This window comes from Moschus berezovskii, chromosome 2 (assembly GCF_049115385.1).
Source record: "Moschus berezovskii isolate FMDL1 chromosome 2, NW_MosBer_1.0, whole genome shotgun sequence".
NCBI classification, from domain to species: Eukaryota; Metazoa; Chordata; class Mammalia; order Artiodactyla; family Moschidae; genus Moschus; species Moschus berezovskii.
Genome location: NC_142461.1, coordinates 64882715 through 64954040, shown reverse-complemented (window position 1 = coordinate 64954040; position 71326 = coordinate 64882715). Strand labels below are relative to the sequence as shown.

At 49.7% G+C, this 71326-nt stretch overlaps 2 long non-coding RNA genes and 1 pseudogene across 2 annotated transcripts; 1 reads left to right on the top strand and 2 right to left on the bottom strand.

Annotated features, from left to right (window-relative positions):
- Positions 1 to 23691: 23691 nt before the first annotated feature.
- Positions 23692 to 25590, bottom strand: LOC129538142 (T-complex protein 1 subunit zeta-like; annotated as a pseudogene).
- A 7696-nt stretch (positions 25591 to 33286) lies between these two features.
- On the bottom strand, positions 33287 to 44402 carry LOC148778544 (uncharacterized). Its single transcript, XR_016038770.1, has 3 exons — positions 44203 to 44402; positions 34713 to 34845; positions 33287 to 34023 (listed from the first exon to the last, which is right to left on the bottom strand). It is a non-coding gene; the product is annotated as an uncharacterized LOC148778544 (long non-coding RNA).
- A 193-nt stretch (positions 44403 to 44595) lies between these two features.
- LOC148778543 (uncharacterized) lies at positions 44596 to 62802 on the top strand. The gene is made up of 3 exons (XR_016038771.1): positions 44596 to 44726; positions 45102 to 45209; positions 62620 to 62802. It is a non-coding gene; the product is annotated as an uncharacterized LOC148778543 (long non-coding RNA).
- Positions 62803 to 71326: the final 8524 nt, after the last annotated feature.

Below are 71326 nucleotides of genomic sequence, written 5' to 3'. Positions count from 1 at the left end.
CACCCCCACCTTGGTGGGCTTACGCAGTGGGGTGCTCTGGGCCTCCCAGAATGACAGGTCTGGGAGCACAGGGCTCTGCGGGAAACTCAGAGCCTGGTCTCCACAGTTCCCTCAGCTCTGCCTCCTCGTATGCTGGCAGCCCCTCTGGGCAGGAGTGAGACTTTCGAGTGGCTCTGGGCTCCCTTCCCTGCAGGACAGTGGCTGGAAGAGGATGAGAGGGTCCCTTCTTTCTGGAAGAGAAAGGAGAAAGAGAAAGGAGCCAAATGAGCCCTTCCCTGAAACCTCTGTTCCAGCCTTGTCATGCCACATCTGGACTGATAACCAGCGAGGAGGGGTGCCATCACTCCTGGGGCATCAGTCAGCTGCCGCCCACCCTGCCGGCCTGCTTGCAAGAAGGAAGACAGGAGTGGCTGATGGGTGGTGGAATGTGGGTGCAGAGTCAGGGTACTGGTGGAAGGGAGGATGGGACCAACAAGTGAGGAACAGTGCAAGGTCTGCTATTGAATCATTTTCTAATTTCTGATGCGTGTGCCTTCCTCCCTCATAGAACCCTTGAACCCTTTGCCCAGGGGCAGTGGGCAAGGCTGGTTCTTCTCCTCTCTGACTCCCCACCCTGCACAGGTGTGTGTCCATACAGGCACCCTCTTACTAAGTACTTGTGGGGGAGATCAACAGTGATCTTCTAGCCCATGGCTGTCAAACATTCATTCATTCATGTAGTCATAGCTGGGAGGCTTTTCTTCAAATGAAATACTTTTCATGAGCCAAATATGAGGAACACACTTGTTGGAATAGCTTTGAGGCCCCTGCTTGACACCTCTGGGGAAACTGACACAGAGTATTCATTCCACGGGAGCAGGGCTCATGCCCTAGAATTCTTGGTGGCTCTTGCTTGCTCTGTCTGGCATCAGCTAAGAGCACCGTGCCCCAAAGATGGCCATAGGAATCTGGCAGAAAAAGTGGGCTCCACTGGGTGTCTGGTCAATAGCCACCGGACAAAAAATGGAGCAAGGTTTGATTTTCCTTGGGCTGGGTCACGGACACCCTCTGGGAGCTGCCACTTAGCTCTGATTCCCGTAGGTTTGCCTAGATGCTGATGCTGAGGCTGTGGTACCCAGGCCATTCTGTGCCCCGGTCTGGGTCCAGCTCCTTGGCTGCTGCTGCTAAGTCACTTCAGTCGTGTCCGACTCTGTGTGACCCCATAGACGGAAGCCCACCAGGCTCCCCCGTCCCTGGGATTCTCCAGGCAAGAACACCGGAGTGGGTTGCCATTTCCTTCTGCAATGTGTGAAAGTGAAAAGTGAAAGTGAAGTCGCTCAGTCGTGTCTGACCCTTAGCGACCCCACGGACTGCAGCCTCCCAGGCTCCTCCATCCATGGGATTTTCTAGGCAAGAGTACTGGAGTGGCTTGCCATTGCCTTGGCTAAATGGAGGCAAATCACTCTTAGGCAGGAGGTCATCCAGGGGGCCTGTGTGTCTGGGCCAGACCTGAGGCACTCTTCTGCACCAGATGGTTTATCACCTTCTTCTGACATTAGCATTTCCCAACATTTATTTTTCTCTTTGGAAAAGACCAAACTGACTGATTGGAGAAGACCCTGATGCTGGGAAAGATTGAAGGCAGGAGGAGAAGGGCACAACAGAGGATGAGATGGTTGGATGGCCTCACCGACTCAATGACATGAGTTTGAGCAAGTTCTGGGAGTTGGTGACGGACAGGGAAGCCTAGTGTACTGCAGTCCATGGGGTCACAAAGAGTCAGACATGACTGAACGACTGAATTGAACTGATTTTTCCCTTTAGGGTCCTTGGAAATCCTTTCTGGAGGCAGCGAGACTTGTGAGAGAGATGTGGGTACAGCTGAACGTGGCCCAGGTCTGGGGTGGGGAGCAGAGAAGATCTGTCCCCACATGGCGTGGCACCGCCACTGTGACTTCCTGCGGGTGATGTCCAGATACGAGGAGCCCTGCTTAGGGCTGGGGTCTCCTCCCAGGCTTTTCAGCCTGGGGTGGTGGGTGCTGTGGGGAGACTTGCTATATGGGGGAGACCTCTCTGTGGGTGATTCAAGGACTGCCCTGAGTCCACAGGCTCAATTGGTGGGTTGGCAACTGATCATTCTTTGGGTACATGGACGTTTATTTTCTTTAACAAATGGACATATGCATTTAATACACACTTTTGTTTGCGTAATATAATTTCACAAATAAAGTAATAGAAAAAAAGTGATTTACTGCTCTCTAAACAAACAGTCCTCAGAAAACGAAGATCATGGCATCTGGTCCCATCACTTCATGGGAAATAGATGGGGAAACAGTGGAAACAGTGTCAGACTTTATTTTTTTGGGCTCCAAAATCACTGCAGTTGCTGATTGCAGCCAGGAAATTAAAAGACGCTTACTCCTTGGAAGGAAAGTTATGACCAACCTAGACAGTATATTAAAAAGCAGAGACATTACTTTGCCAACCAAGGTCCATCTAGTCAAGGCTATGGTTTTTCCCATGGTCATGTATGGATGTGAGAGTTGGACTGTGAAGAAAGCTGAGTGCTGAAGAATTGATGCTTTTGAACTGTGGTGCTGGAGAAGACTCTTCAGAGTCCCTTGGACTGCAAGGAGATCCAACCAGTCCATTCTAAAGGAGATCAATCCTGGGTGTTCATTGGAAGGACTGATGCTGAAGCTGAAGCTCCAATACTTTGGCCACCTTATGTGACAAGTTGACTCACTGGAAAAGAGTCTGATGCTAGGAGGGATTGGGGATGGGAGGAGACAGGGACGACAGAGAATGAGATGGCTGGATGGCATCACCGACTCGATGGACATGAGTTTGAGTGAACTCCGGGAGTTGGTGATGGACAGGGAGGCCTGGCGTGCTGTGATTCATGGGGTTGCAAAGAGTCGGACACGACTGACCGACTGAACTGAACTGAACTGAACTGAAACAGTCCTCAGGCCTTTAGTTAAAATGCCAAGAAGGAGAGTGGCTTAACTCCTCCCTTCCCCTCTACCCCTCTTCCCTTTGCTAGTTTCATACTCAATATTCATTCTCTATATCTTCTTTTCTGATAGAAACCTGATTTATTCTGGGTGGCCAAGTTCCCAGCTCAAGGACTGCATCTCCTGTCCCCCTCTATAGCTAGCGTTGACTAAGAAGACATGAAAAGGTTTGCTGGGGCCACTCAGCTGGAAGGCACGCTCTTCAGCATACTGCCTCTTCTGTCTACCCCAGTTTGTTCTGCTTCTTGCCTGGAGTAGAGATTGATGGCTGAACTCCAACAGGCCATCTTGGAACACAAGGCAACCTTAAAGGTAGAAGCTACATTGAGGTGGCAGAGCAGAAACTGGGAGAAGTCGAGAATCCCTGAAGATTTTGAGGAGCTGCCCTGACACTTCTGGATAGCCACCTCAGGACTTCTTTCAATGACAGAAAGACAAACGTCTATCTTGTTTAAATCATTTCCATGTGCTTTCTGTTTGTGGTAGAATGATTATGAAAATGGCTGTCTTATCCACTCCTTTCCGCACAATGTGATGTGTCCTTCTAGTTCCTGCCTCAGAGGTGGAGTTGGCTTCCTCACCCTTGGAATCTGAGTGGGGCTTGTGGCTTGCTTTGGTCAACAGTATATGGCAGGGGGACCATGAAACAGTTGTGAGTTTAGGTCTCAAGGACTTACAAGCTTCTGCTCACCTTCTTGAAACCCTGTCCAGCTAGTTTTCTGAGGGATGAGTGACACATGTCTCAGTCCCCATCATTTTCCTAGCTGACCACCACCAGTCCCCAGATGACCCATCGCTGATACCTAACCACCTGGCCAGGACCAGCCTACAACCTGCAGAGACCAGAGGATCTCCCCACTAAGTCCAACCCACATTACTGACCTACATGACCTTGGGCTAAATAAGCGGTTGTTATTTTAAGCCTCTGGGTTTTGGGGTGATTTGTTATACATCATTAGTTAAATGATGCAGTCATACCCACCACCTTTAACCATCAAAGATACAGTGAGATGTCCAAAAGGCAGCTTTGCTGCCTTTCTGTCACCACTAAGCCTCCAGGCTACAACCCCCCTGCTCCATTTCTCCTTTCCTTCTTGTCCTTATCTGTTCTTCTCTGCCTTTCATCTACCCATAGCACCACAGAATCTCAGTGCTGAGATGCCCCATCTCATTTAGCTTGACTTTCTGTTTGCCCAGAAGAGGGAATGTCCCTAGCACATGTGATCACACCCCTTTGCATGTCTTCTACACCTGGGGCCTATTGTAGGGCCAGGAACCTTGGGGAAGAGTTAGAAAGAGGTCTGCTCACCTGAAAACCTCCCACCATGTGTGAGCTGGAAGGCACCTGACCAGTAAGATCTGGCAAGATCCACTAGGATTGGCAAGATGAGCAGAGAAGCCGGAGGTGGGCAATAGGGAGGGGTGGGGACTGTGGTGAGCTGTGCTGGCTTCTCCATCATGGATGGCTATTATGCACCTACTGCAGGTAAATGCCTTGGAGGACTGGGAGATTCTCAACAGTTACCTAATTCTGAAATGTCAGCAACTAGGATGACTTTTTTTAAACAATATTTGTGGACCACAGTTTATCGGCCAAAGCTACCTAAGACTTTGGGTCCTAAGTGTGTGACTCTGATCCAGCATCTGATCAGCCTCAACCTCCCCAAAAGTACAGGCACCCCAGCCCCAGTGGCTCAATGGCTCTGACGGCTGACCTCAGTCCCCGAGCCCAGGACTCTGGGCTGGAAGGACTGTAGACCCTCTAGAGGGCCCACCCACAGGCCTGGCACTTCTCTGTGACCTGCTTTGGCTAGAGAAGTCTTTGTGAAGACCTGGCCATCCACTGCCTCCACTTTGTCCTCCCTGCTTTCCTCTTGGGATGTAACCTGGACTTCAGAGCATCTTACCTCTCCCTTCACAGCCCATATGAAACCTCCCCAAGCCCAGAGCGCCCAAAGTTGTGGAGTCAGATAGATCTGGGTTCCGACTCCAACTCTGGGTCACCTCAGGATGTTGTGTAACCATGGGGATTGAAATGCAATTAAGATGGTAAGCTAGTGTGTCCAGCTGGAGGTGGGGACCCTTGAGCATTTGCTGAGTGGATGGTAGCTGTCTGGAGAGGTTCAGAAGTTGGGTGTGGGGTGCCTGTTTGGTCACCTGTCCCAGTCCATGGGCATCTCCTGGGTTTGTTTATCAGAACCCTCCCCACATCCCAGCCTGCAGACCTTTCCATCTTCATGGAGTCAATCTCACCATGGGCACCTGTGTGTGTGTCTCAGTGTATGTGTCTGTGTGTTTGTATGTGTGTGTGTGTATGTCTGTGTGTGTGTCTGTGTATATCTGTATGTGCCTGTGTCTCTGTGTGTGTATAGGTCTGTGTGTGTGTGTCTGTGTATCTGTGTATGTGTCTGTGTGGGTGTGTTTGTGTGTGTATGTCTGTGTGTACACCTGTATGTGCCTGTGTCTCTGTGTGTGTATAGGTCTGTGTGTGTGTGTCTGTGCATCTGTGTATGTGTCTGTGTCTCTGTGTGTGTGTATGTACGTGTGTATATGTCTCTATGTGTGTCTGTGTGTCTGTATGTGCCTGTGTCTCTGTGTGTGTATAGGTCTGTGTGTGTGTGTCTGTGTATCTGTGTATGTGTCTGTGTGGGTGTGTTTGTGTGTGTATATCTGTGTGTACACCTGTATGTGCCTGTGTCTCTGTGTGTGTATAGGTCTGTGTGTGTGTGTCTGTGCATCTGTGTATGTGTCTGTGTCTCTGTGTGTGTGTATGTACGTGTGTATATGTCTCTATGTGTGTCTGTGTGTCTGTATGTGTCTGTGTCTCTGTGTGTCTGTATGTCTCTGCGTGTGTTTACATGTGTGTGTCTGTGTATCTGTGTATTTATCTGTGTCTCTCTGTGTGTATGCATGTGCATATGTCTGTGTGTGCGTATCCACGTATGTGTCTGTGTCTCTTTGTGCGTATATATTTATATGTCTGTGTCTGTGTGTATGACTATATCTGTGTGTCTCTGTGTGTGTGTATGTCTCTGCATGTGTTTACGTGTGTGTATCTGTGTATTTATCTGTGTCTCTCTGTGTGTGTATGTGTGTTTCTCTGTGTGTGTGTATCCACGTATGTGTCTGTGTCTCTTTGTGCGTATATATTTATATGTCTGTGTCTGTGTGTATGACTATATCTGTGTGTCTCTGTGTGTGTGTATGTCTCTGCATGTGTTTACGTGTGTGTATCTGTGTATTTATCTGTGTCTCTCTGTGTGTGTATGTGTGTTTCTCTGTGTGTGTGTATCCACGTATGTATCTGTGTCTCTTTGTGCATGTATGTATTTATATGTCTGTGTCTGTGTGTATGACCATCTCTGTGTGTGTCTCTGTGTATGTCTGTGTGTGTGTGTATGTATATGTCTGTGTGTGTATGTATATGTCTGTGTGTGTATGTATATGTCTGTGTGTGTATCTGTGTGTGTGTGTGTCTGTGTCTATGACCATCTCTGTGTGTGTCTGTGTGTGTATCTGTGTGTGTGTGTGTCTGTGTCTATGACCATCTCTGTGTGTGTCTGTGTGTGTATCTGTGTATGTCTGTGTGTGTGTATGTATATGTCTGTGTGTGTAAGTGTGTGTGTGTATATCTCTGTATGTGTTTGTGTCTGTGTGTATGACCATCTCTGTGTGTGTCTGTGTATCTGTGTATGTCTGTGTGTATATGTGTGTGTATCTCTGTGTGTGTGTCTATGTATGTGTCTGTGTGTATGACTATCTCTGTGTGTGTCTGTGTATCTGTGTGTGTGTGTATGTATATATCTGTGTGTGTATCTGTGTGTGTCTGTGTCTGTGTCTGTGTGTATGATCATCTCTGTGTGTGTCTGTGTGTCTGTGTATCTCTGTGTGTGTGTTTGTGTATGTGTCTGTGTGTATGACTATCTCTGTGTGTGTCTGTGTATCTGTGTGTGTGTGTATGTATATGTCTGTGTGTGTATCTCTGTGTGTGTTTGTGTATGTGTCTGTGTATATGACCATCTCTGTGTGTGTCTGTGTATCTGTGTGTGTGTCTGTGTATCTGTGTGTGTGTGTGTATGTATATGTCTGTGTATCTGTGTGTGTGTGTATGTATATGTCTGTGTGTGTATCTCTGTGTGTGTTTGTGTATGTGTCTGTGTGTATGACTATCTCTGTGTGCGTCTGTGTATCTGTGTGTGTGTGTATGTATATGTCTGTGTGTATCTCTGTGTGTGTGTCTGTGTCTGTGTCTGTGTGAATGACCATCTCTGTGTGTGTCTGTGTATCTGTGTATGTCAGTATGTATATGTATGTGTATCTCTGTGTGTGTGTCTGTGTTTGTGTGTCTTGTGTGTGTGCCTGAATGTGTGTGTGTGTGCACATCTGGTGACAACACAGCTCTGTCCCTCTCTAGGTCTGTGTATTTAGCTGCTTTAGACAGTTCAGGACTGCCACAGCTGAACTAAACATCTAGAAACTGTATTCAGGGTGGCCGCCACAGCCCCAGAGTGAGGCTCCTTTCTCTTCCTCCCTTGGGCTCCCTCGTGGCCTTCGGGAGCCTCCGTCTCACCGAGGCCTGGTCTCTGGTTTGATGGGAAGACCCAAGTCATCTGGGTTGACATGCTGGTGCGGCCATTTCTCACCCGGGACCTGAGTGCCTCCCCCCACCTTCCTGAGCCTGGGTTTTCTTATCGCAAGCACAAGGGTGGGGAATGAAGAATCACTGCGCGTCTTGCAGGGTAGTTGGGAGGATGTAAGGGAAGGTGTATGGAAATCACTGTGGGGTCACTGTTGGGATCCCCCCTTCCTGATCTCAGCAGGGGCTTGGGAAGCCCCTGACAGGCGGGCTGAGGGGGGAGGGATACTTCTGGGGGACAGGCCTCTTCCGGAAGCCTTCAAACCATCCTCCAGAGCCAGCTGCCTGTGCAGAAGGCTGCCACGGATGCTGAGCCAAGAGCGGGGGGCTCTGAGTGAGCTCCAGAGAATCAGGCACCCACCCACCCGCTCACTCACACACACACACACGCAGGGCACTTGGGGAGCACTGGTGGAGGGAGGGGCTGCCTGTACACACGGCTGTGAGTGTGTGAGTGTGTGTGTGTGAGTAGATGGGCATGTTCGAGAATGAGCATGGAATGGTAAGTGACTTGCCTGAGTTCATCCTGCGGTAGGCGCTGGTGCTAACACAAACCTGACTCCAAGGGATTCACTGGAACGCAGGGCAGCCCCCCTTTCCTATGATTCATTCTAGCATCTCTAGGGTGACTCTGCCCACCATGGGGCACCAATGAGAGAACAGGGCTCCCTGTCCAGCGAGGCTATGGACCACCCTATCCAGCTGCTTTTTCTTTCCCAGGGAGTCAGTGATGGGCGGGGGCTGGTTGTCTTGGAGGCCAGAAGCTCTGAAGCTGCTTTCAGCTCTGACACTGGCCTTGTGATGACTTCAGCCTCAGTTTCCCCACCTGTCAAATGGGGATGATGGTCCAGGCTGCTTACCTGGCAGGACAGTTATGAGAAACAGATTGGTCCCGCCCAGGGAGATGCCCACAAAAGATGCTCCTGGGATGTAGAGATGGAAGGAATCTTGCCCCTACCCCCACCTCTGCCGTGGCTGGGTCAGGGGAGGTGGAGGTGACCTTGGGATTGACCTCCTCTCCTGGTCCTGAGGCAGGCTGAAAGCTGTACCTGCAGCCACAGATGAGGCCTTGGGCATGCAGGTACTTGGCACTGAACCCTTATTGGCAGGCTGGAAGCTGTCCCAGGTGACCTGAGGGGAGGGCCAGGGGCTGTGTGTGGGCTTCCCACAGGGCAAGGCTTCCCCTTGCCTCAGAGGGCTATGGCAGAAAGGGTTAAACTCTGGCCCACAGAGCTCTGTGGCATAACTCACACAGAAACCTGGACAGCACTTTCAGTGATTTACTCTTCAGACCGCCTTGGCCCCAAGAAGGATGTGAGGAAGGTTATCTGAACGGGAACTCACCCAATGTCAGGCAATTCAACAAGTCCTCACTGAGATCTCTCTCCTGGGTCCCCAGTTTCGGAGGGACACGATATTTACTACTTCATTTGGGGACTGAGTCATCATTTGTGAGTTTATTTCTACCACAAAGGCAGCAGTGATCGCCAACCCTGGTGAGGCGGTCATACTCCCTGGAGACCCCTGGGGGCCTCTTTCCTGGGTACACCCCACTCCCTGTGGCTGCTGCTGGCAGAGAGCTCATGGGCAGACTGGTCTGTAGATCCTTAGGGTCTGCATGGGCCAGTTCCCAGTTCAGAGCCTGGCTTAGGCTGGCAAGCAGCAAGGGGCAGGGAGAGTGTGTCATGTGGGTGGTGGACTCGAGGACAGGTGTGAGGGGGCAGGGAGGCTCAACCAGCTTCCCTGAAGCTGACTGTCAGGCACGAGAGCTGTTCATAACTAACTCAAGTTCAAGTGTGAAGGACTTACTATTTCCTTCAGCCCAGTGGGCTTGCAGCACAGAGTGCAAAACTGAATTTGACAAGAACCTGGGATGGGGGTGTATGAGACACCCTGAGTTCCAGGTACACAAACATCTCAGATGGTGGGATGTTCCCAGAAAGCAAGAGGACCCACCTTTCCCAAGACTTCCCAAGAGGAAAAGCAAGCCAGGGTGGAGAAAATCCACATGTAAAATTATGTCTTTGCTCTGTTCCCTTCTGCCTGAGTGATTTTTGGACAAGCCACCTAACCTCTCTGAGCCTTGGTTTCCCATCTGTAAAGTGGGGACCAGAGAAGTGCCCACCCCTTAGTTTGCTGTGAAGTTGAAATGAGACGATACAGGAAAAGCAGTCAGACCGCATCCAGTGTGCAGTCAGTGAAAATTAGCAGTTTCTATATGGTCATGGACAGGGAGGCCTGGCGTACTGTGATTCATGGGGTCGCGGAGAGTCGGACACGACTGAGCAACTGAACTGACTGTCTGATCACTCATTCATTCGCTCCGTGAATATAAAGCCCTGATGATGTGGTAGGCCCTGGAAAGTAGCTGAAAATAAGATCCTCCGCCCTGTGGAGGCTACAGACTCCACCACGAGATACGGAACTGCACAGTTGCTCTGAGGGGATGTGAGTTCTGGGGTGTGAACCTGATTTCCAAATTGCTGAGTGTTAATAATGATGAGACTCCCGAGAGACTGGATGGGAAGCAGGCCTCCTTCTCCTTGGGTGCCTCCCAGCAGCTGGCTGAGAGACAGACTCCATGTGGGAGGCAGGAGGCAGAAGCCCGTCTGTTGGGGCCACAGGTCCCCTGAAAGCAGAGTAAATCAATATGGCCAGGGAGGGCGTGGGTACAGGCTGTGGGGGAGTTGGGGTTGTGAGAACAGAGATGCAGCCAGTCGAGGAAAAGGGGGTGATTGTGCTGACATGGAGCTGGACCGCTGATGGGAGGCCATGTTCATGCCCCAATATTTTTCCTCTGGGTCTGGGGCCACCATTCTGGAGATGTCTTTCTCTTTCTCCACAAGGCTCCCACCTCCTCCCTCTGCATATGGGGACTCTGGATGGCAACTCAAGGCCTTTTCCACTGGCTGACGCCAGCCCAGCCCTTAGAGTGGATCTGTCCAGCCTTTCTTCCACAGGCTCTAGGACTCTGCCATCTGTGGGCTGCCTGTCCTCCCTGCTGGACTGCAGCAGGGCCCCCTCCAGCCAAGCATGAACCACCCTCCAACAGCTCCTCACCTCCCCTGCCCCCAGGCCAGCTCCCAGAGGCAAGTCCAGGAGAGGACCAGCCATGGTCTAAGTTCAACTCATTAAATCCTCCCAACCTCCCAGCATCTTCCCCACGCTGGGACCAGGGTATGGTGAAATACCCTTCTCCTCCTTACTCAGTGATAGTGGCATGCTGTGGGTACACAGAGCCCCTGGATACCACCCTGGCCCTGCCTTAGGGAGCTTGGGGTCTCCCAAGAGGCTCAGGGGCCCTGAATGATGACCCGAGTTTTCAGCAGAGCTGGACTCTGTGACCTGGGAGGCAGGGCCATCCCGGGGCCCTGGCAGGACGGTCCACCTGGCCCTAGTGGTGGGAGCCGAGCCAGCCCCTCCCGGAGTCCCTGCTCTCCCAGGCTGGGCCCAGGAGCAGGATCTGGGAAGCATTGTTTGGCCTGGTGTTTTTAAAAAGGAAACAATGGGATGCCTTAGGGAGGGTTCACCACAATGCCTGCCAGGGAACGAACCCTGGGAGCTCTTGGCTTTCATGCTCGGCTTTCAAGTCCCCGACTGAGCAATCTCTCGCCCCCGCCCTTAGGTGAGGTCACATCTCCCCAGAGGCCTTGCTGCCTGTCCTCACTGCCAGCTACATCCTGGATCAGAGGATCCTCCAGGAGAAGTGAAACTGGACTTGCTTCTCCAGCCCCAGCTGGCAGCGCCCCTCGGGGCTGAGCGTTCCCAGCTGTGCGTTTTGCTGGGCGAGCCGTTTGGGTGGTAACTGAAAGAGCCACCAACAGTTCAGGGGAACTTGTGGAAAGGCCTTGCACCAAGGGATGAGGCAGGGCTATCATTTGGGGGCCATATCATGAGTCTTCTGAATATTATTGTGATGACCTGGCAGTGGAAGCTTTACTCCAAGCTTCTCTAAATGACCAAGACAACAAGCCAATCGGGGTGACATGCATTCTTTCATTCACTGGAAAATATTTGTTGCCTACTTACCATGTGTCAGGCTCTGTGCAGGACCCGGCAGGCCGCAGCCCCAAGGCTGGGGACAAACCCTCCCCCTCGGGCCCTGCTTGTGGTCAGACGACAGTGTCAGACACAGGTGGGCAGGTCTGTGGGACTTTGAAGGCTGACCATCTCCATAGAATACAGGACAAGAGGACAGAGGTCCCTACCTGCCTGCTGTGTCCAGGGAAGTGTCATTCCTGGACACTGCAGGCCAAGGAGGAAGGGATTTGGCCAGGAGTTAGCAGTGGGGGTCAGCCATGGGGTGAGGTCATCAGAGGTGTGTGTGCTGTAAGCCTGACCCTTCCAGGTCTGTCTGGGGAGGGAGGAGACTCAGGGGAAGAGAAAGAAAGTCAAAGGGTGGGGCCAGTTCAAATATTCTTCCTTTAGTTGGCCTCCATCACCTACTGGATGGGGAGAGGTGGCAGGGGACTCAGCAGGCCCCCAAATGGAGCTGTTTTTTTCTCCACAAGTGGACTTTCCAATTAACATATAAACACTACTGTATATAAAATAGATAAGAAACAAGAAGCTAGTATATAGCACAGGAAAAGTGAAAGTGTTGGTTGTTCAGTTATATCTGACTCTGCCACCCCATGGACTTAGCTGGCCAGGCTTCTCTGTCCATGGAATTCTCCAGGCAAGAATACTAGAGTGGGTCACCTTTCCCTTCTCCAGGGGATCTTCCCCACCAGGGATCGAACCTGGGTCTCCCACATTGTAGGCAGATTTTTTACCATCTGAGCCACCAGGGAAGTCTACTCAATATTGTTTGATAGCCTATATGGGAACAGAACAGAAAAAAAGAATGCATATATGTATACACATAACTGAGTCACTGTGCTGTACACTTGAAACTAACACAACATTGAAAAAAAAAAAAGAAACTAACACAACATTGTAAATCAACTAGACTCAAATAAAATTTTAAAAATAAAGTGAAAACTAAACAAAACACAAATGAGCTTCCCATCCTGTCTACCTAAATACAAATAGGGCAAAAATGCATTGAGGTCTTCATTTATGGATAAATGGATAATCATTCCTCGTCTGTGCATTGAGCCTGGGTGCAGGCACTGGGGATCTGGCAGGAAAGGTGGACAGAGTCCCTGCCCTCCGGAAATTCACGTTTTGATGGGCGGGTGGGTGTGTGCGGGCAGGATAAGCAGAGATGAAAACCAGATAAATCCGCGTGTGGTGGGTCAAGGGCAGGGAGGGGAAGGAAGAGGAAGGGAGACGGACAGCTCCAGCACCAGCGCTCTGACCTCCGTGGCCCCAGCATCCAGGTTCCTTACTCCAGCAAGACGCACGCCTCTCTCCTCCCCTGCGCGACAGTCCTTGTCCGTGTTCCCCTCCCCCCTCATCCAGCCTTCCCACGTTGCCCTCTGGACAGAAAGCCATTCTCCTGAAGGCTCACACGCACCTCCCTGGGCCTTCCTCCTGTGATGTAGAGGAAATGAGCAACACCTGCACAGTTTATAGCTTATAGTTGGGATACAGGGATCTCCTCCCCGCTCTTCTCTGCCAGTGATGGGGAGCCATGGTAGGCTGAAGAGGGAGGGGGCGTCACCTGAACTGAGCTGGGAGGGTCTTGAGGGCAGAGCTGCTCAAAGGCCTGGCGATTGCTCAGGGAGGCGGGGGAGGTGCGAGCCACAGGTGTGAGCTCCCTCCATTGCAAGAGAAGGCCCAGAGAGGGAGAGATGGGCACGCCCCTGAGCTTTCCAGTGGGCGCCAAGACAGCGCTGTGGTTGAGCTGTGGTGCCATGTGTGGTCTGGGGAGGAGGAAGGCTGCTGGCAGATCTGGGGAGAAGCGGGTAAGTTTAGGGTAGCAGAGGTGAGGATCATCGTAGTGAAGGGCGTGTCTGGCTGTGGGGAACTTGGGTGAGGCCTGGGGAGAGAGGTCAAGGTATTTCGGAAAGATAAGGTCAGGTTTGGGCTCTGTGTTGCCTCTGGCCTGATGCATCAGATGGGCTTATGTCCAAAGATGGCAGAAACTTAGAGAGGGTGTGGATGGGGTGGCGGAACCAGGCAGAGTCAGGATCTGGGTGTTATAAGCATCACCCCTCGGGCCCCCCGGGACCTGACAGACCCAAGGCTCCTGGCGTGGGACAGATTCTGGGGCTGCATTCTTGGCTCATGGAGCTCGGCATCTGCAGGGAAGGCAGCCATGTGAACACAGGATTTCCATGACAACACAGGAAGGCCCCAGAATGTGGGATGGTCCACAGCGGGCAGAGTCAAGGAGGGCCTTTTGGAGGAAGTGATGCTTGAGTCATATCTTGCCAATTTCTGGAATTTTGTATACCAGTATTTATGTAATATCTTTCTTTAGATTAATATACTAAAAAAAACCCCAGTCCAAACCAGAAAACCAATTTATTTATTTTAAAGATTTTTTATGTGGACCGTTTTTAAAGTCATTATTGAATTGGTTACAATATTGTATCTATTTTTCTTTATGTTTTACTTTTTGGCTGGGAGGTATGTGGGGTCTTAGGCCCCCAACCAGGGATTGAACCCACATCCCCTTCACTGGAAGGTGAAGTCTTAACCCCTAGACTGCCAGGGAAGTCCCAAACCAATTTATTTGCGAAGGAAACAGTTCCATACCACTACCATCAATAGAAAACCCTATCACCTGCCATTTGTAAGAGACAATACAACCACACTAATAAAGAAGTCCATTAAACTTCATCTAGATGTGGCTACCTGCAGGACTGCTCTGAACTTGAGGTCTGGTGAATGAGTGTTAGAAAGATGTTCAAGTTGCCCGCCCCAAGCTCCTTGATAGACTGAGCAGTTGTTGAAAAAGAGCTTACTGAAGAGAAAGCAATTTTCTTCTGGTGACATCGGCCTTAACAGAGCTATCAGCCTCACATCCTGGGCCAAAATGTCTGATAGAGCAGGTTGAAATCTGCTAGCCGGTGTGCAAGTGTGTATGTTTGTCACGATGTGTGCACAGTGGCGAGTGTGAGTCTGTCAGTGCGTGTGTGAGTCTGGGGGCACAGAACACAGAGCTGAGAAGGCCCCTGGGTGTGTTGAGGGAATGGGGCTCCCTGGAGGGATGTTTAGTGAGGATGCTGTGACTCCTGACTGGTATGAGGCAGCGTGTGGGACTGGACCCTCAAGCGCACCGTCCCAGGAAACCCTGTGCGTTGCGGGAGGCCTGGGGGACTAAGGCCCCTCCAGCTGACGAGCTGATCAAGACGGCCTCATGGGCTGGAGGCATAGGGAGCCTTGGGCAGGGCTATGTGAAAAGGACTCTCTCTGCCCTACCCCTTCCTCTAGAGGCCTCACCTGGAGCATGTATGCTTGTGTGTGTGTGTGTGTGCGCGCGCATCTCAGTACCTGCCTTTGGGAGTGTGTGTACCTGCCCTCATGTACCCCTGCCTCCACACACATGTGTGAGCACCCCCTGCACAGGGTGGTCTCACACCAGCTTACACAGCTGAGCCCCATGGGAAGGGGCCCTTTCCTGCTCAGGAAGCTTTCTGACTCACCCACCTCTCTGTGTCCACACTTGCAGAGGTTGTGTGACCTGCTCCAGGTCATGTGGTATAGACGCCATGTCTTTTCTAGGAGGTTTACTTGAAATGTTCTGGAATTTCAGGAATTTGGGGGGCTGTCTTCTGGTCAAGGCAGAAAGGGCAAGGAGATAGGAAAATTAACTTGAGACAGTGACATTCCTTCTAAGTGAAAGCCTCCCAAGGAGTAGGGTGGTGGGGATGGGAGGTGATGGGGTTGGCGTAAGAATCCCCCAGGTGCTGGCTCTTTCCCACCCCAGACCCAGGAAGAGCACACAGAATCAGGGTTATCAGACTCCTGAGTATGGAACCCAGACTTGGATGGAACGTGGTGACTCCACCTTTGAAGGGACAAAATCTTTTAAGCTCCCCAGAGCTCCAGTCCCCCATCTATTAGATGAGATGTGGTGGAAGAGTCTGTCCCCGAAGCTGGTGAGGATTGGCTGGAATTAAGCGTGAAGTGACTTAACACTGTGCCTGGCATCTAATTAATAATGGATGAAAACACAGCCCAGAGAGGTTAAGAAACCTGGCCAGCATCACCTTGCCCCGGAGTGTGTCAGCTTATCCCGGCTCTCCTCTGGCCCTAGTCCACACATCATGGTGCTGGGGCAGGGGTGGTTCTGAGAAGCACCTGCAGGGTGTGTTCTGGACTTCCTGTGGCCCCACCCCCAGCTGCTGGACCATGACGGAGAGCACTCAGAGGGCCTCAGAGGGAGGGTCTGACTGCATGGGCCACTGCTCAGGGGCTTTCTGGGGGAAACCTGGGGGCCAACCACACTCTCTCTGGTATCGGGCCTGCCTTCTGGGAAGAAAAGGCTCTTGGCAGCCATCAGATGCTCTGGGCAAGTGGGACAGCTGTTAATACACCCAGGCCAGTGTCCACTCACCACTAGGCCAGCAGACCTCACTGATCCCACTTTCCATCTTCTGGCCTGTCACACACCTCCACTGCCCAGGCAGACTTCCTGAGGCCAGAAGCTACCAGTGGCTCCCACTGCCCGCTGGATGAAGTCTTCATAGCATTCTCCGAGGTCTCTCTGTCCCCATCCCCTTGGTCTTTGCGTTCTTTCATGGCAAATAGATGGGGAAAATAAACACAGATTTTATTTTTGGGGGCTCCAAAATCACTGTGGACAGTGACTATAGCCATGAAATTAAAGATGCTTGCTTCTTGTGAAAAGAGCTACGACAAACCTAAGAAAGCGTATTAAAAAGCAGAGATATCACTTTGCCCACAAAGGTCCATACAGTCAAAGCTATGGTTTTTCCAGTAATCATATAAGGATATGAGTTCAGTCACTCAGTCATGTCTGACTGTTTGCTACCCCAAGGACTGCAGCACACCAGGCCTCCCTGTCCATCACCAACTCCTGGAGCTTACTAGAACTCATGTCCATTGAGTCGGTGATGCCATCCAACCATCTCACCCACTGTCATCCCCTTCTCCTCCTGCTTTCAATCATTCTCAGCATCAGGGTCTTTTCCAAGGAGTCAGTTCTTCACATCAGGTGGCCAAAGTATTGGAGTTTCAGCTTCAGAATCAGTCCTTCCAATGAATATTCAGCACTGGTTTCCTTTAGGATGGACTGGTTGGATACTAGAGTTGGATATAAAAAAGGCTGAGTGCCGAGAAATTGATGCTTTTAAATTGTGGTGCTGGAGAAGTCTCTAGAGAGTCCCTTGGACTGCAAGGAGATCAAGCCAGTCAATCCAAAAGGAAATCAACCCTGAATGTTCATTGGAAGGACTGCTGCTGAAGCTGAAGCTCCAACACTGTGTCCAGCTGATTCAAAGAGCCAACTCATTGTAAAAGACCCTGATGTTGGGAAAGATTGAGGGCAGGAGAAAGGGATGATAGAGGATGAGATGGTTGGATGGCATCATCGACGCAATGAACATGAATTTGAGCAAACTCTGGGAGATAGATGGAGAAGGAAATGGCAACCCGCTCCAGTACTCTTGCCTAGAGAATCCCATGAACAGAGAAACCTGGTAGGCTACAGCCCATGGGGTCACTAAGAGTCAGACACGACTGAGCGACTTCACTTTCACTTTTCACTTTCATGCTTTGGAGAAGGAAATGGCAACCCACTCCAGTGTTCTTGCCTGGAGAATCCCAGGGACAGAGGAGCCTGGTGGGCTGCCGTCTATAGGGTCGCACAGAGTCAGACTCGACTGAAGTGGTGCAGCAGCAGCAGCTGGGAGATAGGGAAGGACAGGGAAGACTGCTGTGCTGCAGTCCATGGGGTCACAAAGAGTCAGACATGACTGAGCGACTGAACAACACAGAACTAGCTGGCATAGGCTGATACTCCAGGAGGTCCGCACCTCTGCACCTTCACCAAGTTGCTGCCAGGGCCTGGGATGCCTTCTCCTGGTCACTATGGCAAAAACTTTCTTACGTCTCAAGACACAGCTTGCCTGCCATCTCTGTTCTTCAGATTTTTTCTGAAGCCCCCTTCCAACCCCTAGGTCCCCCAATACCCAGACACTTCAGGGCAGATCTTCATGGAACATCTGCAGCTTCCAGACCCTGGCAGCCGTCTCCTCGGTGACAGGGTGACCCCTGGCACTTGGCAGGTGCCTGGGCCATGTGTGTAGCTCTTGGCTTGGCCAGGGGTGGGGCGGGCTGCGGTGTGCTGGGTCTGGTGGGGCACCTGTGTCAGGGACCAGCCTGTTCTCACCTCTGGGTCACCGAGCGAGGCCAACCTGAGGGCCCCCACTTTGGTCCTCTCTGGCACAAAGCCTTGCAGCGATTCTCCACCGCCTCAGAAAACAGAGAGCTCCATTAAACACAGAAGACAAAACAACCCAAACCAGCACACACCCGCTGGAGCTGGGCCATTCAGGGAGTGTGTTGCCAGGCGCACACCCCTCTTTGAACCTCCCATCCACCTGTCTTCTGGGCTGCCCAGAGAGAAGGCTGCTCACCAGCATGGGTGTCCTGGGCCCATGAAGGGGTGCTTGGGAGCTGTCCTCACCCATCAGTGCCCCCAGAGTTCCATCTCTACCTACCAAGCCAAACACCTGGGGACCTGTGTCTGGCTTCCAAGACACCAGCCCATGGCCAAGGGAGCCCTGGTCCCTTCTTCCCTTTATCATTCCTGTGGAGGAGGTGGGGCTGCAGGCGGAGGTAGGGGAGGGGACTGGGATGGGCAACTGGGCTGGTGGGGTGTGGTATGGACCCAAACAACTTGGACCATTATTAATGCTCTCGTCCCTCTTCCTGGAACATTCTTCTCAGCTCTTCTCTATGGGTTCCTCTTACTCATTGCCCAGCACTCCTCCACTTGAGTGACTTCTTCTCTGGGAAGCTCTCCTTGGGCTGGGTTAGTCGCCCTCGAGGCTGAAGTCTGGGTAGTCACACCTGGCCCGCAGGCTGTTTGCCCAGCATCCTGTTTCAGAAACATGTGAATTAGTTACCAACGTTTCAAAAATGTGTGGCTTCTCTAGAAAAATTGGGCGTTGGAGTAGCTCGAGGCTTACATTCCCAAACACTAGCAAGGGTGGAGCTGAACCTTCTAGAGAGGGCAGGTCGTGCAATTCACAGTTGCTGATGGATTTCTCCTACCTGCCTGCACCCTGTTTGCATTAGAGGTGGCCGTCCCAGGTTCCAGAATCCTCCAGGGAAGGGCCTTGGGTCCCATCCATCTCTGAATCTGGGGTCAAGTACAAGCATAGCTCATGGGGATGCCCACTAAATATTTGCAGGATGTGTCTGAAGAATACTTGCCGAACACAGAGGAGGAACTGTTTTTATGAGAAAGGGAGGTTGAACTGGATCCTACAGGAGTGGCAGAAATAGGACCATCTGGAGAAATGCCTTCCAATGAGGAGTGGCCTGGACTGAGGCTCAGAGGTGAAAGCTGGAGGTGACAAGGCTTGGCTGCAGTCCAGGTGTCAGTTTTGATGTGGCGGTGGATGAGGTTGAAAGCACTGGAGCTGGATCTTGAAGGGTGAGTGGGTATTTATGAGGAGTTAGATAAGCCTCAAGGGAGAATTTTGCGGGGAGGAGTCCCAGAGTGCAAGCACAGTGAGAGGAAAATGTCCCTTGGGGTTGTTAAAGGCAGGGAGTTCACAGTGACAGAGGGCAGGTGTGTGTGTCAGGGATGGGGTGGATGGAGAGAGATGAATCTTAAGTAGGAGGTGAGTTAGGCCTGGGAAGAGGGTAATTACAGAAGGCCAGCTGAGGATTGCCCTTCTTTTCTTTTTCGCATCCAAAAGCACTGGGAATGATGCAGCTGGATTTTTGGGTGAGAAAGTTTGCTTTGGTAAACCAGCAATTGGAGTTGTCAGTGTCAACACATACTTCTCAGAAACTGATTCATTAGGTGGACTTAAAAGGATATAGAAAAATTGATAGACACCATTAATAGACTCAAATTTCCAAGAGCATACAAATGTCGCACAAGCAGAGAATGTGAGGTTTATCCAAACACACATAGAGCAGTCACAAAAAGTGTCCTTGTGCTAGCCTCTCAGAAAGCCTCCATGTGCTTGACTAACGTGACACCCACTGTGTTCCCTGCCTACCATGCACTAAAATAAACCAAGGATCATGGAATCAACACAAACATTCCACGTGTCTGGATATTAGACAGCGTCCTAGTCAATTACACCTGGATCAAAAAGGAAATCACCTGCGGAAACCATACAATGCTTAGACCTGAATGACCTTAAAGGTGCTCTATACTCAAATTTTAAGACATAGCTAAAAAAAAGTACTCACAGGAAAATATATAGAATTAAATACATTTATTGAAAGCAAGAAATAATGAAACAAATGAGCTAAGGATTCAACTCAAGAAGTTACAGCAAAACATAAGAAAAGAGGGATGAATTAATGACACTAAATATAGGGGACTAAAGAAATAGGGGACTTCCCTGGTGGTCCGGTGGTTAAGACTTTGCCTTCCAGTGCAGGGGCTGTGGGTTTGACCCCAGGTCAGGGAGCTAAGATGCACATGCCTCAAAAAACCAAGACATAAAAAACAGAAGCAATATTGTTACAAATTCAATAAAAGACGAAAAAAATCAGAGAAACAGAGCTAAAAAGGATGGACTACTGAGTGCCAACAGTTACTTCTTTGAATAAATTAATATGACTAATCAAGGAAAATAGAATAAATATGCAGATATGATGTATAATAAAAAAGAAAAAGCTCAAAAATAATACTCTGTGGATATAAAAAGAAGAATCACCACAAGATATTAAATTGATGTGCGTGTGTTTAGTTGCTTCAGTTGTGTCTGACTCTTTGTAACCCCATGGACTGTAGCCTGCCAGACTCCTCAGTCCCTGGGATTCTCCAGGCAAGAATACTGGAGTCGGTTGCCGTGGTCTCCTCCAGGGGATCTTCTCAACCCAAGGATCAAACCCATGTCTCTTATGTCTCCTGCATTGACAGGTGGGTTCTTTACCACTAGCGCCACCTGGGAAGCCCGGTAAATTAATAAACCTGAGCAAAATGAATAAATTCCTAGAAAACACAAAACAATGAATAAATTCAAGAAGAAATACTTGAATAGATCAATAGTTGTTTTAAAAATTGAAATGATAACCATGATCTTTTTATAAAAAATTCTAGGGTCATACAGCCTTATAGGTGAGTTTTGCCAAACTTTCAGGAAATAGGTAAGTGTTTTCTTACAACATTTGTTCCAGAATTAGACAAAGGAAGGAAGATACCAATCCATTTAATAAGGCTTGTTAGCATAATCTGGATTCTGAAGCATGATTAGGACAGTACAGGAAATTATAGATTTATTTCACTTATGAGTGAAGTGGACATAGGGTTTATTTAAGAATGCAAGGATAATTGAGCATCAGAAAAATCTACCAATGCAATTTTTCCCAAATGAAAGAACAAAATCATTTCATTATTTCAATAGCACTCAAGAAATGCCAACATCTACTTCTGATTAGAAACTTCTTAGTAAACCAAGAATAGACGGGAATTTCTTTGACGTGATGAAAACTGTATGCCAAAATCCTACAGCAAAATCACAATTAATGGAGAAACGCGAGACCCATTTTCACTAAGATTTAGAACAAAGAAACTCTACACACACTGTCAGCACAGTTTTGTTTAAACATAGTACTGCAGGCTGAGGCTATCAGACGAGGAAAGGGATTAGAGGCGTGAGGATTTCGATGGGACGGATAAGACTGTCATTTGTGGAAGCATTGACCAACTGCAGGGAAACCCCAAGGAAATCAACAAGAAAGTACCAGAATTGGTAAGAAAACCATCAGCTTTCAAGGTGAAAGACCAGCGTAGAAAAATCAGCAGAATTTCTTTACAGTAGTTGGTATTTTCCTTTCCTTTTCTCTCTACTTCTTTTCTTTTCCTTTCACTTTCTTTTCCTTCAACAGTTGTTTAAATGCATGAAACAAGTTTTAGCTCGTGGATCACACAAAAACAAACCATAATCTGAATTTTACCTGCAGACCACAGCTTGCTGTACCTTACTAAGTAACTGCAGTGCTAGCCAGACAGAGAATCAAAATAAGATGCTATTCACAATATCATAGGAACTATGAATTATCTGGTCTTTAATAAAATGAACAAAAAATGAACAAGACTTTCTTGTCTTAAGAATAACCTCTCTACCAAAGGAAATTTTAAAAAAAATTTAAAAATGAAGAAATGTTCTATATTCATAAATGTTAATAGCATCCAAAGTAATCTATAAATCAAGAATTAACCCCAATAAAAAGAGATTAGGTTTCTCAAAGAAATCAACACATTCATTCCAAAGCTTATTTAGGATAATAAAGGTTCATGGATGATAAGTCCATTTTGGGAAAGAATAGCAAAACAAATTTTTTAAATTTTGTGGTTGTTGTTCATTAGCTCAGTTGAGTCCAACTCTTTGTGACCCCATGGACTGCAGCACGCCAGGCTTCTCTGTCCTTTGTTGATTTAGACCATTTTTAAGAAAGGTTTTTATTGAATTTGTTACAATATTGCTTATGTTTTATGTTTTGATTTTCTTTTTTTTTGCCACAAGGCATGTGGACCAGGTACTGAACCCACATGCCCTGCACTGGAAGGTAAAATCTTAACCACTGTACCACTGGGGAAGTCCCAAGGATAGCAAAATTGAGTGTGAGGCAGACACTGCTTTCTCGACCTTCCAAGTATTTGCTATGCCTTTTTCTTTTAGTAGAGAACTCTCAAATTTTGGTCCAGCACACAGTTGCCCAGAGACACCATATTTCCCAGCATCCCTTGTAGCCAGGTGTGGCTTGTCACAGTTCAGGATGTGAACAGAGGTGTGAGCAGCTTCGGGGCTGTGTCCTTAACAGGATATCACTGCTAGAACAGTGAGTCTACCTGCCTCTGGCAGATGAGGATCACATCCAGGGGAAAAGAGGAGCAACAGAACTGATGGGGCCTGGGAATTTGGGTGATGTGCAGCAGAACTGCCTACCAGCTCGGACATTTACACAAAAGAGAATTGACTTACATCTTGCTAACCCTCTTGCCATTTGATCTCTGTTAATACAGCCAGATCAATATTCTCATTCATACAATGGGGTATCTGCTCTGTCAGATAATAAACCGACTACACGTTATAGTAGTAAAAGGGGGTGCTGAAGCAGGAACACACACAAAGACAATAGATCAGAGTATAGAGCCCAGGAATAGTCCCATGAATATACAGGGACCAGATGGGGTGGTCAAGAAGGTGATGCAGGATGATGGGGAAAGAACGGGCTTTAGTAGATTGTATTGGGACAACCAGATCACTCTATGGCGAAAGACCAAGTTGGATCGCTACCCCAAACCACATACAAAGGTGGATTCCAGATAAACTGAAGATCTAAATATGGATGGTAAATTTATAAGATTAATTAATGAAAGTGTACAAAAACATTTTTGTGTGTCAGCTAGCATGGGAAGATACTACTGTATTTTTTAAAAAATGTTATACATACACAAAAGATGATGAGAACAGTCTAGTGAACCCCCTGTACTCAAGGCATTACATTCAATAGTCAAAAACATTTTCCCGATTGTATTTCTGCTTCTCATGAAAAGAAGCAGAGGAAAATGTAATTTATATTCATGTACCCCAGGCTTATATTCAACCGATATGTCCTGGTTAGTAAATTACTTTCATCTAGGTTGATAAAGGGTTGCTATTCTAAGATCTCTGAACAATTTTGTTTCATCCACTTGTTTTGTTCTTGTGTTTTATTTTATTTTTTTGTTTTTCAAGGAATATTTAATAACAAGGTAGATAACATATGTTTATCTAATATTTTGATATCACTGAGGGTAAAGCAAAATGTCCTGTTTATTGGGTAAGTATGGCCTGCTGTATGTGGACACTGCAGTGCAATTTTTAAAATACTGTTAATTATAATTTCAGAACTTCAGAATCTGAATAGGTGCCAGTGTTCTCTCCTTTTTTAATATGGGAAAAGAAAATCCTTTGAAGATCATTTGAAACTTGGACCAAAATTCCATAGCTATATTATTAGGATCACTCTGTAGTCTTCAGGATTCAGATACCAGGGAAGCTTCAATTCAACCTTTTAGAGAAGACATTCCAGCTCTCATGATCTCATCAGCCAGGAGAATGTTGGTGGCAATCACAGTGCAGGAGTGAAGAAGCTGTTTCTTTACGCAGTAGTTATCCCATATGCCTGCTTTTGCTGCTACCATTGGTTCATCCGGAGAAGGCAATGGCAAGCCACTCCAGTACTCTTGCCTAGAAAATCCCATGGACGCAGGACCCTGGTAGGCTGCAGTCCATGGGGTCGCTACCAGTCAGACATGACTGAGCGACTTCCCTTTCACTTTTCACTTTCACACATTGGAGAAGGAAATGGCAACCCACTCCAGTGTTCTTGCCTGGAGAATTCCGGGGATGGGGGAGCCTTGTGGACTGCCGTCTATGGGGTCGCACAGAGTCGGACATGACTGAAGTGACTTAGCATAGCATAGCATATTGGTTCATCAGTGTTCAAGTCCACACCCACAAGCTGACTGGATTCTGAACTGCTTGAATTTTAACTACTGTTTCCGGAAGGTCAAAACCAGAGTTCTGAGCAAGAACCTTGGAAATAATGAGCAATGCATCAGCAAATGCTTGAACTCCAAGCTGGGCCCTGATCTTTACACTGGGCTTGCATTTAACCAGGGCTTCTGCCATTATCACTTCCACTGCGCCAGCACCTGGGACTACACAGCCATCATCAATAGCATTTTTAACAGCCCTCAAGCCATCTCTTACTGCATCTTTGATCTGAGTAAGCATGTGCTTATTTGGTCCTTTGATCGATAATATGACAGAGTGAGGATTGTTACATTTCTCAATAAACGTGAACTCCTCTTCTCCCAATGTATATTCATAGACAAGTCCTGCATGTCCCAAACAATCAGGATTGAGGTCATCAAGAGAATTTAGGGCTATCCCACCACAAGCAAGAGTCGGCCTGTCCATGTTTCTTCTTTTAGCTCTGCTGAGAGCTGTTATGCCTTCTTTGGCAAGAGCATCTAAGGAAAAGGGATCAATTCCCTTTTGATTAAAAACAACAAATCCTTTATCTGAATCACCACAGACTTTCTTTTTCAGGTCGATTATTTTTTTAACTCTGTCTTTGATGAATATCCTTTCAGCTTTCACTAATTTCTCTCCCTCCTCTGCACTGTTGTAAAAAAATGCCAGAATTCACTTCTGTTTTTTTCATATTCTAATGACACGTTGCATGTGAGGATGTGTGTATCTTCTTCATATCAGGACTTCATGGTCCATAGCAAGACCTCTGATTGAGCTTGTATCTGTTTCAGATATATGTTTCATCTCCATGATCTCAACCACGAAGAGGTCAATAGTTTCATCTTGTGTTTTAATGGCCAAAATGGAGTCCACTATGGTCTCTGTTAAGACATCAGCAAGTTCAGCATGAACTTTAGTACGTAGAGATGTTGTGGCCACGTCTATAGGTGTTTCCCTGTCCATCTCTTTGCTTACTTAGACTTGTTCCAAAAACTGAAGTACCTTTTCCTTTGCAGCTTCAAATCCTTCTGTAATTATCTGGGATGAAGACTTTCAGAAATGGAGAGATCCACCTGCTTCAGCAGCTCTCCAACGATGAGGACATTGGAAGTGGTACCATCACCAGTTCTGTCATCCTGGGCTGTTGCTACTTTGGCTATTAAGGAGGCTGTTGGGTATTGAATTTACATTTCAAGAAGCAGCACATTTCCATCTTTAGTGAGTTTGATATCTCCAGCACCAGAAACAAGCACCTTCATGGTGCCCTTAGGCCCCAAGTTGGTCCTCAGCATGTCCTGCAGCCCCGGGCTGCACTGATGTTGACTTCCTGGGCTCGGGCCACCTTGGCCTTGGGGTTCAGAGTCTTCATGACCACCATTGCTGACCCAGCAGAGGAAGATAAGGGGACGCAGCATGGCGAAATGCCCTTAGCCAGTTCAGCATGGCTGGGAGTTGTTGTATTTTAAAGCAAACCCAAGGCATCATATTATTTCACCCATAAAGTAAGTGAAAATGCTTGTTGTTTAGCTGTGTCTGACTCTAAGCATCCCCACGGACTATACACTGCCAGGCTCTTCTGTCCATGGAACTCTCCAGGCAAGAATACTGGAGTGGGTTGCCATTCCCTTCTCCAGGGGATCTTTCTGACATAGGCATGTTCTTTACTATCTGAGCCTCCAGGGAAGCCCTTTCACCCATATAAGTACTTAAATATTCACCTTTAACATATAGACTTAAAAAATTATAACCGTAGTACCAGGGTCACACCGAACAAAATTTATAATTATTTTTTAATAATTTTATGTCATACTTAATTTGTGTTCAAATGATAAAGACTTTTAAAAACAAAACCTAAAAAGCACAAACCACAAGGCCAAAAGAGAAAAGATGAAAATATCAAAATTAAAGATTTATATTCACAAAGCATATCAAAGGTACATGGTAGGTTAGGAAAATCAACACAGAATTCATATCTAGAGTTGATCTTAGTCAAAGTGTGTACTGGTCTGTAAGTGATGAGCTTGCATCAGAATATCAATCAATTGTGATCACTAAGCATACTGCTTAGATTAGCTGAGATGTTTCTGTTTTATAGCAAGAATTTCTTTTAAAAATTTTTTATTGAATTATAGTTGATTTATGTGTTTTAATTTCCGCCCCATAGCGAAGTGACTCAGTTATGCATACATACATACGTGTATGCATATATTATTTTTCATATTCTTTTCCATTATAGTTTATCAAAGGATATTGAATACAGTTCCCTGTGTTGTACAATAGGACCTTGTTTATCCATCTTATATATAATATTATAGTTTGCATTTGCTAATCCCAAACTCCCAACCCTTCCCTCCCTCACCCCCTCCCCTTGGCAACCACAGCTCTGTTCTCTGTGTCTCGAGTCTGTTTCTGTTTTGTTTTGTAGATAGGTTCATTTGTGTCATATCCTAGATTCCACATACAAGTGATAGCATATGGTATTTGTCTTTCTCTTTCTGACTTACTTCACTGAGTATGATAACCTGTAGGTCCATCCATGTTGCTGCAAATGGCATTATTTCTTTTCATGACTGAGTAATATTCTGTTGTACATTTGTACCACACTCTCTTTATTCATTAGTCTATCAATGGACATTAAGGCTGTTTCCATACCTTCCTATAGTGAATAGTGTATAGCAAGAATTTTTTGATGGAAGAAGAGTGCTTTGATTTTACCAACATTTCTTAGGTAGTCTGTGGGTCCCCATTTTGAGTGGCGCTGATTGAGACTATTCAAATAACTCTAAATCAACAAGATAAAGACAGAAAATCCAACAGAAAAATGGGCGGGGGCTATGAATAGGCAATCCTCAGAAGAGAATTCTCAAATGATTGAAGCAGATGTGAAGAGATGCTCCAGCTCACGGGTAATGGGTGAGATGAAAATCAACACAAAGAGTCATCATTCATGCCCGTCAGAATGGCAGAGTAGAGGAGAGGGTAATGAATGCCAGGTGTGGACAGGTGTGTCGGGAGATAAAGACTGTGTACTGCTGAGTGTAGGATATTAACAGGTATAGCTAGTCTGGAGGTATAGCACACAGGTATAGCAAGCCACTCCAGTACTCTTGCCTAGAAAATCCCGTGGATGGAGGAGCCTGGTGGGCTGCAGTCCATGGGGTCGCTAAAGGTCGGACACGACTGAGCGACTTCACTTTCATTTTTCACTTTCCACTTTCACACATTGGAGAAGGAAATGGCAACCCACTCCAGTGTTCTTGTCTGGAGAATCCCAGGGACGGGGGAGCCTGGTGGGCTTCCGTCTATGGGGTCACACAGAGTCGGACACGACTGAAGTGACTTAGCAGCAGCAGCAGCTTAGCAGGCACATGCTTTTTGGCTCAGGATTCCACTCCTGGGTTTGTATCCCAGAAGATGCTTCAAACAGGACCCTGAAGGAGAATGTTCTCAGAGGTATTGGTTATGGAGGCGAGAAGTTGCCAGTGACCCAGGTGTGCATTCTGAGGGCCTGGGTACCATGCAAATGAATGTTTTCTTCAGAGTAATGGATAAGGTGTATTTACAGAACAAGGAGGAGCCTTGAGTCATATGCCAAGCCCAAAAGAGCAGAGAGAGAAGGAAATTGATCCCACTGTTCTAGCGATTCTCAAACTTTCATCTTAGATTCTCTTAAAAAGTTTTGAAGATTCCAAAGAGTTTTTGTCTGTATGTGTTATATCTACCTGCATTTATCATATAGAAACTTAAAATTTAAAACAACGTGTGGATTCATTAAAAAACAAATGTCAATGTATGTAAATATTTTATGAAAAACAGTTTTATTTTCCAAAGTAAAAAATACAGTGAGAAGTGACATTGTTTAACATTTTTGCAAATCTTTTGAACATCCACCTGGATAAAAGACAGCTGGATTCTCATATCTGCTTCTGGATTCATTCTGTTGTGATATAACACATCCTGTAAGCTCTGGAGAACTCTAGTGTACATTCAGGAGAGAGCAAGATGAAAAAGGCCAAGAGGATCTTAGTATTGTCATGAGAAGTATGTCAACCTGAACCACACTTTGAGAATTTCTGTATTACAACATTCGTGTCTATGAACAACACATACAGACCCAGATAATTTCACTACACAGTTTACTTTTTAGGCACATTCAAGGCTGTACATCAAATCTATCGGGTCAGTGCTTGTGGGGAACAAGAGGGGAATGGGAGGGGCTTGGGAAAAAGGGACAAATAAGACAAAACGAAGCTCATCTGTATGTGTTTTACTGAGGATTGAAATTAAACTCAGGTCTCCATACCTGCACGTGAAGAATAAAAATTATGAAAAACAAAATAAAATAAGAAGACAGTCTCATGTAGCTGCTAAGTAGAACCTGACTGGCCAGGGCTCTGTGAGGAGGCAGGGAGGCTGGTGTGTGTGTGTGTGTGTGTGTGTGTGTGTGTGTGTGTGTGTAGCAGGCATGGGGGTTAGAAGTGATGAGGTCTAATGGGAGCAGAACAATGAATTCATCTGGACCCAAATCCAGGATATTCAGGGACAAGAGGGAGGAGATGCAGCTTCTGCCACATCCCTCTTCTTCTCTCCCCAACAGCCTCCAAGCTCCCGGTGAGGACCGTTCTCCCCTTAGACAAAGTCTGCCTCCTGGCTTGAGGCTGGGCCAGTGTGGAGAGGTCTATAGTCGTGCCCACAGCCCACTGCTACAGCACTACAGACCCGACTGCAGGGCTGAGGGGAGATGCCCTGGGTGACCCCAAAGGCCCTTCCAGACCTCTAGGCCTTGACATCAGGGTCATTTGGTGGCCACAGCTCTGAAAGACACAGCTCTAACTCCTCCCTCCTGGCTTCTGCCCTGCCAGGTACAGCTCTGCAGGTGCTGGGCACCTTATACCATGGTGTCAGCTGGGAGCAGTGCCCTCCCCGAAGGACCTTCCCGCTTGCCTCAAAGCAGGGCCACAGACTGCATCCAGTCCCCTTGAGGACATCCAGCCTCCCCTTCCCCTGCTAGGCACTCAGGAGTAGGAAGAATTCACCTGAAAGTCTCTGGCCAATGCCAACCACAGCTGGCCGGCTAGCTCACAGGTGGCTGGCTCTGCCTGCTCGTCCTCTTTAAGATGGTAGGTGTCCTGGGGAGGGCTTCTGTGGACACCCCTTGGTGTTCCATTCAGCCTTTGCCCTGCCTTCATCAATTGCCCTATGGGCTCTTTGTCACTTTGTCCAGGTGTCTGCCCACAGGTGTGTCCCCTGACTGCACTGTAAGCGATTGAGGTCAGGGACATTCTTCCTTCCTGCCTGTGTTCCCAGGGCTAGGCACTCAGGAGGGACTCAGCATTTGAGAAAAGAATGAGAAGTAAAGTCCTGTGTAGGAGAGGGGCTGCAAGAGGCCAGGGGTGAGGGATGGGGTGGTTAGGAAGGAAGGTGGCTACTTCTGGTCACATTTCCCCTTCTACCATGGCCAGGGGCTCTGCCTCCCCTCTCTTCCCCTCCTGCGATAGTCAGCACTCTTCGTGCCCGTATCCTTTAATCAGAGGTATATTGCTGCTGTGTTAGTCGCTGACTCTGCGATCCCATGGACTATAGATGACCACGCTCCTCTGTCCATGGACTTCTCCAGGCAAGAATTCTGGAGTGGGTAGCCATTCCCTTCTCCAGGGGATCTTCCTGACCCAGGGATCAAACCCAGGTTTTCTGCATTGCAGGCCGATTCTTTACCACTGAGCCACCAGGGAAGCCCTAAGTATGAACCTTTCCAAACAGGCAGAAAAGTCAACAGTTGTCACGAATATAATTAACACTCACGGACCCCAGGCTTGTATTCAGCTGAGATGGCCCTGTTGTTAAAATATATTCAGACAGGTTGGGAAATGAGCTGTTCTCCTGAGTTCTCAAACTTGCTCCTTCCACCCCCCTCCCAAGACATCTCCGCCACCAGCAATTAAATGGTTAATTTGGGCCCAGCCCAGGAGTGGCGTGTGCAGAGCTGGGTGCCAGGATCTTAGTGGTTCTTACAGATCCCCAACATCTCCCTGGAGGATCCACTTCTCAGCTTCGTCACAGGCGAACATATTTTCTTATTTATTTCAGATTTTCTTTAAAGAAATAAAACAACAGGGAATCTGGAAGCTACTGGTGTACCCCTCCCCCTCCCATCTCCACCATAATGAATTTGTTGCTTTTCATTCCCTTGCATGTGGTTGTATTTTTGCTATAGAGATAAAGTATCCGTCAACAAAATATTGTACTGTTTTGCATAACTTCGAGCTTTATATAAATGCTACCAAGCTGTCCACATCCTTCTGCAACATGCTTTTGTGCCCAACGTTGTTTTGAGAGGGTCCGCGTCGACACACGTAGCTCTCTGTGTTCTTCTTCACTGCTGAAGTGCAGGCATGCCATTGGATGACTAGACTGTGATTTGGAAAATCTACTTTTTTCTTTTGAGGATTTGGGTTGTTTCCAGTGGTTTGCTTTTGGCAAACTGTGGTAGAATAAACATCCTCGTGCATATCTTTTGGTGCACACGTGCATAGATTTCCGTTGGATATGGTTCCAGTTATCTGTGGCTGCAAAACAAACCCCCAAATGTAATGACTTTACACTAACAACCATTTCACCAGATGCGCTGTGTCAGGAATTCAGGGCAGGGTTCTGTGGGGGCTTCTGTTGCCCTTGCACTGATGGGGGTCACCCCATGGGAACCCTCTGTGCTGGCCTGGATGGTGGTTTGGCGGGGGACGGCTGGACGACTGAGCATCTCTCTGGTCTCTCCAGCATGGAGGTCTTATGGTCTTCAGAATACTTACCTAGTGGCTCACATTTTTAGGAATGAGTGTCCTGGCCAGTAAGGCAGAAGCCGTGTGGCCTCTTGTGTCACCTAGCCTTACCTCCACGGAACTCATTGACTGCTGTGACCCCAGAGCCACCAAGACTTCAGGGGGTGGACCCTACCTGTGGGTAAGATGCATGGCAAGCAATTTTTCAGTTCAGTTCAGTTCAGTCACTCAGTCGTTTCCGACTCTCCGCGACCCCATGAATCACAGCACGCCAGGCCTCCCTGTCCATCACCAACTCCCGGAGTTCACTCAAACTCATGTCCACAGAGTTGGTGATGCCATCCAGGCATCTCATTCTTGGTCGTCCCCTTCTCCTCCCACCCCCAACCCTTACCAGCATCAGAGTCTTTTCCAGTGAGTCAACTCGTCGCATGAGGTGGCCAAAGTATTGCAGTTTCAGCTTTAGCATCAGTCCTTCCAATGAACACCCAGGATTGATCTCCTTTAGGATGGACTGGTTGGATCTCCTTGCAGTCCAAGGGACTCTCAAGAGTCTCCTCCAACACCACAGTTCAAAAGCAATTTTTAGCCATTCTTAAAAACCATGTCACATACCCAGGGGCAGAGCTATGTGCTGGGGGTCTGTGTGCCTTCAACTAACTGCACTGGGCTTTGCCAAGTTACCCTCCCAGGTGAGGGCACAGCCTGGTATGGGAGTTCCTAGTTCTCTGCATGCTTGTCAAGACTTCCTAGTGTCAGACTTCTTATTTTTTGAGACATGGTACCGTACTATGGTTTCAATTGATTTCTTTAACTGTACTCATAAGATAGCATGATTAGTAACGACACTGAATATTCATACGTTTATTAGCCACTCAGGTTTTCTTTTCTCCAAAATGCCTGTTTCTGTTACTTGCTTGTTTTTTTTCTTGGGTAGTCTGTTTTCCTCCAATATACTTGTAGACAGTCTTTTTTTGGGGCTGTACCACGCAGCACGTGGAACTTCCCTGACCAGGGGTCAAACCCGTGTCCCCTGTGCTGGAAGCACAGAGTCTTAACCACTGGACCACCAAGGAAGTCCTTGTAAGCATTCTTCATAGTACTTAGATACCAATCCTTCGGCAGACATAGGTATATATATCTCTCTGTGGCTTATCTGTTCGCTTTTAAAAATGTCATTTTTTTGATAGGCAGCTTTTTCATTTTAACGTAGTTAAATTGGTCATACTTTTTCTTTATGGCCTGTGCTTTGTGTGTCTCAACAAGCCAGGTATACCCTGTGCTTACACCTCAATTGCCTGAGCTCAGGGGCCTGGCTGGATTCTGTCTGTCTCTCCACCAAGCCAGTCTGACTCTCACATCTTCCTTCCTATGTCCCCAGCACATGGGGATGCCTCTCCTCCTGCTACCAACCAGGGTTCCTGGCCTTCCCTAATCAATAGAAATTGATCAGAGACCAGGAAAGAAACTCAGGCAAGGCTTTACTGGGGCCCCCGCTACAGCAGGGGGCAGTGAGAACAAATAACAGGTTCCCCTGCTTGCTCACTGAGGGAGGGTGAGCTGGTTCCTCATATGGGGTGAGGATAGGAGTGTGTCCCAGGGTTGGGCCAAAGGAGTGGTTTACGGTGTTGGCCCATCCCTTTGGTTGGTGTTGAATGCAAGGGGCATGTTCATGGGCGGTAACCTGCTTTTTACTCCTGACCCCCTCTTTTGCTTCTGGCTCCTCAGAGAAGCAGTTGGGTTTTGTTTTTTGTTTTATTTTTTGGTCTTTTTGTGTCTTTTTGTCCATTATTTGCCTGAACTGTGCACATGCACACAGCTACTTTTAGTCCATCAGTTTCTTTGTATTTTGTTGCTGGAGGAGACTTGTGTTCAGGTACAAGCCCTGAAGCAAAGGGTCCCCGGTCCCAGGTCCCAGGTCTCGGGTCCCAGTCTGTCTCACTCCAAGTGGCCCATGAGTACCCTACCTGCCCCTGAAAGTATCCCCAGGCCCTGTCCCTCTCAGTATTTCCCCAGGGGCTTCCTCTGTCCCTCCTTCCTTGCTCTACTCCCAGGCCCCCTGGTGCCTATTTTAACTTCTTTTTATTTCCTGCAGCTTTGCACTGATCTGCATTTGTAAGCCTGGAGTTTTAGGCTTATGTTTCCTGCTCAGCATTGGCTTGCACCCAGGAAAGGTGGTTCCTGAGTTTGGCTGCAGAGGCCTATGTTCCCCAAGTGTCATCAACAGAAACATCAGACTTTTAACAAAGTTCACAAAACATACTATCAGAACAATGAAAAAAATTATTTTGCACAATATTAAAATAATAGCATAATTTATTAGTAATCACCCTGAGACACACCAACAGGAAAGGGATACAGTGCAGAGCAATACTTAAATAAAAACACCAAATCACATCCAGTCTCCTTTGACACTGAACTCTGGGATGATCAACTGAAACTTGGCGTTTCTTCTCATTTAGAGGGAAACCACGCCCTTTTAAGCTTCTGGGGCCAATGCCCGGGCCCTTCTTCACAGCTTCCCACTGTGGGGCAGCTCTGGACGTTTCTGGCCATTCCAGGAGCAGCGGGCTCCCTGGTTACAGATACAGCACTGTGCTCTCGCATGATCAGTCACTCCTAGCCCTGTTCTGGGCACTTAGCCGCACCTGGATCCACACTTCCCCAAGCACTGCCCCAAGTCCACATCACCTTCAAGGGGAGATCGTGGCAGCAGAAAAAGGTGAAGATGTGCTGACCTCTCCTTGGAGGCTGGGGGTCAGGGAGTGAGGGGTAGGGTAGCCTCCACTGGGCAGGGATATGGGGCCGGAAGGGGAGGGTGTTTTCAGAGGTCTATGGAATATCCAGGGGTCAGAGAGAAGCAGACGTTGGTGCTGCTAGGCAGGAAAAGCAGGAGGAGAGAAGCAAGGGTGGAGGAAACCCAGCTGGCCCTGCAGGAGGACTTCAAGAAGAGCTGGGCAGGCTGTCGGTGCCCAGAAAGTGGTCTGTCCTCCCCACGTCCAGGCTCTGGTCCTTCTGTGCCCATGACACCTCACCTAAAAGACAGAAGGAAAATGTGACTTCTTCCTAAGGTTTTATGAAAAGTAAGCTTGTTTTACTTAAACATAAGAGTGATTAGAACAATGACCAACAATTTAAGTGAGGGTTTTTTTTCCCCCATTAAAAACAAATACCAATTACTCGAGAGAGAGAGATGGGGCAGGTTATATTCCTTATTTGATAGATGGGGAAATAGCCCCAGGGACTAGAGGGTGCCCTTCAGGGAGATTGGAAGCCGTTCTCGGGGCTGGCCTGGAGAACTTTCCCACGAGGCAGGGTGGGAAAGCATTCTTGCCCGAAGTGGATGCCAAGCAGGGGTGAGCTTCCATGTGACTCCTGCCGTGATAACACAGTGTGACACCCTTCTTCTGGCAGCAGAAAAGCTGAGAGCAGAGGGAGGGGCTGCAAGCCAGTTGGTTCCCAGCAAGGCTGGCTGTTTCCATTCCCCAATCTCCACTGGGAGGATGAGGCTGGCCTTGAGATGGCAGAGCTGGGGAGGGGAGACACCCACATCCTCCCAGCTCACGGGGCTTCCCCTGACACCCCCTTCCCATCACTACCTTCGCCCTGTTGGGGGGGTGGTGGTTATCTGATGCAGCTACTCCCACAGGCTATTCAGATGGCAGAGAGGCCCTTCCCACGGGATCTGAGACTTAAAAGTGGGTTGGATGAGGGCAGCGCTTACCCTGAAGAAATGAACTGGGCACTGTGGAATTTCAGGCAGCAGCGGGAGGCCTAAAGGGCAGGCGGTGAGGTGGGACTGGGGACGGGTTTCCGGTTACCTGTCAACATCACTCAGATTCCTGATTTCTGCCCTCCTGCCAGACACCAGGGGGAAAATGAGCTCTTATTAATAGCTTCAGGCATCAGCCCATTTTCTGCAGCCACCTGTACCAACACATTCACCCGTTTATTATTTGTTTCATTCTACATCCATCCATCCATCCACTCTTCTGTCTATTCAGCTCATGTTCATCGAGGGGCAGCCTTTGTTTGCAGTCCCCAGGTCCCGCACTTGCAGGTTGGTTGCCCTTGTGCAGATCACTTCACGTCTGTGTCCTCAGTTTCTGCAAGTGTACACAGGGATGACAATTGTACCTACTACATAGAACCTTCTGTGAGACTCAGGTGAAATACATACCCAGCACACACACATTATTTTACGTGTTAGAATTTTTTTTTTAAATTTTTTTTCAATTCACTCATTTATTCAATTTTTCTATTTACTCATGTTTATTCATAATCACTGCCCTAGTACCAGGAAATGAACTTGATTTTCTTCTTAGTTTTTCTTTTTCATAGCTTCTTACCTCTGCCCTTTGGTTGGAGGATGAGGGGCTCTTCTTAGAAAATAGATCCTGGAAGCTGATCCTGGACACCAGGTGTTTTTTGTTTTTAATTTGTCAAAGTATAACTGATTCACAGTGTTGTGTTAATTTCTGCTGTACAACTCAGTAATTCAGTTAATACACATATATCCATTCTTTTTCATATTCTTTTCCATTAATGATATTCCATATACTATACAGTAGGACCTTGTCGCTTATCCATCCTATATATTGGATATTGGAAGTCATATTTTAAGAGAGACCAGAAGAGGGGAGGACACTCCCAGCAAACTCCCAGAATCCTTCCCACCAGTCTTACTTGCTGATCAGTTTGAGGCTTCTCCTGGGTTCCTGGGTCCCATGTACCCATCTTGTCCAGTCCTTTCCAATGGACAGAGATCTGAAGGCAAGAAGGACCAGAGAGGGAGTACCAGCCTCTTCTCTTCCTAGACCTTCTCTGATTTAACATTCCTTATAGCCTTTAGAAGTATAGGACTAGTTCCATTTTGTGATAAGAAAACTGAAGTTCAGAGAGGTGAAGAGACTTGCCCCAGGTTGCACAGCAAACAAATTGCAGAGTTGGGATGCACACCTGGGCTTGGTAGGTTGCGAATCTCAATGTCCTCCCCCAACTGCAAAGCCCTAAATTCTCTGGTTGGAGGAGAGGTGCTCAGAGTTGAGTGTCTTGGCTGTGGCTCCTCTATTTTCATCCCCCTCAGTTCCCTCACTGCTGAGTCTACACATCCCCCTTGACCCGCCTCGCCTGAAGTCCCAAGAGCTGCTGGAAATCTGCAACAGTTTCAAATGGAGTGGGAGGGCACCTGACTCTGGACTCTCCTGGGAGAGCAAGGGCACTGTGGTTCTCACCAGGGGGGTGAGGGTGGCCAGCTAGACTGAGACGCCAGCTCAGGGTCTGGAGATGTGGTTTCCCTGTTTCCCCTGCCAGTCCAGGGTGTGAGGACCTTCTCCCAACCTCTCGACTGTAGCAAAAACAGGTACAGAGTCTGCCCTGTCCTTGCCAGGCTGGAACCTGGCCTCAGGCCCAGGCAGATCCAGGCCTGGGAGCTCAGGAGTCACCCTCTCTCACTGTCTGCCGCTGGGGCAGCATCCCTGTGTCAGCTCAACTCAGTTCTACCCATTCCACTTGTATTTCTGGAGCTCCACTCACACGCCAGTCCTGTGCCAGGTACAGATGTCATCTGGCCCTCAGGGGATTGACTTCGTCCCTGTGCCCACAGGAGGCCCCAGCTTATCCACTGTGCTGTCAAGAGCAGGGCTGTCCAAGGGGCGGCTTGGTGCAGAGAGAGGAGAGGTGTAGGGAGCACCTCTTGTCTGGAGAGGTGCAGGGAGCACCAAGTGGAGCATCCAGGACGAGGGTGGGTTTGCTTCATTCATTGCACAGGGCATTTCAGCACCCACAACTGCAAGCTGACAGGCTGGGGGCTGCAGTGGGGTTGGGGCTCTGCATCCAGGCTGGAAAAACGAAGCTGGTGTCACAGACAACTCCATGGCAATGACTAAAAAGCCACCCCCAGCCCGCGCGCGCGCACACACACACACCTCTGCATGCATCTTGCTTCTAAAATAATCTGCTTCAGTGTGATGACAAATATGGCGCCAACACCCCAAATACCCATCATTAAGAGAATGAGTGGTACCATGCACACAATGAAATACTATAAAGCAGTCAAAAAGAACAAACTATTGTTACACAGAACAGGAGGGAATCTCACAGCCATCACCGCGGGCCACGGCCCAGATACATGTGCCCGCTGTTCTGATTCTATCTGTACAAATTCGAGAACAGATAACCAGGATGTGATGATGGAGGTGGGAAGAGCGGGCATCTTTGAGAGGGATGTGTGAACTGGGAAGGCACATGATGGGGAACTTTCTGGCTACTTGGGTGTAATCGTGTGAAAAAATATTGTGCACCTCAGAGCATGCACTTTAACGTATGCTGCTGTTCTTCAGTCAGTAAGTCGTGTCCAACTCTTTACGACCCCATGGACTGCAGCATGCAGTCCTTCACTATCTCCCGGAGTTCCTCAAACTCATGTCCATTAAATCAGTGATGCCATCCAGCCATCTCTTCCTCTGTTGCCCCTTTCTCCTCCTGCTCTCAATCTTTCCAAGCATCAAGGTCTTTTCCAATGAACTGGCTCTTCCCGTCAGGTGGCCAAAGTACTGGAGTTTCAGCTTCAGCATCAGTCCTTCCAATGGATACTCAGGATTGATTTCCTTTAGGATTGGCTGGTTTGATCTCCTAGGTAATGTATGCTATTATATCTTAATTAAAAAGCAAAAACATCCCACCCCCACCCCTGCCAAGCAACCTAGTAGAAAGTGACAGTGGACTTTTGCTGTGTTTCAGCTTCTCAGAATCATCAGGCCTGCAATTTTCTTTGGGGAATACCTACCCCACCCCCACCCCCAGTGGACACAACCTCGGGACAGCCATGTGACTGTATGTTGCCAACTTGACACTCCCTCTTGGAATGTGCATTTGGGGCAGAGGAAAGAGAAAGACCCCAAATGGTAGGAGTTCACTGGCTGTAGAGGCTGTCTGTCAGTTGGTCCTGCTCTTGGACACGCATGGAGGCTGCAGGTGGGTCTGCTGGGCCCCCAGCCTTCTCTCCATCCTCGGGCCCCAAGATCTTACAACCAACTATACATGGTGGAGGTCAGTTTTAGAGAACTGCCCCAGTGGTACCTGTGTCACCTTTACACACTCACCAAATCTTGGGGGGCCTGGGATAAAGATGGGGGCCCCAACTCAATTCTGTAGCCTTTGGGTCACTGTTCATTGAGGAAGGAAATCAGGGCCCTTCTGAGATGCTCACCCAGGATCTCACCTAACCTTCAAGGGTCTACAGCATGAGTGAGAAAGAAGCCTTTTCTATTGAAAAGGCCCCTGTGGGGCCCTGGGCATGGAAGCCTTTCTGTATCCCAGTTTCTGATTTATAAGGAACAGACTCCAGACTCCATGACATTCCCTGAGTCCCAAAGGGCAGATTAGGACAGTTACTGATCAGGGAAGGGATGCAGGGACAAGGGAAGGGATGCAGGCCAAGAAGTGAGAGTGCAACCTTGGGACTGGGTCCTGGTTCCCCCTCAAGGAATACTCTTAACAGTAACTGAGCTCTCTTACAAAGCTGAGACCCCTGACAAAAGAAAGATGTTAGCATTCTCCATCCCAGAGAGTGGGTCACACTTTGAGAGCCTCAAGAACCACAGAAGCTTATCAGGAGATCGCATGAGGTCTCCAGATTAAAGGAGTGCAGGCCCTGCACACATCCTGATCCTTATCAGCACCTCTGCCCTTGAACCATTTCTATAAAACTCCTCACCAAATCCTCATGGGGTTGGGATATAGTTTTTGAGGGTACAAGTCCACGGTGTCTACTTTTGCAAAGTCTACTTTGGCAAAGCAATAAAGGTCTTCTTTTCTACTTCACCCCGAACTCTGTCTCTGAGATTCAATTCAGCACTGATGTACAGAGGCCAAGTTTCCGGCATCACTGTTATAAGCATCTTAGATCTGTGGGTGGTTTGCTACCTGGCTGGTCTGACTGTGCCAACAGCCACAACTTGGGATCTCCAGTCCAGACCTCTTTTCTGGATCCCATGGCAATTCTCAAAAGAGCATCTCCATGTTGAGGCCCTCCCACTCTCTTCCTTTTGCCTGCACTTCAAGCACTGCTCAGCCAGCCAGGTGAAGGACACATAGCCATCCTCTGTTTTAAGCCAGAATCCTTGCACCGTCCTCACGCTTCTGACCTCCTCAGCCCTGCCGGCCCCTCCCTCCTAAGGCAGTGTGGGTCCCGAGCAGCCCTGACCCCCTTCCACTCTCAATCCTTACTGTCTGTCTTCCTCAAACTTCCCGTCTTTCATTCCAATGGCTGCCGCTTTTCGTAGCCCGGTTCATTGCCCACATCCACACTCTCCCTCTCGGCCAGAGTGGGCTTTGGAAAATTAAAATCTAATTATGCCCCTGCCTGTCTAGTTCCCCTCAGTGGGCACCCTTTGCTTCCAAGCCCCCTTTGCTCATGCAGGTGTCTCCAGCCACCCTCTGGCCACGTGGCTTCTCTTTTGGTTCCGTCTCCTGGCCCAGGAGCACCCATATGAACTGTGTCATTTATATTCAGATGTGTTGAAATCTGGGGCCTTGCCAGCCCTAGAAGGACTGCCCCTCTCAGGATAATCCCTAAGGATGGTAAACAAAAGCGAGTGTGCTTTTCAAATACAAGCCAACAATCTTATATGGGCCACTGTTCTCCTGCCTTGATCACCCCAGGGCCAGGTACCAGGTAAACAGGGCCAGCCCCTGTGCCCAGAGCCTACTGAAAGCATTCAAACTAGCCAGTCCTAAGTCTGCTGACCCTGCCTCATCCATTCCATTGCATGGAAACCACAGTCAAGATTCTTGTTTACATTCTTCCCTGTCCCCTCTGTGTCCTGACCAGAAGCAGCGCTCCTGGGACACAAAGTGCCCACTGCCTTGGGATCTGTGAGTACAACCTGCTATTTTCAATATACTGGCCTTCCCACATGGAAATCATAATAAAAACCTATCCAAAACAGCATCCTTGCCCCTCTGCTCCTGGGCAGCTCCTTCATATCCTCCAGCCTGTCTCAGGTGTCCTGCCTCTGTTGGCCTCTCCTGCTCTCTCCTCTGAGGCCTCCTATTCCATCACACTGTACTATCATTGGTGGTTTCTTCTTCTTCTTTAAAAATATTTATTTATTTGGCCACTTTGGGTCTTAATTGCAGCACATGGGATCTTCAATTTTCATTGCAGCATGTGGGATCTTTAACTGTAGTATGCAGGTGCTTAGTTGGGGCATGGGGATCTACTTCCCTGACCAGGGATTGAGCCTGGGCCCCTTGCATTGGGAGTGCAGAGTCTAAGCCACTGGATCATGAGGGAAGTTCCCCTTTGGTGTTTTCAAAGCTCTGTCTTCCCAGAGTGGCTCTAACCTTCAGTGGAACAGTAATGACTGTCTTCTATCTCACTTTTGTATTCTTGGCAGATAGTAAGTGCTCAATAAATATCGGCTTTCGAATGACTGAATGAACAAGCAGGTGCTGCTCATAAGCCCTCTTATCACAGAGCTCAGCTACCCTTCCAGCCAAGAAGGGACAGGAATAAAACTGTCTGCAAAGTCTTCGCCACTTTCCTCACTGATAACATGGGTCAATTTCCCCTCCCTTGGATATGGGCTACCTTTGACCCACAGAAGGGACCGGAAGTGACATTGCAGCTTCGGAGCCCAGCCTTAGTCCCTAAGAGGGCTGCCACTTCTTCTTCTCCATCTGGAAACATTCCTCCTTGGAACCCAACAGCCACACGGAGCATCCCGTAAATACAAACGACACACTCAGCTTACAGTGCAAGCTGGGTTCCTCAAGGAACCTCCCTGCCATGTGAGTGAAACCAGGGAGGACCCTGTGGGGCTCCTGGGCATGAAAGTCTTTTGAACCCCCATTTCTTTTCGGTGAGACCCCAGCCTCCGTGACCTTCCCTGAGTTCCAAAGGGCAGATGTGAACAGTTGCTAATCAAGGGAGAAGCACCCAAGAAACCACCTGAAGCAAGATTAAAGGGACCAGAGAAGCGCACCAAGATCAGGAAACTGACCGCCTGAGACCCTTTGATGTTGTTGCTAAGTTGTGTCTGACTCTGCCACCCCATGGGCTGCAGCATGCCAGGTTTCTCTGTCCTTCATCATCTCCCGGAGTTTTCTCAAACTCACGTCCATTGAGTCAATGATGCCATCCAACCATTTCATCCTCTGTCACCCCCTTCTCTTCCTGCCCTCAATCTTTCCCAGCATCAGGGTCTTTTCCAATGAGTCAAATTTTCACATCAGGTGACCAAAGTATTGGAGCTTCATCTTCAGAATTAGTCCTTCCAGTGAATACTTCCTAAAGGAAATCAACTGGTTTGATCTTCTTGCAGTCCAAGGGACTCTCAAGAGTCTTCTCCAACACCACAGTTTGAAAGCATCAATTTTTCAGGGCTCAGCATTCTTTCCGGTCCAACTCTCCCATTCATACATGACCACTAGAAAAACCATAGCTTGGATTATACAGACCTGAGACTCTGCTCACACCCTAATCTTGTCAGCAATCCCATCCTTGAAGTACTGTTATAAAAGTGAAAGAGTTGCTCAGTAGTGTCTGACTCTTTGCAACTCCATGTACTGTAGTCCGCCAGGCTCCTCTGTCCATGGAATTTTCCAGGCAAGAACACTGGAGTGGGTAGCCATTTCTTTTTCCAGGGGATCTTCTTGACCCAGGGATTGAACCTGGTCTCCTGCACTGCAGGCAGATTCTTTACCATCTGAGACATCGAGGAAGCCCCAATTGTTATAAAACTCGTCATCAAATCCTCCTGGATTGGGACACAGAGTTTTCGAAGGCAGAAGTCAGCTGTATCCCCCTTTGCCTGGCAAAGCTATCAAGCTATTCTTTTCTACTTCACCCGAAACTGAGATTCGATTTGGCACTGGTGTACAGAGAAGCTGAGCCTTTGGCATCCTGAGTGGGACCATTCCAGACCTTTCAGCTCAGAAACCAGCTGAAGCAGGTGCACAACCCTCCCCGTATGCTGCAAGGAGCAAGACTTCTTATCAAGCGCTGCCAAAGTTCCTGGTCCACACACATCGTGAGCAAATAAAATAGCTGCTGTTTCAGCCGCTCAGCTCTGTGGTAGAGGGTTGGGCAGTGATGGCCCTGGGTGGGGAAAGATCCTGCTGCATGTCAGGTCATGAACCATTTACGAAGCTCAGAACAGCCCTGCCAGAAAGATATGATCCCCATTGTACAGAAGGAGACTGAGGACCAGGGATGAGATCATTTGCCAATGTCACAAAGGTAGAGAAAGGGACAGCAGGATTTTGTCTGGCTCCAGACCCTTCTTCCTTCCATCCACCCCTCTCCATGTGGAAGAGAAATGACTTGAGACTCGATGGATGGACCTAGAGGTGGGCTTGGGGCTAGAACCCAAGAGCCTCCATGGTGGGCAGAGGATGGGAGACGGTGCTGGGGAGATACCCCATGACCAGCCAGCCCCACATGGCCTGGCTGCAGGCCTGGTGTGAAATCACATTTTCTCCACCAGGCCAATGCTTGGTTGCAGGGTACCCCTGGCCTCACATTGCCCTGCTGGCCTTGGCTTTGCCTGGGAACAGATGCTGTCAGCAGCGAGGGGACACCCCGAGGCCTGGCTATGCTTGTCGGGAGCCATTAGAGGGAAGCTTAGAAGTGGGGCCCTCGGGGCTCGCTCACAGTCTCTTTGCAGGAGTTTCCTGATCCCTTTCTTCCCACAGAGGTGGGGGCCATCCAGGGCCAGCATGGGCACTCTCAGCTCTGAGGTTTTCCTCTTGGGCACTTGGCCGCCTGGTTCCCTCGGTCCTGGTAGGGTGTTGGAAGGCTTGGCTGGGCATCATCACCATAGGCTGCCAGCCGGCACCACTGTCTCCTCCATCTCTGACCACAACAACAGTAATAGGTGTGGACTGTCAGACATGGCCCCAGTTGAGAAGACAGAAAAGCTGGATAATGAATTACGGTGTGGAGATGGGATTTGAGCTCAAGTAGGCTGCTCCTGAGGATACTGTACTAGCTCAGGTCATTACTCTGTTAAACAGGCACCTGGCACCTACTTTCAAGTTAAAGAGCAGAGGGATTATAGAATTTATAGTTATGTATCTCTTTCCCTTTCGCTTGCCTTTTTGCCGTCACTGTTATTATTGAAACAAACCAAACCTTGATAGCATACCTAAAGCTATTAGAATAACACAGAATGTGCAAAGGAAAAAAAATTGCTTATTCATGGATTGGATTTGAGATTTCAGAGAGGTTAGTTAAGCTGCCCAGGATCACACAGCATAAGCAGCAGAACTGGGGTATGCATTCTGTAGTCTTGCCCCCTGACTTAGGCATTCACAAAGCAATCTGCTTTGGATCAACCCCTCCCTCCAGGGTTCTCATCTGCCTCAATGGCCCCTATTATCTTCCCTCTTGGGCTGTGTCTAACTCACCTTTGAATTCACAGAGCACCGTGCAGCATCTGGTACTTGCTGGGCACTCAGCACTACTTTCTGAAATGAATGGAGCCCATGGAGGATGGGCAGCAGAGGCACAGAGAGGCCAGGGCCTTATTTCAGGTTGTCACAGCACAGGGACCAGATCCCAGGACTCCAGGATCGGACCCTGGAGGCCAGATCAACACACTTACACCTTGGACAAACACCGGGGGAAGGGTCAATGGTTTGGTCAACAAAAGCGTTGTGTGTTCAGAGAGCACCAGCTGGGTAGGGCTCTGGCAGGGAGATGGGTGAGGAGGCTGGTTCCAGAGGCCTGGAAATAGAGGGGCTTCCGGAGCCCAGAAAGAGGGAGGGGAGAGTGGAATGGCCCCTTTTTTTCCTCTTTTTTTCCCCACCTTGGCCTTGGTGTTAAGGTTGAAAGATAACATACAGAGCACCCAGTTAAATCTGAATTTCAAACAAGCACCGAATCATTTTCAGTGTATGTATATCCCAAATATTACACGGAATAGAATTATAGTAAAAAGATGCCCTCATTGCTTACCTGCAGCTCAGATTAAACTGGGTGTCTTATGTTTTTATTTGCTAAACCTGGCAACCCTACCTGCAGTTAGCTGCCCAGGCTGGTGAATGGGCATCAGGGCAGGGCAGGGCCTGGTTTGTGTGCTGGCCGTGGGGTCCTACTTCCTTGGCAATGTAACCTCAGGCAGATTCTCTCCGTGAATCCTTACTGCACAAGAGAAGTCTGACCCAGACCCTGTCCTGGGCTCCAGCCCCTTCCTTCCTACACTCACCTGACTTGCGTTTCTTTACCGTCCGTGGCAAGCATCATTCTTTGCAGCCAGTTGTGTCTGTTTTGTTGTGCTGTTTGCTGCCCTCCCCAGCCACACCCCCGACTGAAAGCACTGCAGACAGGGCTCAGACTTTTATCTGTGCTTCTTTCATCCCTCTGAGCACAGGGGTGCCCTCAGAGTGCATAGTGGGGCTCATGCACTGTCACAGCGGGGCTCATACACTGTCACAGCGGGGCTCATATGCACTGTCACAGCGGGGCTCATGCACTGTCACAGCGGGGCTCATATGCACTGTCACTGCGGGGCTCATGCACTGTCACTGCGGGGCTCATGCACTGTCACAGCGGGGCTCATGCACTGTCATAGCGGGGCTCATGCACTCTCAATGGGAGCAACGAGGAAAGAGAGAGGAAAGACAGGCGCCTGCCCGAAGTCACACAGTCAGCAAACAAACGCCGAAGCTGAGGGTGTTGGAGCCCTGGGGACCCATGCTGATGATTTAAACTGCACTTGAAGATTTCCATGTATGATGCTGGAGGACAGAGCTTCCCGTCTCAGTGGCGGGGGGGGGGGGGCGTGTGGGGAAGGCCCAGCAGGATGCTCTCCAGTCCCTCCCACCTCCCCACTCTGGGAGCATCTGCAACTGATTGGCCGGCCAATGGCTGACCCCCAACCTCCTAGACGGTGGGAAGGCAGAGGGGAGCTGAGGGACTTTGCGGGAGGCCTGCCTGGGGCTGTCTAGACAGCAGCCGTCTATGTGGACAGAGCAGCAGCAGCGGCAGTGGGAGAGGGAGACGGCCCTGTAGGGGAAGCAGCCTCCGTGGGGCTGTCACCCCAAGACTGATGGCAGGAAGGCAAGTCAGGATATTGCCAAAGCCTGTCTTCTTCCCTCCTTCCAGGTCCCCTGGGGCACCCCTGGAGGTCCAGTGGGTGATGAACTGCACTCCTCAACCCTGGGAGGAAGCGCTGGCCTGAGCACACCCATCATACAGCATCTTGGTCTCCAGGTGCAGTGGGTGGGAGGGGGCGTGCCTGGCCTGGGCTGTGGATCTGCCCGCACGCTGCACTCAGACCAGCTACAGAAAAAGTGAACCGTTTCCCTGCTGGTTGGTACATAGCCTTTGTCTACAGAACGATCCCTTGAGTCACTGAGCAGCCTTGTCAGTGGCCACTTCAGGGGAGTCACAGACCTGGAGGGCTCTGCGGCTGCCGAGGGGGCTGAGGGTCAGGCTGGTTTGCAGGGATGCGGACTCTCCTAGTGAAGACGGTGGGAGGCCGGGCAGCCTGAATGCTGGGTCACCCGCTAGGTCCAGAGCAGGCTCTCCGGTGTCCAGGTGTGCTGACCAGCTGGTCTCTGATGACTCTTGGCCTGATGAACATGGTGGTAGAGGCTTCAGACATGGGCTCCAGAGTCAGACTGGGGCTCAGATCTGGGCGCTCTTTGTCCGGTGATAGCTGCAGTCAACCCAAGCCTGGGCAGCCGGCGATGGGAACGGCAGATGAAGGGGAGCAATCTGGTTGTAACTTGCATCACTTGGGAAGCACTCTAGCTAGTAGGTAGAGCGCTCGTGACAGGTAAAAGGGAAAATACTTTAAAACCTTACGTGGATATTCTCACTTAGCAGCCCCAGGCGTTATATACCCTTACTATCACAACTGCCATGACTTAGCTTTTCAGTGGAGGTGGTGCCCGGTGAGTATAGACCAGCCTCGGGGCAGGCAGGTCCCCGCTCTGGCACATCCCTGAGGCTCAGCAGTAGCTCAAGAGGCCTCTGGGAGTCCAGGAGTGAACTGTGGATCCCAGTTCCCAGCATTGGGTTCTGGCATGGAGGAGCTAGCAGGGCCTGGACCTCCCTTGACCCCAAATCCTCTAATGGGGGCCTGGCTCCTGTCCCATCTGTGTCCCATGTACAGGAGGGGACAATGGCCAGTCTGAGCTTCCTGGCTGACAGCCCCCTCCCTGGACTGCTATCCTGGTGATTTCCTGGCCCCACCTCTCATGCCCCAGCTCTGAGGTATAGTCTTGGGGCTCAGGTTCATGACCTTAGGAAAGTGACAATGTTTTGGAGCCTTGGTCTCCCTACATGTAAAGGAGACAGATCCAAACCACAGAAATAGCCTCTCTGAATGGTTTTAGGATCAGAGCTAAAGCTGACTCTGAACAAGAGCTCCATCAGAGCACACGGTTGTGTCCAAGTTTCCCTCTGTGGGTCTTGGCATGACTTCTTCCCCCCCTAGGGTGCAGTCTCGGGTCCCGAGGTGGTCTGCATGGCCCTGCCTCACATACCCAGTGGCCCCTCCACTCTTCTCTCCAGGCTCCCTCATGCTAGCTCTGCTCCGGCCACCCAGGTCCCCTCCTTGCTGGTCTTCAAACCCAGCACTCATCTGCCTCAGGACCTTTGCACATGCTCTTCCCTCTGCCTGGAACTCCCACCTCCCAGATCCCCCATTCTTCCCTATCCCCTTCAGGCTTCTACCCTCCTGATGCTAAGTGCCCACCCCCTCATGCCCTCGCCCCTAACTGTATGTGGTTCCCTGTGCTCACTTGTCCTCTGGGGCGTGTGTCTCCCTCATCTGTCCCCCAGGAAGGGGGAGCCACAAGCATTCAGCAGGTGTGAGGGACAGAGAGGCTCACCCATGCAGCAGGAGGAGGTGGCAGCCCCAGGGTCCCCGGGCAGCTGGGCAGGCCTGCACCCCAGTGTGAAGCCTGCTGAGGAAGCCAGTGCTGTGACCCAGGGCTCTGGAAGGAAATGGTAGGCTGTGAATCCAGAACCCTCAGAGTCACTGCCAAGTGCAACTCCGCATGCTGCCCAGTGGTGCCCAGAGCCTGGGGGCGGGCTAGGGGGCGCGACTGGGGAGCAGAGACCAGCAATGGGAAAGCATGGGATGCAGGACTGGGCCAGGGCTTCCTTGCCCTGCAGGCTGCCTTTCCAGCCTGCTGCCTGCCCTGGGGCATCTGGCCTGCAGTACCTCCACCTTCATCCAGCCTGTGGCTGCCAGCAGGACCAAAGGCCCTGAGCACTGCTTGCCAAGGTCACTGCCTTCCGTGGTCACTGTGACCTGGGCCCCATGGCCCAGCTTTCCCTACCCACCACCCTCCCCCTTGCCATCAGCTCAAGGACCAAATAACACGTGGGTGTGCGTGGGGGTTAGGGGGCGGGTGAGGAACAGATTTCAAAATTTCATGGAGATACAAAAACTACCTAGAAAACATGAGCCTGGGGGTAGTCAGGTGCTTACTGTCGTCCAAAGCATATTGGCCTGGCAAGGAGGGGATCCAAGGTGGCGCTTGTGCCCCTGAGCCCCAGGTGAGGGGCAAACACACACTCCCTGGGGAGGATTCCGCTCTCTGGGCCTGAGGGTGGTCCCCATGCCACATCTAGTGAGAAGGGGAGCTGAGACCCCTGCCTCAGGATGGGGGCTGGGAGGGGCTCCTTGTATCTGGATCCCACCCTGGACAGAACACTTTTCTGTCACAGTGGTCTTGGGGGTTCAGGCTCAGAGGGAGAAAGAACCCACGGTCCCCAGCAGCAGGGCTGGATAGGACCTGGGTCTGCGCCAAACAAACTTCATCCAGACTCCTCCGGGGCCTCCTTGAAGCTGGCCGAGCCTTCATCCCTCACCACACAGAGCGTGAAACGGAGGTCCAGAGGCCCCAGTAACCTGCTCAGGGCTGCTGCAAAGGAGAGATGAGCTAGCCTGACTACCGCAGCTCCCGTCTCAGGGACATCACAGGGAGAGGAGCCCAGACGCCTCTCTCTGCTCCCTTGCCAGCCCCTACTGGACCGTCTGGAGACCATACCTTTGAGGCTATCAGGGAAGACCTGGTTATCACCTTCATCTTGCAGGTGAGGAAACTGAGGCCTAGAGAGGTAAAGTTACTCACGCAGGGTCACACAGCAAGTCAGCTGCCTTGTGCCTGGGCCTCTTCTGCCTTGTGACTGTGGTTAAAAATAAGATCCTTGGATGGAAACCTAGGTTCTTAATCCTGACTCCACTCTGGGCATTTGGGCAAGTTACTTAGACTCAGGTCTCCCTTTTTGGAATGGGAAGAGCGATGCTAATGGCGGGTGCTGGGACCCTGTTCTGCATGGCACTTAGAAGTGCCCCCAGGAGCAATGGCCATTATTACTCCCTGAGGTGGCCGCAGGCTCTGTCTGACCCAATTCTCCCTCAGCCCATGAGGTCTGGGGCTTCCTATGCTGTGGAGGTGGGGGACAGTGCTGCCCCCCTCTCCCAGGAGCGGGAGCACAAAGTGTTGGGCCTCTTGGGGGCCTGCCTTTGTTTTCTTCCGCCCCAATCTGTTTTGAATAAACCACGTTTTCATCATCTTAAGCTGTAATCCCCAGCATCAGAGGAGTATTGTGAAATGTCAGCCCTTTCTGGAGGAATCTCAGCAACATGTTTTTTAATGTTCAGCATCACATATGGGGACAATAAATACTGAAAATATGTGGAACAGAACAAGGATGGGAGCGTGCTTGGCGCTCAGCTCTGCTTCCCGCTGCCCTGGAGCCTGATTTTTGCATCACAATAAATTAGCCCCAGAGGCTCTCCAGGGAGCCCCTGATCCTGGGAACCAAGTTTTGGGTCCCTAACCCTCTGCACCAGGTGCTCCTGGGGACCACAATGGGTCCCTGACTGGGCAGTGCCTTTTGAATCTCATCTGGGTCTGTGCTGGACACATTTGCTGAGCCAAAGCCACCTCCCCACCTAGTAGCCGAGGACACTGACAGAGAGTGCAGACCCGGCTCGCCCCAGGTTAGCCTTCTGGAGAGTCACACGACGGGGGGCTCCCGCCTGGCTTTGAAGACACTATGTCACGTTCTTTCCATGTGAGGGTCACAGACCCCTGACTGTGAGCCAGGAGGCTTCAAAGATAAAGTCCCATTGCCTACTTTCCCCCTCCCAGAGACAAGGAGACGGTGGATGCTCGCCAGGGCACATAGCACGTCACCCCCCCCACTTCCCTCTCCATCCACAGGGTCTGTGTTTGAATCAAGTTCAGCCTCTTCTGAGATGTCTGACTTATACAAGGCGTTTAACCACTCTGAAACTCAGTGTCCTAATCTGTAAAATGGGGGCAGAGTACTTCCTCTTTGGAGCGACAGGGAGGATGAAGGGAATCACTCACAAGAAGCGTGTAGAACCAAGTCCAGCTCCAGGAAATACGGGTCCTTTCTATTTCTCCCTGGCACTCCTGTCTGTAACAGACAGAACGAAGCTTACCTGGCTTGCCCCATTGGAAAGTGGAGACCAGAGATGAACAGGCCTCATAAATCATCATATAATTGATGAATAAATCATCTCTTATAATTGAACATCAGCGTTATTATCGGCTCACTGGGCTGCCCAGTTCTGGGCAGTTGGACAGAGCAGTGGTGAGCACAGATGGCCCCTGGGGGTGCCCAGCTCAGGTGGCTCCTTTTTCTGCTGACTGCAGCCTGCGCTGGAGTCAGAAGATCACTCTGGGAGCATCTGCTCTTCTTCTGAAAGGCCAGGAAGCTGAGGTTCAGAGCGAGAAAAATACTTGTCGCTGGATGACCAGAGGGAATGTTATCTCCGACCAGAGCCCCCACCTTCAGAGGCCAGGCCTCCCTCCCCCTGGGGCCAACCAGCTACTCTCTGCTAGCTCAACTCCTGCAGGTGTCCAGGGAGCTGCCCCACCTGCCTTCTTTCCTCCAAGTCTTGCTACCTATGGACTGGCGTCTCCCTGGGGTCTCCCTAAAAGTGCATGTCGAGGTGACTCAGAGGAGCGGCCCCTGCAAAACAAGGACCTGAGTCATCCTGGACTCTGCACTTTGCAGCTGGGAGACCTCAGGCGGTTATCTACTTCTGCTCCTCACTCCTGCAAAGTGAGGTTAAGCTCCTCCCCAGCGTCCCTGGGGCCCAGGACTGGTTTAGTGGCATCTCTAGGTCCTGCTAGGAGCCATAGTAGATGCTCAGTAAATGAGTCACTGCTGCTCTTTGCGACGAATCCCCAGGCTCTTCTCCATCCACTCTGGCCCCATCTGGGCAGGGCCCGTTTTGACCCTCTCCTGGCTCCCCAGGGTGCTCCCCTCCCCAGCGTGACTGTGGCTCCCCATCTCCGGCAGCCCCCTCTGCCCGGCTCCCCGCCAGCAGCAGCTGGCTCACCAAGGCCGCACACACGAGTGAGTCATCTGTTTTGGTCTGAGTCCTGCCGGGAGCACAGCCTCTGTGGGCCCCAGGTCAAGTGACCTGAGTCTGCGCCAACAAATAAGGGAGCTGCTCACCACCCCACCCCCACCCCCACCGCAGCCCCCCAGCTTCTTACTCACCCACCATTCACCCAGTACCCTGGCCCCAGTTCCACATTCATCCTTAAGTTCAGTCTCTCGTCCCCACTTACTCACACGGCCAACTCTTCACCTATTCAGTCCCTTTTCTGGCCAGCATGGACCTAGCATACAGTAGGTACCCCAAAACATTTGTGGACTGGTCAGATCGCTCACTTATTCCTCTGCTCCCTCATCAAATCTTTCATTCCCAAAACTGAGCCTGCCTTTTGATCTCTTGGTGGACTTGCAGGGGGAGCCCTGTGTAAGAGGCAGAGAAGGATGGAAGAAGGGGTCTCAGAGACAGGGGACAAGTGGCAGCTGATCCAAGGTGTTGGCTGGGATTCTTGGAGAAGGTTCAGCTGAACAGCAGGGATAGGAAGAGCCTGGAGGAAATGGGGACCTGGCAGAGGCAGATTACTTAGGTCCAGGGACCCCTGGGCCTTGCTGGCTGGGGTAGGTAGAGCCACAGAGACTGGGAGATGAAAGGACAGGAGCAGAGGCTGGAAGATACTTGGGCAGGGGAGGCCTGGAGTTCATGTTCCCACGAGGATGGAGACCCACCATGCTGTCTCCTGGGGCGGGGGTGCTGGTTGTAGGGGAGGCCCGCTGAATCCAAGGCTTGCTCAGTGGTTAAGGATAAAGTGACTCTGAGGGGGAGCCACCTGGTGGCACCGTACCCAAATTACTGTCTAAGTCCTCAGACCAAACCCAGGAAGCTAGACTTCCGATGAAAGGCCAAAGGGGCCAGGCTTGTACGACTCTCTCAGGCTCTTACCCCTCTTGGTCCTGAGGATGTGAAGGGGCAAAGGGGATGACGGCCAGAATCACGGGGTTCCAGGAGTGTCCCGATGAGCCTGTCTGGTGTCAAGTGCCTTCCCCACACTGCTGAATGATCATCACTCAGTCTCCCACTTATGGAGCTTCTGTGACCTGGGTGGGTTCAAGGGTGACCACTGGTGAGTCCCCTGTGAAGGACTGCCCTACTCCCTGCACTCACAGGCAGCAAGGGGTCAGCACCACACCCTCTACCCCATGCAGGCAGGGTCTCTGCCAGTGCAGGGACCATGACAGTCAGAACTGCCCAAACAAGTCGGGCTGCTGTCTACACTCTTCAGAAACGATGTGCCTTGTGGCTCCCGTCCCACTGGCTTGGTCTTGGTCTGGGTCTCTGGGTGGGCCTTGGGGACAAGGAATAAACCCCTCAGGCTGGAGAAGAATGAGACTTGCAGTGCAGGTCAGGAAAACCCTCCTGGGGCCCCTCTCCCCACCCAGCCACCCCCACAGTCAGTCAGGGCAGAAGCCTCTCTGGGCTCATTCATCCCAGCTCAAAAATGATGTTAATAATAATAACATCAACTCTGATCTCCTGGTTTCAAGACCTGCTCTGAATCCTTCACTATTCAGATTCACTTAATCCTCACAACAACCCCATGAGGTTGGTGCGATCGTATGTCCTCTTACAGACGAAGAAACGGAGGCAGAGAGAAGCAATTTGCCTGAGGCCACATTATGTGAATAAGCCCTGAAACTTGGGACCTAGCCCTCTCCAACATGCTATGGCTGGGAATATGGAGTGAAAGCCAGGACTGTTGTCCCCCAATTTTATTTCCACAGATTCAGCAGGAGCAGCAGGTTGCGAGGGCTTGGGGTGGGGATCTGACCCCTCCTTGGTCCAGGATCTGTGAGCAGGAGGTGTCCTTGGCCCTCCAAAGGTCCATCCCACCTCCCAGCCCCACCCTCCTGGTCATGCTCGATGACCAGCCCCACCGCCCCATTCAGGGATGGACACTTGTCTTCCTCAATCCTCGACAGACTTCAAGCTGTTTCACAGGTGGCCTCACTGTTGCCCAACCGGTGTCTACCCCCATCCCTATCTGCTTCTGCTCAGCCTGACCAAGCCTCTTACCTGGAGACCTCTTGGGGCTCTCCCAGCTCCCAGACCTAAGGGCTCTCCTTCATGCTCACCGTTCTTGCTTCCCACAGGGGACCAGCCCTGCACGTCCTCCACCCCATCTCCATGCCAGAGACATTGCTGTTCCCACCACCCAGAAACTCTCCTGCTCCATTCTCCACCTGGATTCACTAACACCCTGCAAATCCCTGGAGACCCATTCCAAATGCCCCCTCCTCCATAAAGACTTTCCTGACCTCTCCTCCAGGGCGGAGTTTGAACCCTGCTGGGCAGGGTATTCAGTCTCACTGGAGACAGTGGCATAAGCTTTCAGCTCCCAGTTCCACTGTCTTCTGGCCAAGTCATTGGGCACATTATTCAACTTCTATGCATGTGTGCGTGCTTGCTAAGTCACTTCAGTCATGCCTGAATCTTTGCAGCCCTATGGATTATGACCTGCCAGGGTCCTCTGCCCAAGGGATTTTCCAGGCAAGAATACTGGAGTGGGTCACCTTGCCCTTCTCATTCAACTTCTATAGTGGGGGGGAGGTGTCTAATAAATACTAAGTGAGGGACGGGATGGGTGTCTCCAACTGATGTTCTGCTAAAAGGTGATGCTGTGAGACCTTGTTTGTGAGCTGAGTGTCCCTCTAATTTCTTCATCCTCTCAGGGGGCTTATGTGGTATGTGGTTGGATGGGGGGAAGAAACAGGGAGCACCTTGGGGCTCTCATCTTTAGGGGTCCCTGGACACATCTGTGGCTCCAGGGACTCGAGAAGGGAGTGGGCAAAGTCCCTCTCCCTACCCCACCACCCCAGTGGGTGAAAACCCAAAGGCAGTTCTGTGGGGTGGTCCAAACAGAGATACTGGAGGAGCCTAATGCTCTGCAATCTCCCAGCAAGGCAGGAGGCAGGGTGATGGCAAGGGGCGGAGTGGAGTGGAGCAGGCAGTGCCACATCTCCTGCTTCATGGAACCCTCTCCCCCCAGAGTCATTGGTGAAGTCCATGTGGGTTTCAACTCTACCCTGTCCCATTGCTGTGGGAGGAAGTCCCACATCTGGCTGAGGTCTCTCTCTACCCCACTCCTCCTCCCTAGAGCTACCAGAGGTCTGAGCCTTGAAGTGTGCAGAAGCACCCAGAGCCCCATCTACCAGCTCCAGGCTCTGCAACTCCATCCCTAGCACCTCGGAGAGTGGGAACTCGGTAGCTGTGACTGTGAGTTGGCGGGACAGCAATCCCTCCCTGGATCTGGGGCTCAGTGATTACTCTTGCTTCTTTCTCCCAGTGCTGCTCTGAAGAACACAGAGGGGGTTGACAGGACGGGGAGACTAACAAAAAGCAGCAAGGGGGGTCCAGAAAGGGACCTATGGCTCCCTGAGGGGTGAACTGTGTGCTCTGAGGTTGGAACTTAAAGCCACCTTCCCACTGGCTCTTGTGCCATTCTTGCTCACCCTAATAGCTTTGACCGCTGCTTATTTTCTTCCTATAGAATTGGATTCCTTCTTCCAGTCCTGCTTCCCTTCCTCACCCGTCTCCATCCCAGGCAGGCTTGCATTATAACCAGCCATGCTCTGTCCTGCCTGGGGCGGAGGTGGGGATGGAAAGCGACAAGTACACAGGTGCATGTGAGTGACGCAACACTTTCTGTGTGTTGTCCTGCGGTAGGAAGTGAGGGCAGGCTTCCTGGAGGAGGTTAGGGACTTCATGGAAATGGCAGGCTGGAAGGATCAGGAAGGTTTCTCCAGGGAGCACAAAATGCAGAGTGAGCCAAGGGGGCCGGTTCCAGGTCTGGTCTCCTGAGAAGCACAGGAAGTCTTGAGGCTCTGCTCTTCCCACGCTGGTGGGATCAAGTTGGCAGATCCATGTCCCCCTGACCTGGCTGTGCTCTGAGAGCCCATGAGGGGTGCCCAGGTGTGCTGCCCACCTACAGAAATTTGCAATTGGGGGGTCACACCATGGGAGTATCAGGTCAATGCAAGTGACACAGGTGCAACCTGCTTCAAACACGGACACAGGAAGAGACCCATAACCTCACAGATGGCAGCAGGGTGAAACCAGAAATACACACACACCTGCACACACGCGTTCACCGTTTACAGGCCCAGTCACCCTCACCCTTGCCTCACGTAAAGTGTGTGCACACAGGCTTTTGGCTGAGACCATCAACAGTTACCAAGATCCTCACCCCCATGACACCCCCAGGGTTCTCTCCTGGGAACTCCTCCCTCTCACTAAGGGTGGCAGCCTTGGGGCCCCAGGCTTTATGCAAATGCCAAACCACAGCTCCCGCTGTCTTTTCTCTCGTCTCTAATTGACTGTTTTCCCTCCTTGCTGGGACTGCAGGAACCCCGAGTCGACATTCAGGAGGGATCTCCCCCCGCATTGCCCGGCCTCTCCAACTGGGGCTCCCAGGGCTTTTAATCTAGTTACTTTTCCATCAACACACTGGGAAAAAGACACAGAGGGGTGTAATCGTATCTGTGGCTGTTGACGTTCAATTAACCACATACCCTTTAGACCCGCTCTCTTTCTGTCTCCCAGACCCCCTCCCCCCAAGCCAGCTGCCCCTCTGAGCCTGACTCTGCCCCAGGGGCCCTCAAATATCACCGCCCACCCCTCGACCTGGTGCCTGGGGAGATATTCTAACTCTGGGGGGGGGGGGACAAGCCTCCAACCTCAAATACAGCCTCACTTCCCATCTGGCCCCTGCTGCCCTGGGCTTTGCTAGCCCCTGAGGCCACCCCTAGGTCCACCCTCAGGCCGGGAGCGAGGGGGTGCCCCAGGGAGCCGGCACCCTGCGAAACTCCACTTTCTGGCCCTCGTCTGGGGCCAGCAGCTGTCATTTGCCGGGCGTTCCGCTTTCTCCACTGTACCATGCTAATTTTTCGAGGGACAATTTTTCTACAATGAGTCCTCCAGCCCGAACAGAAACCCTTTATGGGGCCGGCCCCAGGGAGGCCGCGGCGCTGCCAAGGCGAACAAAGGCGCATTGCTGCCGCGAACATGCCTGTGCCTTTCAGGCCCGAGAGCGCAGAGCAAGCCGCCTCCAGCCCCGCCGAGGTGACACCTGGTCCGCCGCCTCCTGGCGCCCGATCAAGTTATCCATCCCGGGGCGGGAGGAGGGGCGGCGCGGAAGACTCCAGAAGCCGCGTGTGCAGGTAGCCGGTCGGCCAGCGCTGCTTGGCAGGGAGCGCGGGGGTCGGAAGAGATTCAAATCCCAGAGCTGGAGCACTTAATTAGGCTGATATCATCCCGCACAAATGTTCCTCCGAGAGGAAGGCTTCTGGGCATCAAAATTATTTTGTGATTAGGTGTGAAAACGAAGAGAAATAATTCCGCCTTCTGAAGAACTTGGAGGGATGAGGGAGGCGGCAGAGGGGAAGCCCAAGGTGCCAGGACCCAGCCAAGCTCCCCACCCCAGCCCCGGCCCACCCCCAACTGGGGCAGACAGGCTCAATGGTGCACCATCCCCTTTCACTCCCAGCCTTTCCTCACTGCCCACGACCTATAAAGTTCAGAGGAGTGACTGGAAATGCCTGGATACCTTCCTATAGGTTGGTTCTTTGATCTTTACGCCAAGCCTGAAAAGCAATACCCCCTCTTATCACCCCATTTTGTAGATGACGAAATGAACTCAGAGTAGCATCTTGTTCAAAGTCTCTCGGTAGCCCGTGGAGAATGCGGAATGGCATGGGACCGTTCCTGCAAAACGCTGTCAGGAGTTGTGGCCCTATTGCCAGGTACACGCCCATCACCGTCTCTGCTTTGAAGATCTACCTTACGATGAGGGCAAGCATCTCAGCTCTGGAGAGGAGGACCCGGTGGGCAGCAGCAGGCAGGAAGGGGCAGTGCTAGGTTTAGGACACACCTCCTTAGAGCCACAGCTTCGACCAATTCCAGGCCCTGAAAACCATGCTGTCCTGCTGGCCCCGCCCAGTACCTGCCCAGGAGCCACAGGAAGGCAAGCCACTACTTGTGTGCCGGAAGTGTGTGCTGTGTGGTCCAAGAGGATCCCTCCGCGAGGCTGGTCTAGGGCCTGGTTCAGTCATTTTCTGGCTGTGTGACTGCCAGAGAGCAGCTTAACCTCTGAATCTGGGTGTCCTCACTAGAACGTGGGACAGTGGTAGTACCTCCAAATTTCTGGTGCTCTTTGAGGATTGGAATGACCTAACTGTGAAGCTCAGCTCAGGGCTGGCATCGGGTGAGCCCAGAAAACTCCACGGGCAGGGCTGCATCCGTCAGAATCTTTGCGGAGCTGCTTTTGCAAAGTGTTGAAGAGCTGTGCATTTCAAGTGCCCCTCCCTCTGGCCATTTTGTTCTTCCCTCAGACTAGCCCGCAACCTCCCCAGGGCCTAGCACTAAAAGGGCCTAACGGGAACCGTAGGACCTGATCCAGCTCTGTGGAGATGTCCTCCTTTATTGGTTGGTACTCACCCGGTACTGGTTGTTAAATATTTTAATATTACCATGTTATGTATATAATAAAATATTTTGCTATGACAAATACATAAACAATGACTGTTCCTGCATGTGTGCTCAGTCGTGTACGACTCTTTGCTACTCAACGGACCATAGCCTGCCAGGCTCCTCTGTCCATGAAATTTTTCAGACAAGAATATTGGAGTGGGTTACCCCTTCCTACTCCAAGGGATCTTTCCAGCCCAGGGATTGAACCCACCTCTCTTGTGCTTCCTGCATTGAAAGGCAGATTCTTTACTACTAGGGCCACCTGGGAAGCCCATATATATAATATATATGCATAAAATTGGGATCTAGGTACTGTCCTATTCAATCAAGCAACCAATCGTTATTAATTTGAGTCACTCATTTAAAGAGCTATTGATTATTGATTCATTGAAGCATTTATTTCTGTGCATGTTCTCTCATAGCTCAGTTATTAATTATGCTACAGTCACTCTATCGTCATAAATCCCTTTTCATGGACCTGGGCATACCAGACAGGCCTAGAAGTCTCTTTTTGAGAAGCCTGTGGTGGACTAACTACAGGGTTCAAGTGTGTGTACTGTCTTTTTTAAACTGAGAATAAACAGGTGACTGGCAGGAGGGAAGAGTTCCAGGTATTCAAAGAGGGGACAGGCGGTTTTCTGAGGAGGGGGCAACTGAGCTGAGCTGAGTTTTGAAGGATGCACAGGGTGGGGACATGAGGGTGGGGACCCTTGGCAGCTTGAGAGTAGGCAATGAAGATGGTCAGATATACATTTTAAACAGAGCTACTTGTGACATCAGAGAAGAATCCAGGAAGGCAGAGGTGGCAGCAAGGGTTACTTCCAGAGCTCCTGGGCCATCGCTCTGAGGGCATAGACTGAGTTGCGGCAGTGCCAGGCTACAAAAGACCATGGGCTTTGGGACAAGTCTGGGTTCTAACTTGAGTCTCTACTTACTCAACTGGGGAGGCTCAGACAAGCTACTAAGCTTCTCAAAATCTTAGGTGCTTCAGCTATAAAGCAGGGACAGCAAACCTATTTCATCCAGTTGTCAGGATTCCTCCATGAGTACTCAAACTGTATTAAGAGCAGGGCACATAGTAGGTACTTTGGCACATAGTAGGTGCTCAGCAAAGGGCCGTGTTTTTTTGTTTTTTTTTTTTACTGCCAGGATGGTGTAAATAGGGACCAGAGAACAGAGGATGAAAGTGAGAGACTCCTTAAGATCAAATCAGCAGACAGGAAGCAGCAAAGGAAAAAAAAAACCCAAAACAGATTGTGATGGTTAAGATCTGAGGATGGGGAGGAAAACAGTGGCCTTATCAGAAACTAGGACACTGGAAGGCAGATTAGTTTGTGGAGAGTATTAGTTTTCTGTGACAAACTACTCCAAAACATAATGGTTTAAAGCAACAATCAACGTTTAATACCACTCATGGTCATTCTCTTCAAGCAAGGCCACAATTGTACCTGAGACTTGCTTTCAAGTTGCCAGTGAGAAGGAATCTGGCCCTACTTGGGTCAGGAGTATTCTCAATCAGTGATGACCAGAAGAACACTTAATGCATCCCTGGGGTGCCTCTGTGCATGCGCGCGCGTGCGTGTGCGTGTATCCCCATGTGTGCTCACAGGTGAATTTGCATGCATGTCTGTGTGTGCGGTCATCATGACAAAGAAGTCATCATGAGTGAGGCTTCCATTCCCAGAAGTGTCAGCTGGAGTAGCACACTTAATCTGGGAAGAGCTGCATTGGAACTTGTTTTAATCTCCATGGGCCCTACCATCTCTGTGACAACTACTCTGATGTTGCAGGACCAGAGCAGCCACAGGCAATAGACACAGAACAAAAAGAATGAGCCAGGCTGTGTCCCAGTAAAGCAATTTCCAAAATAGGCAGCCAGCCAGATTTGGCCTTTGAGCTGTCGTTTGGCGGTCCCTGAATCCAATGCTGCAATTATTGCATGTTTGTTTTAGATTTTTCATTCTTGTCTGTGGTGGACGTGGAGATGCACACCACCCCCGCCCCGATCCTGCCTCCGTCTTGCAGCAGAGCCTCCTGTCCAGAAGGACTGGCTGCCAGCTGCAGGCAATGTGGGCAGCAGACAGCCCTGGGGGGACCTCGCCAAGGAAGCCCCAGCTGCAGGAGTCGCCCCACTGAGGACATGCCCTTGCCTTTGCTGAGGGATGGCCAGCAATGGGGTGTAGTAGAGAGAGGCTCAGCCATTTTGTCCCAGAGTGCCTTACTTCTTGGCTCAGCTTTCAGTGGGCCTGTATCACAGTTCAACATTCAGCGTTGTCCAATCCTGCCTTTACCACCTTATGCATTCCTTGGAGAACAATTTTTAAAAACTCAAACTTTAATGTCATGAGTGTGGTACCAGGAATAGCTGTTCTGATGTACCAGAGGAGGAAGAGATCTCTGAAGGCTGAACCAGTCAAGGATGGCTTCCTGGAAGAGTTGGCATTGGAGCTACCTTTAAAGGATTCCTTAACAAGTTAATTTGCTAAATGCCGGTGGTGAGCTGGCTGTTCTGAGGAGGAAGCAAGTCAGTGCTCCTTTGAAAAGGGGGGATCTCACCTTAGCACAGTGCTTGGTTCTGGGGAACAAGGGTTGGGCTGACCTGGGAATTAGGTACATTGGAGAAGGCGATGGCACCCCACTCCAGTACTCTTGCCTGGAAAATCCCATGGACGGAGGAGCCTGGTGGGCTGCAGTCCATGGGGTCACGAAGAGTCGGACACGACTGAACGACTTCACTTTCACTTTTCACTTTCATGCATTGGAGAAGGAAATGGCCACCCACTCCAGTGTTCTTGCCTGGAGAATCCCAGGGACAGGGGAGCCTGCTAGGCTGCTGTCTATGGGGTTGCACAGAGTCCAACACGACTAAAGTGACTTAGCAGCAGCAGCACCACCAGTAAGGTCTTCACAGCTAAGAACTCCTCTCATGTCTCCAGTTCTGAGCGCACTTCTGTGCTTCTGATTTGGGGATATCCCTGGGATGGGTTTGGGAAAAAAGCAGAGAACAACAAGCCCCATGCCCTTCCTCTCCACCATACTGGGTCACCCTACCGCAGACTCTCCTGCTGAGCCCTGTGCTGTGGTTGGGCTCTCAAAGAGGTCACATCCTCGTGCTTCCCAGGGATGAAGTCATGGGCGCTGTGGGGAGGTGCAGAGCAGATACCTGGGGAGGAGAGCGGACCCCATCAAGGACTGGAAAGTCTTCAGGGGAGCCTGGGCGAGGCTCTGTGGGTGTTGGTGCTCTGAGCCCCATAACCTCTCTGACCAGCGCCCCAGTTATGGGTTAGGAACGTTCTGCCCTTGCGCTGAATCCTCTGGGCTCAGGCCCACCCTAGGGCCCAGGGTGTCTGCTCCCAAGTTGGCCTTATCCCTCATGTATCCCTGGTCCCATCTCTAGCCAGCTGGGAGAGGTCGGGCAGAGAGGAGGCGGGGTCACTGGGCAGGAATCAGTCATTCGACAGAGAGTTACTGAGTGCAGGTATGTGACAGGTGATGGCGTCTGTAATAAGCAAGGACAGATACCTGGGAGAGCCTTGGACCCTGAGAGTCTCCTTCCTGAGAGTGACCCAAAGGTGAGAGTCACAGCTGTGCCAGGAAACCCTCACACGTGCTGGGGATGCTGACAAAGCCAGGGCATTTCCTCCCCCCAAAATGAGCAAAAGATGAATTGAAAAATGGATGGAGTACTTCAAACAAGGCCTAACGCATCAGGGGAAATCCAGAACTTTGTAGATGTCCTTACACTGACTTGACTGTTAGTATTTAATGGTGTGTCCTAGTGAGGGGAGGCTGGCTGAACGTCCCAAATGTTTCCAGGGCTCATATGCCTCCAGAGTCTTAATCTGCTCTGTAGAGGGTCATGAGGATATGGCTACAAGTGTGGTTATGGAGTGGTGCATGAAAGAAGGAAAAATTAGAAACAACTCCAATGCCCACCTATGTGGGACCGGTTCCCTATGTCAGGGGATGCGGCCCGCTGTGCTCCAGGTATTGAGAGAAAACAGGAGGATGTGGGATCCCGCAGAGATGCCCAGCTTAGCAGCAGCAAAGCATTACTGATATAGGCCACTTGGGTTTTGTTTTTTAAAGTGTAGAGGCAGAGAGAAGCTTGAAAGGATGTATTCTAGAATGTAAGGACTGCACACCTGCGGCTGGTGGAATTACAGCTGGTGGATCTTGTTTTATTTTACTTTGTAATTTAACTTTATTTCACTTTTAAATTTTATTTTATTATACTCTGTACTTTTGTTATTTTGCTAATAATTTCCTTTTTATTTTATTTTACTTTATCTTATTTGATTTGATTTGACTTTATTTTTGCTTTTATGTGTTTTCCGATTTTTCCACAATGAACAGATATCACTCTGGTAATCAATTACAAGCTTCAGTGGTCCCTGTAAAGCATTGGCCAACCGTTTCTAAGCTCTCTGGGGCTGCTGCTGAGAGCTGGGCGGAGGGGATCAGGTGGGGCCCTGACCCCCAAAATCTCCAGCCTCTTGGAGTGACGTCAGGCAGGGGTCTCTAAGCCCTGGGAATTGAAGTGCCGAGAACCTTTTCACTGAGCAACCCCTGGCAGGAGAACTCCTATGAAGGGGCAGATTTGGAGCCTTGGGGTCCCCCACACAGAGAACGTGAAGGAAGCAACACAGACCAGAAACTGCTTGAGTTGGTTGTGAAGACAAACACATGGGGCTGCAGCCCCAGCTGGCAGGTTTCCGCACCTGTTTCCCTCCTGTTTACCTGCCCAGGGGAGCTCCAGGCACAGGGCCAGGCCCACCCGCAGCCTGGGTGCACCCATGTGCATCCCTGGCAGAGTGGGAGGCTCCCAGGAGAACCCTGGGATGCCCAGCCAAGGCCTGCAGAATGTGGAGTCCAATGCAAAGGCTGGAGGCAGGGAAGCAAGGGGCTTGGTGAGGCCTTCAGGTGGGGCTGGCAAAGCTTAAGCATCAGCTGACCACACTGGACGTGGAGGAGGGACCACTCCAGGTGAGAGTCTGAGAAGGGAGGAGGGGACCTGGTGTTTGAGAAAGGATGCAGGAGACATAAACCCAACAGACAGTACAGGGGCAGGTTTTGAGGCCAAGTGGGGAGAGAGATGAAGCCAGAGGCTGGGGGTCTTGATGAGACTCTGGGCTGCTGTGAGGGCATGTGGGGGACAGCAGTAACCCTGACCAAGCCACCACCAAGCAAAGGCACTGGATGGACGTGTTACTGAGGGCTGGGCACCCCTCAAGTAGCCAGGACAGTGGGGGACAGGCTGTGCTGGCAGGCAGAGGGAGCTCCAAGCCACTCTGCCTTGGTCATCAGTGTCAACATGGCGGCACCAACAAGGCAGGACAGGAGAGCTTTGGGGTGATGCCCCAGTGGAGAAGAGCTCCCATTTCTTAGAGTCCGCCTTGTTCTGGAGTGTGACGGTCTCAGGACCAGGGGCTGGCAGGGGAGTGGCCTGTGCTGAGTGGCAGGGCTGACAGCTAGAGCTGTTGTGGGGGGAAAGGGTGGCCGCATCCCAAATCTGAGGGGCCTCCCTGTATGGGGGACAGCTGGTCTCTCTGGTGGAAGGAATGGTTCCTGGAAACCCCATAGCAGGAAAGGACAGCTCTGCAGTCACACCCTAGAGTGGATCTTGGGTTCAATTACATTTCCTGACTTTGGTCTCAGCTATGCGTAACTGGGTTCTTGCCCCTCTTGGTAAATAGTTTTGGTTTTTAAATAACTTCCCCACTTACTCTTCCGCTCTCTGGTGCGTGGCTGCCTCTTCAGGAGCCTCAAGTCTGAGGAAGGAGAAGACACCCCACCCTCTGTGTCCCCAGCCGCCACAGGAGGGTAGCGTCCTGGATGTGGACCCCCAGCCCTGGCCACACCTGCGGATGACGGCAGTCACCCTGCCGCCTAGATGACAGCCTCCCCAGAGGACTTGAGCCAGAACGGCCCGGCTTAGCCGCTCCCAAATTCCTGTCCCGCCGAAACCGGGTGAGATAATAAACGTTATTGTTGTTTGGGCTTCTGAGTTTTGTGGGAATTTATTATGTAACAATAGAGAAAATGTTGGAAGAGCACAATGCTGAGTGAATGGTGGGGGTTGGGGGGTGGGTTGGAGTCCAGGTGAGGCTGGAGAGTTGGACAGAGGAGGATAGGGATTGAACTTGAGAGCCCCAGGGAGCCCTGGGTGGAGGGTGCTCAGCAGAGGCGGGACTCAGCAAGATGTCACACTAGGGAGCGAGAACCCTTGAGAGACTCCTGCAGGAATGGCTGGGGGTGGGGCATGAGGCTGAGCTGGGGCAAACAAGTGAGGCTTGCAAAGTGCCCTTAGGCCCAGCAACCAGATAGTTCGAGGGCCCCCTGACCAGGTGAAATCAGACCACACGGTTTGAGAAGTGAGTGGAAGGTGAAGAAGTGAATAGATAGGGTATAACCATTCCATCACAGAGGTGGCTCTGAAGGAGGAGAGAGGCAGGGCAGGGGGCTGCTGCCTCTGAGCAGGGGGCCTCCCCACAGGGCTCCAACACTCCCTTCCTCCAAGAGTGTCTGAGTGCCTACAACTTGGGCATTCACTCATGGTGGTCTCCAAGTGGGTCCTGAAGAGCAGGCAAGATCTGCCCTGGACAATGGGCTTCTCCTCACCTCTGTGTTCCCTGCCCCACCCCCAACCCCTGAGTGGGTCTGTAGAGTTATCTAATGAATGAGCAAGTGTCTGCTTGGATTGTTATGGTGGAGAAAAATGTCAACCTGCAGACTGGCATTTCCAGAAGATTGAGCAGGTGGCCACCAAGTCCCTGTGCACTTGAATGTGTCTTGTTAATGACCAAGCTTCCTCCCCACGTCATGACATGGGCAGCAGTTCGGAAGGTCACGTGGATGGCTGCGCTCTCAACTCCCGAGCTGGTCACACTTGAACAACCTCAGACTCGGCTTGTCCATCACTGAGTCAGTGAAGGCATGAGGGTCAGCAGGGTGTCCAGGTGAGACCATCTGGGCTTGAGGTCCAGGGGATGGCCTTGACGGGGCTCTGGAAAGGAACAGCTTCCACTAAGCCCAAGGCCGATGGCAAATCTGGGGCCCTTCACAGAGGAAATTCCTCAGCCTCACCGGGTGGCAACAGGAGACCTGACAACAGTCAGGGTCCACAGGGTCCACAGGGTCCCCATGAGACCCTGACATGGAGAGGCAGCCAGAAGGTGGTGGAATGGGCAGTGCATGAAGAGAACTTTCCATCTCTCTGTCCCTCCACGTTGGATTGGCTGCTTCACTTCAACTTTAAGCAGGGGCACAACCGGAGTCAAATCCAGTCTCCAGTCTGACTCTAAGCCTGCGTCCTCTCCTCTGGGCAGACCAAGAATTTAGATGACCTGATTTCTTCAAAATGACTGCAATCAAGACAGGGTGGTATTGGCAAAGGGATAGACACATAGATCAGTGAACAGAATCGAGAGCCTTGAAATAGACCCATCAGTTCAGTTCAGTTCAGTCGCTCAGTCGTGTCCAACTCTCTGCGACCCCATGAATCACAGCACGCCAGGCCTCCCTGTCCATCAACAACTCCCGGAGTTCACTCAAACTCATGTCCATCGAGTCGGTGATGCCATCCAGCCATCTCATTTTCTGTCGTCCCCATCTCCTCCCACCCCCAATCCCTCCCAGCATCAGACTCTTTTCCAGTGAGTCAACTCGTCGCATGAGGTGGCCAAAGTATTGGAGTTTCAGCTTTAGCATCAGTCCTTCCAATGAAAACCCAGGATCGATCTCCTTTAGAATGGACTGGTTGGATCTCCTTGCAGTCGAATGGACTCTCAAGAGTCTTCTCCAGCACCACAGTTCAAAAGCATCAATTCTTCGGCGATCAGTTTTCTTCACAGTCCAACTCTCACATCCATACATGACCACGGGAAAAACCATAGCCTTGACTAGACGGACCCTTGTTGGCAAAGTAATGTCTCTTCTTTTTAATATGCTATCTAGGTTGGTCATAACTTTCCTTCCAAGGAGTAAGCGTCTTTTAATTTCATGGCTGCAATCAGCATCCTCAGTGATTTTGGAGCCCAAAAAAATAAAGTCTGACACTGTTTCCACTGTTTTTCCATCTATTTCCCATGAAGTGATGGGACCAGATACCATGATCTTCGTTTTCTGAATGTTGAGCTTCAAGCCAACCTTTTCACTCGCCTCTTTCACTTTCATCAAGAGGCCTTTGAGTTCCTCTTCACTTTCTGCCATAAGGGTGGTGTCATCTGCATATCTGAGGTTATTGATATTTCTCCCGGCAATCTTGATTCCAGCTTGTGCTTCTTCCAGTCCAGCGTTCCTCATGATGTACTCTGCATATAAGTTAAATAAGCACGGTGACAATATACAACCTTGATGTACTCCTTTTCCTATTTGGAACCAGTCTGTTGTTCCATGTCCAGTTCTAACTGTTGCTTCCTGACCTGCATACAGGTTTCTCAAGAGGCAGGTCAGGTGGTCTGGTACTCTCATCTCTTTCAGAATTTTCCACAGTTTATTGTGATCCACACAGTCAAAGGCTTTGGCATAGTCAATGAAGCAGAAATAGATGGTTTTCTGGAACTCTCTTGCTTTCTCCATGATCCAGCAGATGTTGGCAATTTGATCTCTGGTGCCTCTGCCTTTTCTAAAACCTGCTTGCACATCTGGAAGTTCAGGTTCACATATTGCTGAAGCCTGGCTTGGAGAATTTTGAGCATGACTTTACTAGCGTGTGAGATGAGTGCAATTGTGCGGTAGTTTGAGCATTCTTTGGCATTCTCTTTCTTTGGGATTGGAATGAAGACTGACCTTTTCCAGTCCTGTGGCCATTGCTGAGTTTTCCATATTTGCTGGCATATTGAGTGCAACACTTTCATAGCATCACCCATATATATGCCCAAACGATTTGCAACAAAATTGCAAAGGCAATTCCATCGTCAAAATCTAATATTTCAGCAGATGGTACTAGAATAATTAGCCATCCATAGGTAAACAACGAACTTTGGTCCATACCTCACATCACATACCAAAAAATGACTCAAAATGGAGTGTAATGTAAATGTATAATTTAGAAGTATCTATCAATTTTTAGGAGAAAAATATCTGTGACCTGTGTTAGGAAAAAGAGACAATTTGTAACAAGAAAAATTCATATATTGGAGTCTGCCAAGATTTAGAAATTTCTGTTCTTTGAAATGAAGAGGAGATGGGTTCAGAATCTATTAAGGACTCTCAAAGGTCAGTGATAAGGAAATAAATCACCTGATTAAAAATGGACAAAAGACAATGGCAAAGAAGCACCTGAAAAGATGATGAGCACACCTAGTGGCCAGGGATATGGAAATTAAAACAGCAATGAGATCCCATGACACACCTATTAGGATGACTAAAACAAACGAACAGAAAAGGACCATCCAAGGGTGACAAGGATGCGACACAGCAAGACCTCTCATACAGTACTGGTGGCAACGCGGAGATGTACAACCACTTCAGAAAACAGTTGGCAGTTTCTTAAAAAGTCAAACATAGCCCTACCATATGATCTAGGCTTTTTGCTTCTAGATGTTTACCCAAGTGGAAAGAAAACTGATCTCACACAAAAACCTGTATGTGAAGGTTTATAGCAGCTTTTGACGTTGTTGTTCAGTTGCTAAGTTGTGTCTGACTCTTTGCGACCCATGGACTGAAGCACACCAGACTTCCCTGTCCTTCACTATCTCTTGGAATTTGCCCAAACTCATGTCCATTAAGTTGGTGATGCCATCCAACCAACCATCTCATCCTCTGTTGCCCCCTTCTCCTCTTGCCCGCCATCTTTCCCCGCAGCAGGGTCTTTTACAATAGGTTGACTCTTCTCACCAGGTGGCCAATGTATTGGAGCTTCTGCCTCGGCATCAGTCCTTCCAATGAATATTTAGGATTGATTTCCTTTAGGATTAACTGGTTTGATCTCTTTGCAGTTCCAGGGACTCTCGAGAGTCTTCTTCAGCACCACAATTCGAAAGCATCAGTTCTTTAGCACTCAGTCTTTTTTATGGTCCAACTCTCATTTTATTCATAATCAATTCAAGCTGGAAACAACGCAGATGTCCTCAAGAGGTGAACAGGAAGCAAGTGGTGCTATACCCATATAGTGGCATGACATTTTCAGCAATAAAAAACAAGACAAAAACAACGTGGATGAATCTTATAGCATTTTGCTAAGTAAATGAAACTAGAAATAAGAGATAACTTAATGTATGATTCCATTTTTATGACATTCTGCAAAAACTATTGGGACAGAAAACAAATAGGTGATTGCAGGGTTGAGGAGAGAGGCTGAGTACAAAGGAGCTCAAAGGCAGTTTGGGGGAATGGGACTGTTTTGTTTGGTACTGTGCTGGTTGAATATACAACTATACACCTTTGTCAAAGCCCATGGGACTGTACACTACAAAAAATAAATTTCACTACATATAAATTCTAAAAATTAACCAGGGTGTGAAGAACCCAAAATGGAATGCAGATTCTGACCAATGAATCAGATTTTCTTACAAATGAATGAAATAGTCACATTTAAGGAGATGGGGGTGAAAGGAGATACCTGAGTAATTTTAAATAGTGTTTTGTTTAGTTGCTGTAAGACTAAATCAAAGGATCTGTCCCCAAACATGTACACTGGTTGATGTGTGTGTTTCTCACAGGGTTCAGGTTAGCGTTCTGACACCTGTGTGTTGTGCTCAGTCACATCCAACTCTTTGTGACCGTGGACTGTAGCCTGCCAGGCTTCTCTGTCCAAGGGATTCTCCAGGCAAGAACAGTGGAGTGGGTTGCCATTTCCTCCTCCAGGGGGTCTTCCCGACCCAGGAATTGAACCCATGTCTCCTGAGTCTCCTGCATTGCAGCAGGCAGATTCTTTACCCACTGAGCTACCTGGGAAGCCCCTGCATGTAAACTAGGGCAGAACAAACAAGTAATTTACTGTGGATAAGGACAGGTTTATCACTTCAGAAAAAAAAAAAAACGTTCAAGTAAACAAGGAGAAGATGCTAGAATGAACCCTGTGGTGTTGGGTTGGAGTTGGAGGTGTCAGTGTGTATATACATACTGAACCTTATGTATGTATACACACGCACACACACATGTATAAATGGACATAGGAAGAGGCATATATGTGTGCACATACATGGTTAGCATATAAGCACACATTTCCTGGCTCTGTCCACTGAGAGGGCCTAGAAGCAGTGACACCTCAAGAGCAATGTGTGTATCTAGCACACACATTTTGGTTCCTAAGAATCATCCTCCAGTAGAAGGAACCAGGGTTCTTTGGGGGAAGTGATTGATTCCAGGGCTGTGGCAGGGAAAATATAAGTCTAAAAAACATAGATGCACATCAAAATGATACAGGGCAAAGGAGAGAAATTCCAGTGCCAGGAAGATAAGCTTGATATGCTTTCTCTTATTCTTATCACTAAGTACAATGAAAACCCCCAGGCCATATATAAACCAAATATAAGAAGGTCTGAGAGGTGGAGAGAAGAAGGCAGGCTGTCTAGGGACAGTTGGCTGCTATTTTATTGGAGTATGTTTGTTATTGACTAAAACTTATGTCTTAATAAACCCTTAACTCATGTCAAATGACAAAGATTCTAAGACCATTCAAAGGGAAAAGATCATCTTCAAAAAATGTAGCTGAGAAAATGATGTTCACATGCAAAAGAGTGAAGCTGGACCCTTATATACAAAAATTAATTTCAAATGGATCAAAGACTTAAATGTAAAAGCTAAAACTTCCTCAAAGAAAACATAGGGGAAAAGCTTCATGACATGAACTTATGAATAATGTTTTAGATATGATATCAAAAGCACAAGCGACTAAAGAAGAAATAGGTAAATTGGACCACACTTGAATAAAAAAATTTCTATGCACTAAATAGCACAATTAATAGAGTAGAAAGTCAACCCATAGAAAGGAAGAGAAAAATTTGCAAATCATATATCTGATAAGGGGTCAACATCTAGAATACATAAAGAACACCTACAACTCAACATGCGAAGAGTTGACTCACTGGAAAAGACTCTGATGCTGGAAGGGAATGGGGGCAGGAGGAGAAGGGGATGACAGAGAATGAGGTGGCTGGATGGCATCACCGACTCGATGGACATGAGTTTGAGTGAACTCCGGGAGTTGGTGATGGACAGGGAGGCCTGGCGTGCTGTGATTCATGGGGTCGCAAAGAGTCGGACATGACTGAACTGAACTGAACAACTCAACAACAACAAAAAGCCTGATTTTATGGCAAAGAATCTGAACATACACATTTTTCCAAAGAAGATATACCAATAGTCAGCAAGGATATATTCAGTGATACTAATCATTGCTGCTAAGTCACTTCAGTCGTGTCCGACTCTGTGTGACCCCATAGATGTTAGCCTAACAGGCTCCCCCGTCCCTGGGATTTTCCAGGCAAGAACCCAGGAGTGGGTTGCCATTTCCTTCACCAATGCATGAAAGTGAAAAGTGAAAGTGAAGTCGCTCAGTCGTGTCCGACTCTTAGCGACCCCATGGACTGCAGCCCACCAGGCTCCTCCGTCCATGGGATTTTCCAGGCAAGAGAACTGGGGAATGGCAATCAAAATGAAACAATACCTCACACCCATTAGGATACCTGCTGTCAGAAAAGCAAAGCAAAAACATCAACCAAGGGAAAAAAACACAGAAAATAACAAGAATGTGAGAGAATGTGGAGAAATTGGAACTCCTGTGCTTTGCTGGGGGGAATGTAAAATGGTTCAGTGACTACGGAAAACAGTATGGTAATTCCTAAATAGTATTATCATATGATCCAGCAATTCCACTTCTGGATATATGCCCAAAATAATTGAAAGCAGGATCTTGAAGAGATTTTGGTAGGCTTAAGGTCACAGCAGCATTATAGATAAAGGGCAAAAGGTGGAGGCTGCCCAAATGTCCATTGATGGATATATTGAAAAAATGTGGTACATTCCATATATGTAATGGAATATTACTGAGTTTAAACAGGAAGGAAATTCTGACACACGCTGTTACATGGATGAACCTCAAAGTCGTTGCTGCTGCTGCTGCTAAGTCACTTCAGTCGTGTCCGACTCTGTGTGACCCCATAGACGGCAGCCCACCAGGCTCCCCCGTCCCTGGGATTCTCCAGGCAAGAACACTGGAGTGGGTTGCCATTTCCTTCTCCAATGTGTGAAAGTGAAAAGTGAAAGTGAAGTCGCTCAGTCATGTCCGACCCTTAGCAACCCCATGGACTGCAGCCTACCAGGCTCCTCCATCCATGGGATTTTCTAGGCAATAGTACTGGAGTGGCTTGCCATTGCCTTCTCCACTCAAAGACGTTATGCTAAGTGAAATAAGCCAGTCACAAAAAGTCAAATACTATATGATTCCGCTTGTGTGAAGTATTAGAATAGTCCCATTCGTAGGGTCCTAAGTACCATGGTGGCTGCCAGCGGTTGAGGGAAGGTTGGTCTGGGGAGTTACTGTTTAATGAAAACAATTTCAGTTTTGCAAGATGAAGAGTTCAGAGATGGATGGTAGTGATGGTTGCACAACAGTGTGAATGTACTTAATGCCACTGAACTGGAAAAATGGTTGAGATGGCGAATATTGTGTTATGCATTCAGTTCAGTTCAGTTCAGTTCAGTCGCTCAGTCGTGTCCGACTCTTTGCGACCCCATGAATCACAGCACGCCAGGCCGCCCTATCCATCACCAACTCCCAGAGTTCACTCAAACTCATGTCCAATGGTGGTGGTTAAATCGCTAAGTTGTGTCTAATTCTTGCAAATCCATCAACTGCAGCCTGCCAGGTTCCTCTGTCCATGGACTCCTCCAGGCATTAGCCACAATTGAAAAAAGTTCTCTGTCTTGTTTCCGTTCCGTTCCGTCGCTCAGTCGTGTCCAACTCTTTGCGACCCCGTGGACTGTAGCCTAACCAGGCTTCTCCATCCATGGGATTCTCCAGGCAAGAATACTGGAGTGGGTTACCGTTCCCTTCTCCAGGGGATCTTCCCGACCCAGGGATCGAACCCGGGTCTCCCGCATTGGAGGCAGACACATTAACCTCTGAGCCACCTTTAGGCTACCCTTTTCCTGGACCTTTAGTTAGTGAGAGCAGGCTTTTTGTTGGGGCTTTTCTTCCCCCCTTGTCTCTGTCCATTGGTGTTTCTGGGTTGTTGACTCTTTTGCTCAAAGTCTGAGGTATATGAGGCAACTCTCTGGTATGTGGTTTCCCCGGGTCCCAGAGTCCCTAGCCAGCTGGCCTCTTCTCTCCACTTTTGAGTCCTTTTATGTTTAAAATCAAAATTTTAATTGAAGTATAGTTGATGTACAATATTATATAAATCATGTGTGTGCTCAGTCATGTTAGACTCTTTGCGACCCTGTGGACTGTAGCCCACCAAGGTCCTCTGTCCATGAAATTTTCCAGGCAAGAATACTGGAACAGGTTGCCATTTCCTAT